This window comes from Ambystoma mexicanum, chromosome 2p, assembly GCF_040938575.1.
Source record: "Ambystoma mexicanum isolate Mex_15411 chromosome 2p, UKY_AmexF1_1, whole genome shotgun sequence".
NCBI classification, from domain to species: domain Eukaryota; kingdom Metazoa; phylum Chordata; class Amphibia; order Caudata; family Ambystomatidae; genus Ambystoma; species Ambystoma mexicanum.
The window spans coordinates 1,508,325,548-1,508,397,636 of record NC_090923.1 but is presented as its reverse complement, the minus strand read 5'-3'; positions in this window follow the sequence as shown (position 1 = coordinate 1,508,397,636).

Genomic DNA, 72,089 nt, shown 5'->3' with positions numbered 1-72,089 from the left:
TATCCAACTCCTTCCCATTCCAATCCTGAGACCCTTCCAATAGCAGAGATGTGATATCTCAATGCTTATACCAAACCTGAGACCCTTCCTATGGCATGAAATGTCATATACAACTCCTTCCGATTCCAGACCTGAGACCCTTCCTATAGCATGAGATGTGATATCCAACTCCTTCTCATTCCAATCCTGAGACCCTTCCTATAGCTTGAGATGTGATATCCAACTCCTTCCCATTCCAATCCTGAGACCCTCGCTATAGCATGAGATGTGATATCTCAATGCTTCTAATACCAAACCTGAGATCCTTCCTATAACATGAGATGTGACATCCAAATCCTTCCACTTCCAAACCTGAGACCCTCCCTTTAGCATGAGATGTGATATCCGACTCCTTCCCATTCCAATCCTGAGACCCTTCTGATAGCATGAGATGTGATATCTCAATGCCTATATTACCAAACCTGAGATCCTTCCGATAGCATGAGATGTGATATCTCAATGCTTCTAATACCAAACCTGAGATCCTTCCTATAACATGAAATGTGATATCCAAATCCTTCCAAATCCAATCCTGATACCCTTCCGATAGCATGAGATGTGATATCCCAATGCTTCTACAAAACCTGAGACCCATACATGGCATGAGATGTGATATCAAACTCCTTCCCATTCCAATCCTGAGACACTTCCTATAGCATGAGATGTGATATCTCAATGCTTCTAATACCAAACCTGAGACTCTTCCTATAACATGAGATGGGATATCCAACTCCTTCCCATTCCAATCCTGAGACCCTTCCGATAGCAGAGATGTGATATCTCAATGCTTATACCAAACCTGAGACCCTTCCTATGGCATGAGATGTCATATACAACTCCTTCCCATTCCAATCCTGAGACCCTTCCTATAGCATGAGATGTGATATCTCAATGCTTATACCAAACCTGAGACCCATACATGGCATGAGATGTGATATCAAACTCCTTCCCATTCCAATACTGAGACCATTCCTATAGCATGAGATGTGATATCTCAATGCTTCTAATACCAAACCTGAGACTCTTCCTATAACATGAGATGGGATATCCAACTCCTTCCCATTCCAATCCTGAGACCCTTCCGATAGCAGAGATGTGATATCTCAATGCTTATACCAAACCTGAGACCCTTCCTATGGCATGAGATGTCATATACAACTCCTTCCCATTCCAATCCTGAGACCCTTCCTATAGCATGAGATGTGATATCTCAATGCTTATACCAAACCTGAGACCCTTCCTATAGCATGAGATGTGATATCCAACTCCTTCCCATTTCAATCCTGAGACCCTTCCTATAGCATGAGATGTGATGTCTCAATGCTTCTAATACCAAACCTGAGATCCTTCCTATAACATCAGATGTGATATCCAACTCCTTCCCATTCCAATCCTATGACCCTTCCTATAGCATGAGATGTGATATCTCAATGTTTATACCAAACCTGAGACCCTTCCTATAGCATGAGATGTGATATCCAACTCCTTCCCATTCCAATCCTGAGACCCTTCCTATAGCATGAGATGTGATATCTCAATGCCTCTAATACCAAATCTGAGATCCTTCCTCTAACATGAAATGTGATATCCAACTCCTTCCCTTTCCAAACCTGAGAGCCTACCTATAGCATGAGATGTGATATCCAAGACCTTCCCATTCCAATCCTTAGACCCTTCCTACAGCATACAATATGATATCTCAATGATTCTAATAACAAACCTGAGACCCGTCCTATAACATGAGATGTGATATCCAACTCCTTCCCATTCCAATCCTGAGACACTTCCAATAGCAGAGATGTGATATCTCAATGCTTATTCCAAACCTGAGACCCTTCCTATAGCATGAGATGTGATATCCAACTCCTTCCCGTTCCAAACCTGAGACCCTTCCTATAGCATATGTGATATCCAACTCCTTCCCATTCCAAACATGATACCCTTCCTATAGCATGAGATGTGATATCCAACTCCTTCCCATTCCAATCCTGAGACCCTTCCTATAGCATGAGATGTGATATCTCAATGCCTCTAATACCAAACCTGAGATCCTTCCTCTAACATGAAATGTGATATCCAACTCCTTCCCTTTCCAAACCTGAGAGCCTACCTATAGCATGAGATGTGATATCCAAGACCTTCCCATTCCAATCCTTAGACCCTTCCTACAGCATACAATATGATATCTCAATGATTCTAATAACAAACCTGAGACCCGTCCTATAACATGAGATGTGATATCCAACTCCTTCCCATTCCAATCCTGAGACACTTCCGATAGCAGAGATGTGATATCTCAATGCTTATTCCAAAACTGAGACCCTTCCTATAGCATGAGATGTGATATCCAACTCCTTCCCGTTCCAAACCTGAGACCCTTCCTATAGCATATGTGATATCCAACTCCTTCCCATTCCAAACATGAGACCCTTCCTATAGCAAGAATGTAATATCCAACTCCTTCCCATTCCAATCCTGAGACCCTTCCTACAGCATGCGATGTGATATCTCAATGCTTCTAATACCAAACCTGAGACCCGTCCTATAACATGAGATGGGATATCCAACTCCTTCCCGTTCCAAACCTGAGACCCTTCCTATAGCATGAGATGTGATATCCAACTCCTTCCCATCCCAATCCTGAGACACTTCCGATTGCAGAGATGTGATATCTCAATGCTTATACCAAACCTGAGACTCTTCCTATAACATGAGATGTGATATCCAACTCCTTCCCGTTCCAAACCTGAGACCCTTCCTATAGCATAAGATGTGATATCCAACTCCTTCCCATTCCAATCCTGAGACCCTTCCGATAGCATGAGATGTGATATCTCAATGCTTCTAATACCAAACCTGAGATCCTTCTTATAACATGTGGTGTGATATCCAAATCCTTCCCCTTCCAAACCTGAGACCCTCCCTTTAGCATGAAATGTGATATCCAACTCCTTCCCATTCCAATCCTGAGACCCTTATGATAGCATGAGATGTGATATCTCAATGCCTCTAATACCAAACCTGAGATACTTCCGATAGCATGAGATGTGATATCTCAATGCTTCTAATACCAAACCTGAGATCCTTCCTATAACATGAGATGTGATATCCAAATCCTTCCCCTTCCAAACCTGAGACCCTCCCTTTAGCATGAGATGTGATATCCAACTCCTTCCCATTCCAATCCTGAGACCCTTCTGATAGCATGAGATGTGATATCTCAATGCCTCTAATACCAAACCTGAGATCCTACCTCTAACATGAAATATGATATCCAACTCCTTCCCTTTCCAAACCTGAGATCCTGCCTATAGCATGAGATGTGATATCCAAGTCCTTCCCATCCCAATCCTGAGACCCTTCCTATAGCATGAGATGTGATATCTCAATGCTTATACCAAACCTGAGACCCTTCCTATGGCATGAGATGCCATATACAACTCCTTCCCATTCCAATCCTGAGACCCTGCTTATAGCATGAGATGTGATATCTCAATGCTTCTAATACCAAACCTGAGATCTTTCCTATAACATGAGATGTGATATCCAACTCCTTCCCATTCCAATCCTGAGACCATTCCTATAGCATGAGATGTGATATCTCAATGCTTATACCAAACCTGAGACCCTTCCTATAGCTTGAGATGTGATATCCAACTCCTTCCCATTCCAATCCTGAGACCCTTCCTATAGCATGAAATGTGATATCTCAATGTCTCTAATACCAAACCTGAGATCCTTCCTCTAACATGAAATGTGATATCCAACTCCTTCCCCTTCCAAACCTGAGAGCCTTCCTATAGCATGAGATATGATATCCAAGTCCTTTCCATTCCAATCCTGAGACCCTTCCTATAACATGAGATGTGATATCCAACTCCTTCCCATTCCAACCTGAGACCCTTCCTATAGCATGAGATGGGATATCCAACTCCTTCCAAATCCAATCCTGATACCCTTCCGATAGCATGAGATGTGATATCCCAATGCTTCTACCAAACCTGAGACCCATACTATGGCATGAGATGTGATATCCAACTCCTTCCCATTCCAATTCTGAGACTCTTCTGATAGCATGAGATGTGATATCTCAATGCCTCTAATACCAAACCTGAGATCCTACCTCTAACATGAAATGTGATATCCAACTCTTTCCCGTTGCAAACCTGAGAGCCTTCCTATAGCATGAGATGTGATATCCAAGTCCTTCCCATTCCAATCCTGAGACCCTTCCTATAACATGAGATGTGATATCCAACTCCTTCCCATTCCAACCTGACACCCTTCCTATAGCATGAGATGGGATATCCAACTCCTTCCAAATCCAATCCTGATACCCTTCCGATAGCATGAGATGTGATATCCCAATGCTTCTACCAAACCTGAGACCCATACTATGGCATGAGATGTGATATCAAACTCCTTCCCATTCCAATCCTGAGACCCTTCCTATAGCTTGAGATGTGATATCCAACTCCTTCCCATTCCAATTCTGAGACCCATCCTATACAATGAGACTTGATATCTCAATGCTTCTAATACCAAACCTGAGACCCGTCCTATAACATGAGATGTGATATCCAAATCCTTCCCCTTCCAAACCTTAGACCCTTCCTTTATCATGAGATGTGATATCCAACTCCTTCCCATTCCAATCCTGAGACCCTTCCTATAGCATGAGAAGTGATATCTCAATGCTTCTAATACCAAACCTGAGACCCTTCCTATAACATGAGATGGGAATATCCAACTCCTTCCCATTCCAATCCTGAGACCCTTCCGATAGCAGAGATGTGATATCTCAATGCTTATACCAAACCTGAGATCCTTCCTATAACATGAGATGTGATATCCAACTCCTTCCCATTCCAATCCTGAGACACTTCCTATAGCATGAGATGTGATATCTCACTGCTTATACCAAACCTGAGACCCTTCCTATAGCATGAGATGTGATATCCAACTCCTTCCCATTCCAATCCTGAGACCCTTCCTATAGCATGAGATGTGATATCTCAATGCTTCTAATATCAAACTTGAGACCCTCCCTATAGCATGAGATGTGATACCCAAGTCCTTCCCATTCCAATCCTGAGACCCTTCCTACAGCATGCGATGTGATGTCTCAATGCTTCTAATACCAAACCTGAGACTCTTCCTATAACATGAGATGGGATATCCAACTCCTTCCCATTCCAATCCTGAGACCCTTCCGATAGCAGAGATGTGATATCTCAATGCTTATACCAAACCTAAGACCCTTCCTATGGCATGAGATGTCATATACAACTCCTTCCCATTCCAATCCTGAGACCCTTCCTATAGCATGAGATGTGATATCTCAATGCTTATACCAAACCTGAGACCCTTCCTATAGCATGAGATGTGATATCCAACTCCTTCCCATTCCAATCCTGAGACCCTTCCTATAGCATGAGATGTGATGTCTCAATGCTTCTAATACCAAACCTGAGATCCTTCCTATAACATGAGATGTGATATCCAACTCCTTCCCATTCCAATCCCGAGACCCTTCCTATAGCATGAGATGTGATATCTCAATGCTTAGACCAAACCTGAGACCCTTCCTATAGCATGAGATGTGATATCCAACTCCTTCCCATTCCAATCCTGAGACTCTTCCTATAGCATGAGATGTGATATCTCAATGCCTCTAATACCAAACCTGAGATCCTTCCTCTAACATGAAATGTGATATCCAACTCCTTCCCTTTCCAAACCTGAGAGCCTACCTATAGCATGAGATGTGATATCCAAGTCCTTCCCATTCCAATCCTTAGACCCTTCCTACAGCATGCAATATGATATCTCAATGATTCTAATAACAAACCTGAGACCCGTCCTATAACATGAGATGGGATATCCAACTCCTTCCCATTCCAATCCTGAGACACTTCCGATAGCAGAGATGTGATATCTCAATGCTTATACCAAACCTGAGACCCTTCCTATAACATGAGATGTGATATCCAACTCCTTCCCGGTCCAAACCTGAGACCCTTCCTATAGCATATGTGATATCCAACTCCTTCCCATTCCAAACATGAGACCCTTCCTATAGCAAGAGTGTAATATCCAACTCCTTCCCATTCCAATCCTGAGACCATTCCTATAGCATGAGATGTGATATCTCAATGCTTCTAATACCAAACCTGAGATCCTTCCTATGACATGAGATGTGATATCCAATTCCTCCCCATTCCAAACCTGAAAACCTTCCTACAGCATGCGATGTGATATCTCAATGCTTCTAATACCAAACCCGAGACCAGTCCTATAACATGAGATTGGATATCCAACTCCTTCCCCTTCCAAACCTGAGACTCTTCCTATAGCATGAGATGTGATATCCAACTTCTTCCCATTCCAATCCTGAGACCCTTCCTATAACATGAGATGTGATGTCTCAATGCTTCTAATACCAAACCTGAGATCTTTCCTATAACATGAGATGTGATATCCAACTCCTTCCCATTCCAATCCTGAGACCCTTCCTATAGCATGAGATGTGATATCTCAATGCTTATACCAAACCTGAGACCCTTCCTATAGCTTGAGATGTGATATCCAACTCCTTCCCATTCCAATCCTGAGACCCTTCCTATAGCATGAGATGTGATATCTCAAGGCCTCTAATACCAAACCTGAGATCCTTCCTCTAACATGAAATGTGATATCCAACTCCTTCCCCTTCCAAACCTGAGAGCCTTCCTATAACATGAAATGTGATATCCAATTCCTTCCCATTCCAACCTGAGACCCTTCCTATAGCATGAGATGGGATATCCAACTCCTTCCAAATCCAATACTGATACCCTTCCGATAGCATGAGATGTGATATCCCAATGCTTCTACCAAACCTGAGACCCATACTATGGCATGAGATGTGATATCAAACTCCTTCCCATTCCAATCCTGAAACCCTACCTATAGCTTGAGATGTGATATCCAACTCCTTCCCATTCCAATTCTGAGACCCTTCCTATACCATGAGACTTGATATCTCAATGCTTCTAATACCAAACCTGAGACCCGTCCTATAACATGAGATGTGATATCCAAATCCTTCCCCTTCCAAACCTTAGACCCTTCCTTTATCATGAGATGTGATATCCAATTCCTTCCCATTCCAATCCTGAGACCCTTCCGATATCATGAGATTTGTTATCTCAATGCTTCTAATATCAAACTTGAGACCCTCCCTATAACATGAGATGTGACATCCAAGTCCTCCCCATTCCAATCCTGAGACCCTTCCTATAGCATGAGATGTGATATCTCAATGCTTCTAATACCAAACCTGAGACCCTTCCTATAACATGATTTGGGATATCCAACTCCTTCCCATTCCAATCCTGAGACCCTTCCGATAGCAGAGATGTGATATCTCAATGCTTATACCAAACCTGAGACCCTTCCTATGGCCTGAGATGTCATATGCAACTCCTTCCCATTCCAATCCTGAGACCCTTCCTATAGCATTAGATGTGATATCTCAATGCTTATACCAAATCTGAGACCCTTCCTATAGCATGAGATGTGATATCCAACTCCTTCCCATTCCAATCCTGAGACCCTTCTGATAGCATGAGATGTGATATTTCAATGCCTCTAATACCAAACCTGAGATCCTACCTCTAACATGAAATGTGATATCCAACTCCTTCCCATTCCAATCCTGAGACCCTTATGATAGCATGAGATGTGATATCTCAATGCCTCTAATACCAAACCTGAGATACTTCCGATAGCATGAGATGTGATATCTCAATGCTTCTAATACCAAACCTGAGATCCTTCCTATAACATGAGATGTGATTTCCAAATCCTTCCCCTTCCAAACCTGAGACCCTCCCTTTAGCATGAGATGTGATATCCAAGTCCTTTCCATTCCAATCCTGAGACCCTTCCTATAGCATGTGATGTGATATCTCAATGCTTATACCAAACCTGAGACCCTTCCTATGGCATGAGATGTCATATACAACTCCTTCCCATTCCAATCCTGAGACCCTTCCTATAGCATGAGATGTGATATCTCAATGCTTATACCAAACCTGAGACCCTTCCTATAGCATGAGATGTGATATCCAACTTCTTCCCATTCCAATCTTGAGACCCTTCCTATAACATGAGATGGGATGTTGCAATGCTTCTAATACCAAACCTGAGATCTTTCCTATAACATGAGATGTGATATCCAACTCCTTCCCATTCCAATCCTGAGACCCTTCCTATAGCATGAGATGTGATATCACAATGCTTATACCAAACCTGAGACCGTTCCTATAGCTTGAGATGTGATATCCAACTCCTTCCCATTCCAATCCTGAGACCCTTCCTATAGCATGAGATGTGATATCTCAAGGCCTCTAATATCAAACCTGAGATCGTTCCTCTAACATGAAATGTGATATCCAACTCCTTCCCCTTTCAAACCTGAGAGCCTTCCTATAACATGAGATGTGACATCCAAGTCCTCCCCATTCCAATCCTGAGACCCTTCCTATAGCATGAGATGTGATATCTCAATGCTTCTAATACCAAACCTGAGACCCTTCCTATAACATGATTTGGGATATCCAACTCCTTCCCATTCCAATCCTGAGACCCTTCCGATAGCAGAGATGTGATATCTCAATGCTTATACCAAACCTGAGACCCTTCCTATGGCCTGAGATGTCATATGCAACTCCTTCCCATTCCAATCCTGAGACCCTTCCTATAGCATTAGATGTGATATCTCAATGCTTATACCAAATCTGAGACCCTTCCTATAGCATGAGATGTGATATCCAACTTCTTCCCATTCCAATCCTGAGACCCTTCCTATAGCATGAGATGTGATGTCTCAATTCTTCTAATACCAAACCTGAGATCCTTCCTATAACATGAGATGTGATATCCAACTCCTTCCCATTCCAATCCTGAGACCCTTATGATAGCATGAGATGTGATATCTCAATGCCTCTAATACCAAACCTGAGATACTTCTGATAGCATGAGATGTGATATCTCAATGCTTCTAATACCAAACCTGAGATCCTTCCTATAACATGAGATGTGATTTCCAAATCCTTCCACTTCCAAACCTGAGACCCTCCCTTTAGCATGAGATGTGATATCCAACTCCTTCCCATTCCAATCCTGAGACCCTTCTGATAGCATGAGATGTGATATTTCAATGCCTCTAATACCAAACCTGAGATCCTACCTCTAACATGAAATGTGATATCCATCTCCTTCCCTTTCCAAACCTGAGACCCTGCCTATAGCATGAGATGTGATATCCAAATCCTTCCCATTCCAATCCTGAGACCCTTCCTATAGCATGTGATGTGATATCTCAATGCTTATACCAAACCTGAGACCCTTCCTATGGCATGAGATGTCATATACAACTCCTTCCCATTCCAATCCTGAGACCCTTCCTATAGCATGAGATGTGATATCTCAATGCTTATACCAAACCTGAGACCCTTCCTATAGCATGAGATGTGATATCCAACTTCTTCCCATTCCAATCCTGAGACCCTTCCTATAACATGAGATGTGATGTCTCAATGCTTCTAATACCAAACCTGAGACCCTTCCTATAACATGAGATGGGATATCCAACTCCTTCCCATTCCAATCCTGAGACCCTTCCGATAGCAGAGATGTGATATCTCAATGCTTTTACAAAACCTGAGACCCTTCCTATGGCCTGAGATGTCATATACAACTCCTTCCCATTCCAATCCTGAGACCCTTCCTATAGCATGAGATGTGATATCTCAATGCTTATACCAAATCTGAGACCCTTCCTATAGCATGAGATGTGATATCCAACTCCTTCCCATTCCAATCCTGAGACCCTTCCTATAGCATGAGATGTGATGTCTCAATGCTTATAATACCAAACCTGAGATCCTTCCTATAACATGAGATGTGATATCCAACTCCTTCCCATTCCAATCCTGAAACCCTTATGATAGCATGAGATGTGATATCTCAATGCCTCTAATACCAAACCTGAGATAATTCCGATAGCATGAGATGTGATATCTCAATGCTTCTAATACCAAACCTGAGATCCTTCCTATAACATGAGATGTGATTTCCAAATCCTTCCCCTTCCAAACCTGAGACCCTCCCTTTAGCATGAGATGTGATATCCAACTCCTTCCCATTCCAATCCTGAGACCAATCTGATAGCATGAGATGTGATATTTCAATGCCTCTAATACCAAACCTGAGATCCTACCTCTAACATGAAATGTGATATCCATCTCCTTCCCTTTCCAAACCTGAGACCCTGCCTATAGCATGAGATGTGATATCCAAGTCCTTTTCATTCCAATCCTGAGACCCTTCCTATAGCATGTGATGTGATATCTCAATGCTTATACCAAACCTGAGACCCTTCCTATGGCATGAGATGTCATATACAACTCCTTCCCATTCCAATCCTGAGACCCTTCCTATAGCATGAGATGTGATATCTCAATGCTTATACCAAACCTGAGACCCTTCCTATAGCATGAGATGTGATATCCAACTTCTTCCCATTCCAATCCTGAGACCCTTCCTATAACATGAGATGTGATGTCGCAATGCTTCTAATACCAAACTGAGATCTTTCCTATAACATGAGATGTGATATCCAACTCCTTCCCATTCCAATCCCGAGACCCTTCCTATAGCATGAGATGTGATATCTCAATGCTTATACCAAACCTGAGACCCTTCCTATAGCATGAGATGTGATATCCAACTCCTTCCCATTCCAATCCTGAGACTCTTCCTATAGCATGAGATGTGATATCTCAATGCCTCTAATACCAAACCTGAGATCCTTCCTCTAACATGAAATGTGATATCCAACTCCTTCCCTTTCCAAACCTGAGAGCCTACCTATAGCATGAGATGTGATATCCAAGTCCTTCCCATTCCAATCCTTAGACCCTTCCTACAGCATGCAATATGATATCTCAATGATTCTATTAACAAACCTGAGACCCGTCCTATAACATGAGATGGGATATCCAACTCCTTCCCATTCCAATCCTGAGACACTTCCGATAGCAGAGATGTGATATCTCAATGCTTATACCAAACCTGAGACCCTTCCTATAACATGAGATGTGATATCCAACTCCTTCCCGGTCCAAACCTGAGACCCTTCATATAGCATATGTGATATCCAACTCCTTCCCATTCCAAACATGAGACCCTTCCTATAGCAAGAGTGTAATATCCAACTCCTTCCCATTCCAATCCTGAGATCCTTCCTATGACATGAGATGTGATATCCAATTCCTCCCCATTCCAAACCTGAAAACCTTCCTACAGCATGCGATGTGATATCTCAATGCTTCTAATACCAAACCCGAGACCAGTCCTATAACATGAGATTGGATATCCAACTCCTTCCCCTTCCAAACCTGAGACTCTTCCTATAGCATGAGATGTGATATCCAACTTCTTCCCATTCCAATCCTGAGACCCTTCCTATAACATGAGATGTGATGTCTCAATGCTTCTAATACCAAACCTGAGATCTTTCCTATAACATGAGATGTGATATCCAACTCCTTCCCATTCCAATCCTGAGACCCTTCCTATAGCATGAGATGTGATATCTCAATGCTTATACCAAACCTGAGACCCTTCCTATAGCTTGAGATGTGATATCCAACTCCTTCCCATTCCAATCCTGAGACCCTTCCTATAGCATGAGATGTGATATCTCAAGGCCTCTAATACCAAACCTGAGATCCTTCCTCTAACATGAAATGTGATATCCAACTCCTTCCCCTTCCAAACCTGAGAGCCTTCCTATAACATGAAATGTGATATCCAATTCCTTCCCATTCCAACCTGAGACCCTTCCTATAGCATGAGATGGGATATCCAACTCCTTCCAAATCCAATACTGATACCCTTCCGATAGCATGAGATGTGATATCCCAATGCTTCTACCAAACCTGAGACCCATACTATGGCATGAGATGTGATATCAAACTCCTTCCCATTCCAATCCTGAGACCCTACCTATAGCTTGAGATGTGATATCCAACTCCTTCCCATTCCAATTCTGAGACCCTTCCTATACCATGAGACTTGATATCTCAATGCTTCTAATACCAAACCTGAGACCCGTCCTATAACATGAGATGTGATATCCAAATCCTTCCCCTTCCAAACCTTAGACCCTTCCTTTATCATGAGATGTGATATCCAATTCCTTCCCATTCCAATCCTGAGACCCTTCCGATATCATGAGATTTGTTATCTCAATGCTTCTAATATCAAACTTGAGACCCTCCCTATAACATGAGATGTGACATCCAAGTCCTCCCCATTCCAATCCTGAGACCCTTCCTATAGCATGAGATGTGATATCTCAATGCTTCTAATACCAAACCTGAGACCCTTCCTATAACATGATTTGGGATATCCAACTCCTTCCCATTCCAATCCTGAGACCCTTCCGATAGCAGAGATGTGATATCTCAATGCTTATACCAAACCTGAGACCCTTCCTATGGCCTGAGATGTCATATGCAACTCCTTCCCATTCCAATCCTGAGACCCTTCCTATAGCATTAGATGTGATATCTCAATGCTTATGCCAAATCTGAGACCCTTCCTATAGCATGAGATGTGATATCCAACTTCTTCCAATTCCAATCCTGAGACCCTTCCTATAGCATGAGATGTGATGTCTCAATTCTTCTAATACCAAACCTGAGATGCTTCCTATAACATGAGATGTGATATCCAACTCCTTCCCATTCCAATCCTGAGACCCTTATGATAGCATGAGATGTGATATCTCAATGCCTCTAATACCAAACCTGAGATACTTCTGATAGCATGAGATGTGATATCTCAATGCTTCTAATACCAAACCTGAGATCCTTCCTATAACATGAGATGTGATTTCCAAATCCTTCCACTTCCAAACCTGAGACCCTCCCTTTAGCATGAGATGTGATATCCAACTCCTTCCCATTCCAATCCTGAGACCCTTCTGATAGCATGAGATGTGATATTTCAATGCCTCTAATACCAAACCTGAGATCCTACCTCTAACATGAAATGTGATATCCATCTCCTTCCCTTTCTAAACCTGAGACCCTGCCTATAGCATGAGATGTGATATCCAAGTCCTTCCCATTCCAATCCTGAGACCCTTCCTATAGCATGTGATGTGATATCTCAATGCTTATTCCAAATCTGAGACCCTTCCTATAGCATGAGATGTGATATCAAACTCCTTCCCATTCCAATCCTGAGACCCTTCCTATAGCATGAGATGTGATGTCTCAATGCTTCTAATACCAAACCTGAGATCCTTCCTATAACATGAGATGTGATATCCAACTCCTTCCCATTCCAATCCTGAGACCCTTATGATAGCATGAGATGTGATATCTCAATGCCTCTAATACCAAACCTGAGATACTTCCGATAGCATGAGATGTGATATCTCAATGCTTCTAATACCAAACCTGAGATCCTTCCTATAACATGAGATGTGATTTCCAAATCCTTCCCCTTCCAAACCTGAGACCCTCCCTTTAGCATGAGATGTGATATCCAACTCCTTCCCATTCGAATCCTGAGACCCATCTGATAGCATGAGATGTGATATTTCAATGCCTCTAATACCAAACCTGAGATCCTACCTCTAACATGAAATGTGATATCCATCTCCTTCCCTTTCCAAACCTGAGACCCTGCCTATAGCATGAGATGTGATATCCAAGTCCTTTCCATTCCAATCCTGAGACCCTTCCTATAGCATGTGATGTGATATCTCAATGCTTATACCAAACCTGAGACCCTTCCTATGGCATGAGATGTCATATACAACTCCTTCCCATTCCAATCCTGAGACCCTTCCTATAGCATGAGATGTGATATCTCAATGCTTATACCAAACCTGAGACCCTTCCTATAGCATGAGATGTGATATCCAACTTCTTCCCATTCCAATCTTGAGACCCTTCCTATAACATGAGATGGGATGTCGCAATGCTTCTAATACCAAACCTGAGATCTTTCCTATAACATGAGATGTGATATCCAACTCCTTCCCATTCCAATCCTGAGACCCTTCCTATAGCATGAGATGTGATATCACAATGCTTATACCAAACCTGAGACCGTTCCTATAGCTTGAGATGTGATATCCAACTCCTTCCCATTCCAATCCTGAGACCCTTCCTATAGCATGAGATGTGATATCTCAAGGCCTCTAATACCAAACCTGAGATCGTTCCTCTAACATGAAATGTGATATCCAACTCCTTCCCCTTCCAAACCTGAGAGCCTTCCTATAACATGAGATGTGACATCCAAGTCCTCCCCATTCCAATCCTGAGACCCTTCCTATAGCATGAGATGTGATATCTCAATGCTTCTAATACCAAACCTGAGACCCTTCCTATAACATGATTTGGGATATCCAACTCCTTCCCATTCCAATCCTGAGACCCTTCCGATAGCAGAGATGTGATATCTCAATGCTTATACCAAACCTGAGACCCTTCCTATGGCCTGAGATGTCATATGCAACTCCTTCCCATTCCAATCCTGAGACCCTTCCTATAGCATTAGATGTGATATCTCAATGCTTATACCAAATCTGAGACCCTTCCTATAGCATGAGATGTGATATCCAACTTCTTCCCATTCCAATCCTGAGACCCTTCCTATAGCATGAGATGTGATGTCTCAATTCTTCTAATACCAAACCTGAGATCCTTCCTATAACATGAGATGTGATATCCAACTCCTTCCCATTCCAATCCTGAGACCCTTATGATAGCATGAGATGTGATATCTCAATGCCTCTAATACCAAACCTGAGATACTTCTGATAGCATGAGATGTGATATCTCAATGATTCTAATACCAAACCTGAGATCCTTCCTATAACATGAGATGTGATTTCCAAATCCTTCCACTTCCAAACCTGAGACCCTCCCTTTAGCATGAGATGTGATATCCAACTCCTTCCCATTCCAATCCTGAGACCCTTCTGATAGCATGAGATGTGATATTTCAATGCCTCTAATACCAAACCTGAGATCCTACCTCTAACATGAAATGTGATATCCATCTCCTTCCCTTTCCAAACCTGAGACCCTGCCTATAGCATGAGATGTGATATCCAAGTCCTTCCCATTCCAATCCTGAGACCCTTCCTATAGCATGTGATGTGATATCTCAATGCTTATACCAAATCTGAGACCCTTCCTATAGCATGAGATGTGATATCCAACTCCTTCCCATTCCAATCCTGAGACCCTTCCTATAGCATGAGATGTGATGTCTCAATGCTTCTAATACCAAACCTGAGATCCTTCCTATAACATGAGATGTGATATCCAACTCCTTCCCATTCCAATCCTGAGACCCTTATGATAGCATGAGATGTGATATCTCAATGCCTCTAATACCAAACCTGAGATACTTCCGATAGCATGAGATGTGATATCTCAATGCTTCTAATACCAAACCTGAGATCCTTCCTATAACATGAGATGTGATTTCCAAATCCTTCCCCTTCCAAACCTGAGACCCTCCCTTTAGCATGAGATGTGATATCCAACTCCTTCCCATTCGAATCCTGAGACCCATCTGATAGCATGAGATGTGATATTTCAATGCCTCTAATACCAAACCTGAGATCCTACCTCTAACATGAAATATGATATCCATCTCCTTCCCTTTCCAAACCTGAGACCCTGCCTATAGCATGAGATGTGATATCCAAGTCCTTTCCATTCCAATCCTGAGACCCTTCCTATAGCATGTGATGTGATATCTCAATGCTTATACCAAACCTGAGACCCTTCCTATGGCATGAGATGTCATATACAACTCCTTCCCATTCCAATCCTGAGACCCTTCCTATAGCATGAGATGTGATATCTCAATGCTTATACCAAACCTGAGACCCTTCCTATAGCATGAGATGTGATATCCAACTTCTTCCCATTCCAATCTTGAGACCCTTCCTATAACATGAGATGGGATGTCGCAATGCTTCTAATACCAAACCTGAGATCTTTCCTATAACATGAGATGTGATATCCAACTCCTTCCCATTCCAATCCTGAGACCCTTCCTATAGCATGAGATGTGATATCACAATGCTTATACCAAACCTGAGACCGTTCCTATAGCTTGAGATGTGATATCCAACTCCTTCCCATTCCAATCCTGAGACCCTTCCTATAGCATGAGATGTGATATCTCAAGGCCTCTAATACCAAACCTGAGATCGTTCCTCTAACATGAAATGTGATATCCAACTCCTTCCCCTTCCAAACCTGAGAGCCTTCCTATAACATGAGATGTGACATCCAAGTCCTCCCCATTCCAATCCTGAGACCCTTCCTATAGCATGAGATGTGATATCTCAATGCTTCTAATACCAAACCTGAGACCCTTCCTATAACATGATTTGGGATATCCAACTCCTTCCCATTCCAATCCTGAGACCCTTCCGATAGCAGAGATGTGATATCTCAATGCTTATACCAAACCTGAGACCCTTCCTATGGCCTGAGATGTCATATGCAACTCCTTCCCATTCCAATCCTGAGACCCTTCCTATAGGATTAGATGTGATATCTCAATGCTTATACCAAATCTGAGACCCTTCCTATAGCATGAGATGTGATATCCAACTTCTTCCCATTCCAATCCTGAGACCCTTCCTATAGCATGAGATGTGATGTCTCAATTCTTCTAATACCAAACCTGAGATCCTTCCTATAACATGAGATGTGATATCCAACTCCTTCCCATTCCAATCCTGAGACCCTTATGATAGCATGAGATGTGATATCTCAATGCCTCTAATACCAAACCTGAGATACTTCTGATAGCATGAGATGTGATATCTCAATGCTTCTAATACCAAACCTGAGATCCTTCCTATAACATGAGATGTGATTTCCAAATCCTTCCACTTCCAAACCTGAGACCCTCCCTTTAGCATGAGATGTGATATCCAACTCCTTCCCATTCCAATCCTGAGACCCTTCTGATAGCATGAGATGTGATATTTCAATGCCTCTAATACCAAACCTGAGATCCTACCTCTAACATGAAATGTGATATCCATCTCCTTCCCTTTCCAAACCTGAGACCCTGCCTATAGCATGAGATGTGATATCCAAGTCCTTCCCATTCCAATCCTGAGACCCTTCCTATAGCATGTGATGTGATATCTCAATGCTTATACCAAACCTGAGACCCTTCCTATGGCATGAGATGTCATATACAACTCCTTCCCATTCCAATCCTGAGACCCTTCCTATAGCATGAGATGTGATATCTCAATGCTTATACCAAACCTGAGACCCTTCCTATAGCATGAGATGTGATATCCAACTCCTTCCCATTCCAATCCTGAGACCCTTCCTATAACATGAGATGTGATGTCTCAATGCTTCTAATACCAAACCTGAGACCCTTCCTATAACATGAGATGGGATATCCAACTCCTTCCCATTCCAATCCTGAGACCCTTCCGATAGCAGAGATGTGATATCTCAATGCTTTTACCAAACCTGAGACCCTTCCTATGGCCTGAGATGTCATATACAACTCCTTCCCATTCCAATCCTGAGACCCTTCCTATAGCATGAGATGTGATATCTCAATGCTTATACCAAATCTGAGACCCTTCCTATAGCATGAGATGTGATATCCAACTCCTTCCCATTCCAATCCTGAGACCCTTCCTATAGCATGAGATGTGATGTCTCAATGCTTCTAATACCAAACCTGAGATCCTTCCTATAACATGAGATGTGATATCCAACTCCTTCCCATTCCAATCCTGAGACCCTTATGATAGCATGAGATGTGATATCTCAATGCCTCTAATACCAAACCTGAGATACTTCCGATAGCATGAGATGTGATATCTCAATGCTTCTAATACCAAACCTGAGATCCTTCCTATAACATGAGATGTGATTTCCAAATCCTTCCCCTTCCAAACCTGAGACCCTCCCTTTAGCATAAGATGTGATATCCAACTCCTTCCCATTCCAATCCTGAGACCAATCTGATAGCATGAGATGTGATATTTCAATGCCTCTAATACCAAACCTGAGATCCTACCTCTAACATGAAATGTGATATCCATCTCCTTCCCTTTCCAAACCTGAGACCCTGCCTATAGCATGAGATGTGATTTCCAAGTCCTTTCCATTCCAATCCTGAGACCCTTCCTATAGCATGTGATGTGATATCTCAATGCTTATACCAAACCTGAGACCCTTCCTATGGCATGAGATGTCATATACAACTCCTTCCCATTCCAATCCTGAGACCCTTCCTATAGCATGAGATGTGATATCTCAATGCTTATACCAAACCTGAGACCCTTCCTATAGCATGAGATGTGATATCCAACTTCTTCCCATTCCAATCCTGAGACCCTTCCTATAACATGAGATGTGATGTCGCAATGCTTCTAATACCAAACCTGAGATCTTTCCTATAACATGAGATGTGATATCCAACTCCTTCCCATTCCAATCCTGAGACCCTTCCTATAGCATGAGATGTGATATCACAATGCTTATACCAAACCTTAGACCGTTCCTATAGCTTGAGATGTGATATCCAACTCCTTCCCATTCCAATCCTGAGACCCTTCCTATAGCATGAGATGTGATTTCTCAAGGCCTCTAATACCAAACCTGAGATCGTTCCTCTAACATGAAATGTGATATCCAACTCCTTCCCCTTCCAAACCTGAGAGCCTTCCTATAACATGAGATGTGATATCCAACTCCTTCCCATTCCAATCCTGAGACCCTTATGATAGCATGAGATGTGATATCTCAATGCCTCTAATACCAAACCTGAGATACTTCCGATAGCATGAGATGTGATATCTCAATGCTTCTAATACCAAACCTGAGATCCTTCCTATAACATGAGATGTGATTTCCAAATCCTTCCCCTACCAAACCTCAGACCCTCCCTTTAGCATGAGATGTGATATCCAACTCCTTCCCATTCCAATCCTGAGACCCTTCTGATAGCATGAGATGTGATATTTCAATGCCTCTAATACCAAACCTGAGATCCTACCTCTAACATGAAATGTGATATCCATCTCCTTCCCTTTCCAAACCTCAGACCCTCCCTTTAGCATGAGATGTCATATACAACTCCTTCCCATTCCAAACCTGAGACCCTTCCTATAGCATGAGATGTGATATCTCAATGCTTATACCAAACCTGAGACCCTTCCTATAACATGAGATGTGATATCCAACTCCTTCCCATTCCAATCCCGAGACCCTTCCTATAGCATGAGATGTGATATCTCAATGCTTATACCAAACCTGAGACCCTTCCTATAGCATGAGATGTGATATCCAACTCCTTCCCATTCCAATCCTGAGACTCTTCCTATAGCATGAGATGTGATATCTCAATGCCTCTAATACCAAACCTGAGATCCTTCCTCTAACATGAAATGTGATATCCAACTCGTTCCCTTTCCAAACCTGAGAGCCTACCTATAGCATGAGATGTGATATCCAAGTCCTTCCCATTCCAATCCTTAGATCCTTCCTACAGCATGCAATATGATATCTCAATGATTCTAATAACAAACCTGAGACCCGTCCTATAACATGAGATGGGATATCCAACTCCTTCCCATTCCAATCCTGAGACACTTCCGATAGCAGAGATGTGATATCTCAATGCTTATACCAAACCTGAGACCCTTCCTATAACATGAGATGTGATATCCAACTATTTCCCGGTCCAAACCTGAGACCCTTCCTATAGCATATGTGATATCCAACTCCTTCCCATTCCAAACATGAGACCCTTCCTATAGCAAGAGTGTAATATCCAACTCCTTCCCATTCCAATCCTGAGACCATTCCTATAGCATGAGATGTGATATCTCAATGCTTCTATTACCAAACCTGAGATCCTTCCTATGACATGAGATGTGATATCCAATTCCTCCCCATTCCAAACCTGAAAACCTTCCTACAGTATGCGATGTGATATCTCAATGCTTCTAATACCAAACCCGAGACCAGTCCTATAACATGAGATTGGATATCCAACTCCTTCCCCTTCCAAACCTGAGACTCTTCCTATAGCATGAGATGTGATATCCAACTTCTTCCCATTCCAATCCTGAGACCCTTCCTATAACATGAGATGTGATGTCTCAATGCTTCTAATACCAAACCTGAGATCTTTCCTATAACATGAGATGTGATATCCAACTCCTTCCCATTCCAATCCTGAGACCCTTCCTATAGCATGAGATGTGATATATCAATGCTTATACCAAATCTGAGACCCTTCCTATAGCATGAGATGTGATATCCAACTCCTTCCCATTCCAATCCTGAGACCCTTCCTATAGCATGAGATGTGATGTCTCAATGCTTCTAATACCAAACCTGAGATCCTTCCTATAACATGAGATGTGATATCCAACTCCTTCCCATTCCAATCCTGAGACCCTTATGATAGCATGAGATGTGATATCTCAATGCCTCTAATACCAAACCTGAGATACTTCCGATAGCATGAGATGTGATATCTCAATGCCTCTAATACCAAACCTGAGATCCTTCCTATAACATGAGATGTGATATCCAACTCCTTCCCATTCCAATCCTGAGACCCTTATGATAGCATGAGATGTGATATCTCAATGCCTCTAATACCAAACCTGAGATACTTCTGATAGCATGAGATGTGATATCTCAATGCTTCTAATACCAAACCTGAGATCCTTCCTATAACATGAGATGTGATTTCCAAATCCTTCCCCTTCCAAACCTGAGACCCTCCCTTTAGCATGAAATGTGATATCCAACTCCTTCCCATTCCAATCCTGAGACCAATCTGATAGCATGAGATGTGATATTTCAATGCCTCTAATACCAAACCTGAGATCCTACCTCTAACATGAAATGTGATATCCATCTCCTTCCCTTTCCAAACCTGAGACCCTGCCTATAGCATGAGATGTGATATCCAAGTCTTTTCCATTCCAATCCTTAGACCCTTCCTATAGCATGTGATGTGATATCTCAATGCTTATACCAAACCTGAGACCCTTCCTATGGCATGAGATGTCATATACAACTCCTTCCCATTCCAATCCTGAGACCCTTCCTATAGCATGAGATGTGATATCTCAATGCTTATACCAAACCTGAGACCCTTCCTATAGCATGAGATGTGATATCCAACTTCTTCCCATTCCAATCCTGAGACCCTTCCTATAACATGAGATGTGATGTCGCAATGCTTCTAATACCAAACCTGAGATCTTTCCTAAAACATGAGATGTGATATCCAACTCCTTCCCATTCCAATCCTGAGACCCTTCCTATAGCATGAGATGTGATATCACAATGCTTATACCAAACCTTAGACCGTTCCTATAGCTTGAGATGTGATATCAAACTCCTTCCCATTCCAATCCTGAGACCCTTCCTATAGCATGAGATGTGATATCTCAAGGCCTCTAATACCAAACCTGAGATCGTTCCTCTAACATGAAATGTGATATCCAACTCCTTCCCCTTCCAAACCTGAGAGCCTTCCTATAACATGAGATGTGATATCCAACTCCTTCCCATTCCAATCCTGAGACCCTTATGATAGCATGAGATGTGATATCTCAATGCCTCTAATACCAAACCTGAGATACTTCCGATAGCATGAGATGTGATATCTCAATGCTTCTAATACCAAACCTGAGATCCTTCCTATAACATGAGATGTGCGTTTCCAAATCCTTCCCCTTCCAAACCTGAGACCCTCCCTTTAGCATGAGATGTGATATCCAACTCCTTCCCATTCCAATCCTGAGACCCTTCTGATAGCATGAGATGTGATATTTCAATGCCTCTAATACCAAACCTGAGATCCTACCTCTAACATGAAATGTGATATCCATCTCCTTCCCTTTCCAAACCTGAGACCCTGCCTATAGCATGAGATGTGATATCCAAGTCCTTTCCATTCCAATGCTGAGACCCTTCCTATAGCATGTGATGTGATATCTCAATGCTTATACCAAACCTGAGACCCTTCCTATGGCATGAGATGTCATATACAACTCCTTCCCATTCCAAACCTGAGACCCTTCCTATAGCATGAGATGTGATATCTCAATGCTTATACCAAACCTGAGACCCTTCCTATAACATGAGATGTGATATCCAACTCCTTCCCATTCCAATCCCGAGACCCTTCCTATAGCATGAGATGTGATATCTCAATGCTTATACCAAACCTGAGACCCTTCCTATAGCATGAGATGTGATATCCAACTCCTTCCCATTCCAATCCTGAGACTCTTCCTATAGCATGAGATGTGATATCTCAATGCCTCTAATACCAAACCTGAGATCCTTCCTCTAACATGAAATGTGATATCCAACTCCTTCCCTTTCCAAACCTGAGATCCTGCCTATAGCATGAGATGTGATATCCAAGTCCTTTCCATTCCAATCCTGAGACCCTTCCTATAGCATGTGATGTGATATCTCAATGCTTATACCAAACCTGAGACCCTTCCTATGGCATGAGATGTCATATACAACTCCTTCCCATTCCAAACCTGAGACCCTTCCTATAGCATGAGATGTGATATCTCAATGCTTATACCAAACCTGAGACCCTTCCTATAACATGAGATGTGATATCCAACTCCTTCCCATTACAATCCCGAGACCCTTCCTATAGCATGAGATGTGATATCTCAATGCTTATACCAAACCTGAGACCCTTCCTATAGCATGAGATGTGATATCCAACTCCTTCCCATTCCAATCCTGAGACTCTTCCTATAGCATGAGATGTGATATCTCAATGCCTCTAATACCAAACCTGAGATCCTTCCTCTAACATGAAATGTGATATCAAACTCCTTCCCTTTCCAAACCTGAGAGCCTACCTATAGCATGAGATGGAATATCCAAGTCCTTCCCATTCCAATCCTTAGACCCTTCCTACAGCATGCAATATGATATCTCAATGATTCTAATAACAAACCTGAGACCCGTCCTATAACATGAGATGGGATATCCAACTCCTTCCCATTCCAATCCTGAGACACTTCCGATAGCAGAGATGTGATATCTCAATGCTTATACCAAACCTGAGACCCTTCCTATAACATGAGATGTGATATCCAACTATTTCCCGGTCCAAACCTGAGACCCTTCCTATAGGATATGTGATATCCAACTCCTTCCCATTCCAAACATGAGACCCTTCCTATAGCAAGAGTGTAATATCCAACTCCTTCCCATTCCAATCCTGAGACCATTCCTATAGCATGAGATGTGATATCTCAATGCTTCTAATACCAAACCTGAGATCCTTCCTATGACATGAGATGTGATATCCAATTCCTCCCCATTCCAAACCTGAAAACCTTCCTATAGCATGAGATGTGATATCACAATGCTTATACCAAACCTTAGACCGTTCCTATAGCTTGAGATGTGATATCCAACTCCTTCCCATTCCAATCCTGAGACCCTTCCTATAGCATGAGATGTGATATCTCAAGGCCTCTAATACCAAACCTGAGATCGTTCCTCTAACATGAAATGTGATATCCAACTCCTTCCCCTTCCAAACCTGAGAGCCTTCCTATAACATGAGATGTGATATCCAACTCCTTCCCATTCCAATCCTGAGACCCTTATGATAGCATGAGATGTGATATCTCAATGCCTCTAATACCAAACCTGAGATACTTCCGATAGCATGAGATGTGATATCTCAATGCTTCTAATACCAAACCTGAGATCCTTCCTATAACATGAGATGTGATTTCCAAATCCTTCCCCTTCCAAACCTGAGACCCTCCCTTTAGCATGAGATGTGATATCCAACTCCTTCCCATTCCAATCCTGAGACCCTTCTGATAGCATGAGATGTGATATTTCAATGCCTCTAATACCAAACCTGAGATCCTACCTCTAACATGAAATGTGATATCCATCTCCTTCCCTTTCCAAAACTGAGACCCTGCCTATAGCATGAGATGTGATATCCAAGTCCTTTCCATTCCAATCCTGAGACCCTTCCTATAGCATGTGATGTGATATCTCAATGCTTATACCAAACCTGAGACCCTTCCTATGGCATGAGATGTCATATACAACTCCTTCCCATTCCAAACCTGAGACCCTTCCTATAGCATGAGATGTGATATCCCAATGCTTATACCAAACCTGAGACCCTTCCTATAACATGAGATGTGATATCCAACTCCTTCCCATTCCAATCCCGAGACCCTTCCTATAGCATGAGATGTGATATCTCAATGCTTATACCAAACCTGAGACCCTTCCTATAGCATGAGATGTGATATCCAACTCCTTCCCATTCCAATCCTGAGACTCTTCCTATAGCATGAGATGTGATATCTCAATGCCTCTAATACCAAACCTGAGATCCTTCCTCTAACATGAAATGTGATATCCAACTCCTTCCCTTTCCAAACCTGAGAGCCTACCTATAGCATGAGATGTGATATCCAAGTCCTTCCCATTCCAATCCTTAGACCCTTCCTACAGCATGCAATATGATATCTCAATGATTCTAATAACAAACCTGAGACCCGTCCTATAACATGAGATGGGATATCCAACTCCTTCCCATTCCAATCCTGAGACACTTCCGATAGCAGAGATGTGATATCTCAATGCTTATACCAAACCTGAGACCCTTCCTATAACATGAGATGTGATATCCAACTATTTCCCGGACCAAACCTGAGACCCTTCCTATAGCATATGTGATATCCAACTCCTTCCCATTCCAAACATGAGAACCTTCCTATAGCAAGAGTGTAATATCCAACTCCTTCCCATTCCAATCCTGAGACCATTCCTATAGCATGAGATGTGATATCTCAATGCTTCTAATACCAAACCTGAGATCCTTCCTATGACATGAGATGTGATATCCAATTCCTCCCCATTCCAAACCTGAAAACCTTCCTACAGCATGCGATGTGATATCTCAATGCTTCTAATACCAAACCCGAGACCAGTCCTATAACATGAGATTGGATATCCAACTCCTTCCCCTTCCAAACCTGAGACTCTTCCTATAGCATGAGATGTGATATCCAACTTCTTCCCATTCCAATCCTGAGACCCTTCCTATAACATGAGATGTGATGTCTCAATGCTTCTAATACCAAACCTGAGATCTTTCCTATAACATGAGATGTGATATCCAACTCCTTCCCATTCCAATCCTGAGACCCTTCCTATAGCATGAGATGTGATATCTCAATGCTTATACCAAATCTGAGACCCTTCCTATAGCATGAGATGTGATATCCAACTCCTTCCCATTCCAATCCTGAGACCCTTCCTATAGCATGAGATGTGATGTCTCAATGCTTCTAATACCAAACCTGAGATCCTTCCTATAACATGAGATGTGATATCCAACTCCTTCCCATTCCAATCCTGAGACCCTTATGATAGCATGAGATGTGATATCTCAATGCCTCTAATACCAAACCTGAGATACTTCCGATAGCATGAGATGTGATATCTCAATGCTTCTAATACCAAACCTGAGATCCTTCCTATAACATGAGATGTGATTTCCAAATCCTTCCCCTTCCAAACCTGAGACCCTCCCTTTAGCATGAGATGTGATATCCAACTCCTTCCCATTCCAATCCTGAGACCAATCTGATAGCATGAGATGTGATATTTCAATGCCTCTAATACCAAACCTGAGATCCTACCTCTAACATGAAATGTGATATCCATCTCCTTCCCTTTCCAAACCTGAGACCCTGCCTATAGCATGAGATGTGATATCCAAGTCCTTTCCATTCCAATCCTGAGACCCTTCCTATAGCATGTGATGTGATATCTCAATGCTTATACCAAACCTGAGACCCTTCCTATGGCATGAGATGTCATATACAACTCCTTCCCATTCCAATCCTGAGACCCTTCCTATAGCATGAGATGTGATATCTCAATGCTTATACCAAACCTGAGACCCTTCCTATAGCATGAGATGTGATATCCAACTTCTTCCCATTCCAATCCTGAGACCCTTCCTATAACATGAGATGTGATGTCGCAATGCTTCTAATACCAAACCTGAGATCTTTCCTATAACATGAGATGTGATATCCAACTCCTTCCCATTCCAATCCTGAGACCCTTCCTATAGCATGAGATGTGATATCACAATGCTTATACCAAACCTTAGACCGTTCCTATAGCTTGAGATGTGATATCCAACTCCTTCCCATTCCAATCCTGAGACCCTTCCTATAGCATGAGATGTGATATCTCAAGGCCTCCAATACCAAACCTGAGATCGTTCCTCTAACATGAAATGTGATATCCAACTCCTTCCCCTTCCAAACCTGAGAGCCTTCCTATAACATGAGATGTGATATCCAACTCCTTCCCATTCCAATCCTGAGACCCTTATGATAGCATGAGATGTGATATCTCAATGCCTCTAATACCAAACCTGAGATACTTCCGATAGCATGAGATGTGATATCTCAATGCTTCTAATACCAAACCTGAGATCCTTCCAATAACATGAGATGTGATTTCCAAATCCTTCCCCTTCCAAACCTCAGACCCTCCCTTTAGCATGAGATGTGATATCCAACTCCTTCCCATTCCAATCCTGAGACCCTTCTGATAGCATGAGATGTGATATTTCAATGCCTCTAATACCAAACCTGAGATCCTACCTCTAACATGAAATGTGATATCCATCTCCTTCCCTTTCCAAACCTGAGACCCTGCCTATAGCATGAGATGTGATATCCAAGTCCTTTCCATTCCAATCCTGAGACCCTTCCTATAGCATGTGATGTGATATCTCAATGCTTATACCAAACCTGAGACCCTTCCTATGGCATGAGATGTCATATACAACTCCTTCCCATTCCAAACCTGAGACCCTTCCTATAGCATGAGATGTGATATCTCAATGCTTATACCAAACCTGAGACCCTTCCTATAACATGAGATGTGATATCCAACTCCTTCCCATTCCAATCCCGAGACCCTTCCTATAGCATGAGATGTGATATCTCAATGCTTATACCAAACCTGAGACCCTTCCTATAGCATGAGATGTGATATCCAACTCCTTCCCATTCCAATCCTGAGACTCTTCCTATAGCATGAGATGTGATATCTCAATGCCTCTAATACCAAACCTGAGATCCTACCTCTAACATGAAATGTGATATCCAACTCGTTCCCTTTCCAAACCTGAGAGCCTACCTATAGCATGAGATGTGATATCCGAGTCCTTCCCATTCCAATCCTTAGACCCTTCCTACAGCATGCAATATGATATCTCAATGATTCTAATAACAAACCTGAGACCCGTCCTATAACATGAGATGGGATATCCAACTCCTTCCCATTCCAATCCTGAGACACTTCCGATAGCAGAGATGTGATATCTCAATGCTTATACCAAACCTGAGACCCTTCCTATAACATGAGATGTGATATCCAACTATTTCCCGGTCCAAACCTGAGACCCTTCCTATAGCATATGTGATATCCAACTCCTTCCCATTCCAAACATGAGACCCTTCCTATAGCAAGAGTGTAATATCCAACTCCTTCCCATTCCAATCCTGAGACCATTCCTATAGCATGAGATGTGATATCTCAATGCTTCTAATACCAAACCTGAGATCCTTCCTATGACATGAGATGTGATATCCAATTCCTCCCCATTCCAAACCTGAAAACCTTCCTACAGCATGCGATGTGATATCTCAATGCTTCTAATACCAAACCCGAGACCAGTCCTATAACATGAGATTGGATATCCAACTCCTTCCCCTTCCAAACCTGAGACTCTTCCTATAGCATGAGATGTGATATCCAACTTCTTCCTATTCCAATCCTGAGACCCTTCCTATAACATGAGATGTGATGTCTCAATGCTTCTAATACCAAACCTGAGATCTTTCCTATAACATGAGATGTGATATCCAACTCCTTCCCATTCCAATCCTGAGACCCTTCCTATAGCATGAGATGTGATATATCAATGCTTATACCAAATCTGAGACCCTTCCTATAGCATGAGATGTGATATCCAACTCCTTCCCATTCCAATCCTGAGACCCTTCCTATAGCATGAGATGTGATGTCTCAATGCTTCTAATACCAAACCTGAGATCCTTCCTATAACATGAGATGTGATATCCAACTCCTTCCCATTCCAATCCTGAGACCCTTATGATAGCATGAGATGTGATATCTCAATGCCTCTAATACCAAACCTGAGATACTTCCGATAGCATGAGATGTGATATCTCAATGCTTCTAATACCAAACCTGAGATCCTTCCTATAACATGAGATGTGATATCCAACTCCTTCCCATTCCAATCCTGAGACCCTTATGATAGCATGAGATGTGATATCTCAATGCCTCTAATTCCAAACCTGAGATCCTACCTCTAACATGAAATGTGATATCCATCTCCTTCCCTTTCCAAACCTGAGACCCTGCCTATAGCATGAGATGTGATATCCAAGTCCTTCCCATTCCAATCCTGAGATCCTTCCTATAGCATGTGATGTGATATCTCAATGCTTATACCAAACCTGAGACCCTTCCTATGGCATGAGATGTCATATACAACTCCTTCCCATTCCAATCCTGAGACCCTTCCTATAGCATGAGATGTGATATCTCAATGCTTATACCAAACCTGAGACCCTTCCTATAGCATGAGATGTGATATCCAACTTCTTCCCATTCCAATCCTGAGACCCTTCCTATAACATGAGATGTGATGTCTCAATGCTTCTAATACCAAAGCTGAGATCTTTCCTATAACATGAGATGTGATATCCAACTCCTTCCCATTCCAATCCTGAGACCCTTCCTATAGCATGAGATGTGATATCACAATGCTTATACCAAACCTGAGACCGTTCCTATAGCTTGAGATGTGATATCCAACTCCTTCCCATTCCAATCCTGAGACCCTTCCTATAGTATGAGATGTGATATCTCAAGGCCACTAATACCAAACCTGAGATCCTTCCTCTAACATGAAATGTGATATCCAACTCCTTCCCCTTCCAAACCTGAGACCCTTCCTATAGCATATGTGATATCCAACTCCTTCCCATTCCAAACATGAGAAACTTCCTATAGCAAGAGTGTAATATCCAACTCCTTCCCATTCCAATCCTGAGACCATTCCTATAGCATGAGATGTGATATCTCAATGCTTCTAATACCAAACCTGAGATCCTTCCTATGACATGAGATGTGATATCCAATTCCTCCCCATTCCAAACCTGAAAACCTTCCTATAGCATGAGATGTGATATCACAATGCTTATACCAAACCTTAGACCGTTCCTATAGCTTGAGATGTGATATCCAACTCCTTCCCATTCCAATCCTGAGACCCTTCCTATAGCATGAGATGTGATATCTCAAGGCCTCTAATACCAAACCTGAGATCGTTCCTCTAACATGAAATGTGATATCCAACTCCTTCCCCTTCCAAACCTGAGAGCCTTCCTATAACATGAGATGTGATATCCAACTCCTTGCCATTCCAATCCTGAGACCCTTATGATAGCATGAGATGTGATATCTCAATGCCTCTAATACCAAACCTGAGATACTTCCGATAGCATGAGATGTGATATCTCAATGCTTCTAATACCAAACCTGAGATCCTTCCTATAACATGAGATGTGATTTCCAAATCCTTCCCCTTCCAAACCTGAGACCCTCCCTTTAGCATGAGATGTGATATCCAACTCCTTCCCATTCCAATCCTGAGACCCTTCTGATAGCATGAGATGTGATATTTCAATGCCTCTAATACCAAACCTGAGATCCTACCTCTAACATGAAATGTGATATCCATCTCCTTCCCTTTCCAAAACTGAGACCCTGCCTATAGCATGAGATGTGATATCCAAGTCCTTTCCATTCCAATCCTGAGACCCTTCCTATAGCATGTGATGTGATATCTCAATGCTTATACCAAACCTGAGACCCTTCCTATGGCATGAGATGTCAAATACAACTCCTTCCCATTCCAAACCTGAGACCCTTCCTATAGCATGAGATGTGATATCTCAATGCTTATACCAAACCTGAGACCCTTCCTATAACATGAGATGTGATATCCAACTCCTTCCCATTCCAATCCCGAGACCCTTCCTATAGCATGAGATGTGATATCTCAATGCTTATACCAAACCTGAGACCCTTCCTATAGCATGAGATGTGATATCCAACTCCTTCCCATTCCAATCCTGAGACTCTTCCTATAGCATGAGATGTGATATCTCAATGCCTCTAATACCAAACCTGAGATCCTTCCTCTAACATGAAATGTGATATCCAACTCCTTCCCTTTCCAAACCTGAGAGCCTACCTATAGCATGAGATGTGATATCCAAGTCCTTCCCATTCCAATCCTTAGACCCTTCCTACAGCATGCAATATGATATCTCAATGATTCTAATAACAAACCTGAGACCCGTCCTATAACATGAGATGGGATATCCAACTCCTTCCCATTCCAATCCTGAGACACTTCCGATAGCAGAGATGTGATATCTCAATGCTTATAACAAACCTGAGACCCTTCCTATAACATGAGATGTGATATCCAACTATTTCCCGGTCCAAACCTGAGACCCTTCCTATAGCATATGTGATATCCAACTCCTTCCCATTCCAAACATGAGACCCTTCCTATAGCAAGAGTGTAATATCCAACTCCTTCCCATTCCAATCCTGAGACCATTCCTATAGCATGAGATGTGATATCTCAATGCTTCTAATACCAAACCTGAGATCCTTCCTATGACATGAGATGTGATATCCAATTCCTCCCCATTCCAAACCTGAAAACCTTCCTACAGCATGCGATGTGATATCTCAATGCTTCTAATACCAAACCCGAGACCAGTCCTATAACATGAGATTGGATATCCAACTCCTTCCCCTTCCAAACCTGAGACTCTTCCTATAGCATGAGATGTGATATCCAACTTCTTCCCATTCCAATCCTGAGACCCTTCCTATAACATGAGATGTGATGTCTCAATGCTTCTAATACCAAACCTGAGATCTTTCCTATAACATGAGATGTGATATCCAACTCCTTCCCATTCCAATCCTGAGACCCTTCCTATAGCATGAGATGTGATATCTCAATGCTTATACCAAATCTGAGACCCTTCCTATAGCATGAGATGTGATATCCAACTCCTTCCCATTCCAATCCTGAGACCCTTCCCATAGCATGAGATGTGATGTCTCAATGCTTCTAATACCAAACCTGAGATCCTTCCTATAACATGAGATGTGATATCCAACTCCTTCCCATTCCAATCCTGAGACCCTTATGATAGCATGAGATGTGATATCTCAATGCCTCTAATACCAAACCTGAGATACTTCCGATAGCATGAGATGTGATATCTCAATGCTTCTAATACCAAACCTGAGATCCTTCCTATAACATGAGATGTGATATCCAACTCCTTCCCATTCCAATCCTGAGACCCTTATGATAGCATGAGATGTGATATCTCAATGCCTCTAATACCAAACCTGAGATACTTCCGATAGCATGAGATGTGATATCTCAATGCTTCTAATACCAAACCTGAGATCCTTCCTATAACATGAGATGTGATTTCCAAATCCTTCCCCTTCCAAACCTGAGACCCTCCCTTTAGCATGAGATGTGTTATCCAACTCCTTCCCATTCCAATCCTGAGACCAATCTGATAGCATGAGATGTGATATTTCAATGCCTCTAATACCAAACCTGAGATCCTACCTCTAACATGAAATGTGATATCCATCTCCTTCCCTTTCCAAACCTAGGACCCTGCCTATAGCATGAGATGTGATATCCAAGTCCTTTCCATTCCAATCCTGAGACCCTTCCTATAGCATGTGATGTGATATCTCAATGTTTATACCAAACCTGACACCCTTCCTATGGCATGAGATGTCATATACAACTCCTTCCCATTCCAATCCTGAGACCCTTCCTATAGCATGAGATGTGATATCTCAATGCTTATACCAAACCTGAGACCCTTCCTATAGCATGAGATGTGATATCCAACTTCTTCCCATTCCAATCCTGAGACCCTTCCTATAACATGAGATGTGATGTCGCAATGCTTCTAATACCAAACCTGAGATCTTTCCTATAACATGAGATGTGATATCCAACTCCTTCCCATTCCAATCCTGAGACCCTTCCTATAGCATGAGATGTGATATCACAATGCTTATACCAAACCTGAGACCCGTCCTATAACATGAGATGGGATATCCAACTCCTTCCCATTCCAATCCTGAGACACTTCCGATAGCAGAGATGTGATATCTCAATGCTTATACCAAACCTGAGACCCTTCCTATAACATGAGATGTGATATCCAACTATTTCCCGGTCCAAACCTGAGACCCTTCCTATAGCATATGTGATATCCAACTCCTTCCCATTCCAAACATGAGACCCTTCCTATAGCAAGAGTGTAATATCCAACTCCTTCCCATTCCAATCCTGAGAGCATTCCTATAGCATGAGATGTGATATCTCAATGCTTCTAATACCAAACCTGAGATCCTTCCTATGACATGAGATGTGATATCCAATTCCTCCCCATTCCAAACCTGAAAACCTTCCTACAGCATGCGATGTGATATCTCAATGCTTCTAATACCAAACCCGAGACCAGTCCTATAACATGAGATTGGATATCCAACTCCTTCCCCTTCCAAACCTGAGACTCTTCCTATAGCATGAGATGTGATATCCAACTTCTTCCCATTCCAATCCTGAGACCCTTCGTGTAACATGAGATGTGATGTCTCAATGCTTCTAATACCAAACCTGAGATCTTTCCTATAACATGAGATGTGATATCCAACTCCTTCCCATTCCAATCCTGAGACCCTTCCTATAGCATGAGATGTGACATCTCAATGCTTATACCAAACCTGAGACCCTTCCTATAGCTTGAGATGTGATATCCAACTCCTTCCCATTCCAATCCTGAGACCCTTCCTATAGCATGAGATGTGATATCTCAAGGCCTCTAATACCAAACCTGAGATCCTTCCTCTAACATGAAATGTGATATCCAACTCCTTCCCCTTCCAAACCTGAGAGCCTTCCTATAACATGAAATGTGATATCCAATTCCTTCCCATTCCAACCTGAGACCCTTCCTATAGCATGAGATGGGATATCCAACTCCTTCCAAATCCAATACTGATACCCTTCCGATAGCATGAGATGTGATATTCCAATGCTTCTACCAAACCTGAGACCCATACTATGGCATGAGATGTGATATCAAACTCCTTCCCATTCCAATCCTGAGACCCTACCTATAGCTTGAGATGTGATATCCAACTCCTTCCCATTCCAATTCTGAGACCCTTCCTATACCATGAGACTTGATATCTCAATGCTTCTAATACCAAACCTGAGACCCGTCCTATAACATGAGATGTGATATCCAAATCCTTCCCCTTCCAAACCTTAGACCCTTCCTTTATCATGAGATGTGATATCCAATTCCTTCCCATTCCAATCCTGAGACCCTTCCGATATCATGAGATTTGTTATCTCAATGCTTCTAATATCAAACTTGAGACCCTCCCTATAACATGAGATGTGACATCCAAGTCCTCCCCATTCCAATCCTGAGACCCTTCCTATAGCATGAGATGTGATATCTCAATGCTTCTAATACCAAACCTGAGACCCTTCCTATAACATGATTTGGGATATCCAACTCCTTCCCATTCCAATCCTGAGACCCTTCCGATAGCAGAGATGTGATATCTCAATGCTTATACCAAACCTGAGACCCTTCCTATGGCATGAGATGTCATATGCAACTCCTTCCCATTCCAATCCTGAGACCCTTCCTATAGCATTAGATGTGATATCTCAATGCTTATACCAAATCTGAGACCCTTCCTATAGCATGAGATGTGATATCCAACTTCTTCCCATTCCAATCCTGAGACCCTTCCTATAGCATGAGATGTGATGTCTCAATTCTTCTAATACCAAACCTGAGATCCTTCCTATAACATGAGATGTGATATCCAACTCCTTCCCATTCCAATCCTGAGACCCTTATGATAGCATGAGATGTGATATCTCAATGCCTCTAATACCAAACCTGAGATACTTCTGATAGCATGAGATGTGATATCTCAATGCTTCTAATACCAAACCTGAGATCCTTCCTATAACATGAGATGTGATTTCCAAATCCTTCCACTTCCAAACCTGAGACCCTCCCTTTAGCATGAGATGTGATATCCAACTCCTTCCCATTCCAATCCTGAGACCCTTCTGATAGCATGAGATGTGATATTTCAATGCCTCTAATACCAAACCTGAGATCCTACCTCTAACATGAAATGTGATATCCATCTCCTTCCCTTTCCAAACCTGAGACCCTGCCTATAGCATGAGATGTGATATCCAAGTCCTTCCCATTCCAATCCTGAGACCCTTCCTATAGCATGTGATGTGATATCTCAATGCTTATACCAAATCTGAGACCCTTCCTATAGCATGAGATGTGATATCCAACTCCTTCCCATTCCAATCCTGAGACCCTTCCTATAGCATGAGATGTGATGTCTCAATGCTTCTAATACCAAACCTGAGATCCTTCCTATAACATGAGATGTGATATCCAACTCCTTCCCATTCCAATCCTGAGACCCTCATGATAGCATGAGATGTGATATCTCAATGCCTCTAATACCAAACCTGAGATACTTCCGATAGCATGAGATGTGATATCTCAATGCTTCTAATACCAAACCTGAGATCCTTCCTATAACATGAGATGTGATTTCCAAATCCTTCCCCTTCCAAACCTGAGACCCTCCCTTTAGCATGAGATGTGATATCCAACTCCTTCCCATTCCAATCCTGAGACCCATCTGATAGCATGAGATGTGATATTTCAATGCCTCTAATACCAAACCTGAGATCCTACCTCTAACATGAAATGTGATATCCATCTCCTTCCCTTTCCAAACCTGAGACCCTGCCTATAGCATGAGATGTGATATCCAAGTCCTTTCCATTCCAATCCTGAGACCCTTCCTATAGCATGTGATGGGATATCTCAATGCTTATACCAAACCTGAGACCCTTCCTATGGCATGAGATATCATATACAACTCCTTCCCATTCCAATCCTGAGACCCTTCCTATAGCATGAGATGTGATATCTCAATGCTTATACCAAACCTGAGACCCTTCCTATAGCATGAGATGTGATATCCAACTTCTTCCCATTCCAATCCTGAGACCCTTCCTATAACATGAGATGTGATGTCGCAATGCTTCTAATACCAAACCTGAGATCTTTCCTATAACATGAGATGTGATATCCAACTCCTTCCCATTCCAATCCTGAGACCCTTCCTATAGCATGAGATGTGATATCACAATGCTTATACCAAACCTGAGACCGTTCCTATAGCTTGAGATGTGATATCCAACTCCTTCCCATTCCAATCCTGAGACCCTTCCTATAGCATGAGATGTGATATCTCAAGGCCTCTAATACCAAACCTGAGATCGTTCCTCTAACATGAAATGTGACATCCAACTCCTTCCCCTTCCAAACCTGAGAGCCTTCCTATAACATGAGATGTGACATCCAAGTCCTCCCCATTCCAATCCTGAGACCCTTCCTATAGCATGAGATGTGATATCTCAATGCTTCTAATACCAAACCTGAGACCCTTCCTATAACATGATTTGGGATATCCAACTCCTTCCCATTCCAATCCTGAGATCCTTCCGATAGCAGAGATGTGATATCTCAATGTTTATACCAAACCTGAGACCCTTGCTATGGCCTGAGATGTCATATGCAACTCCTTCCCATTCCAATCCTGAGACCCTTCCTATAGCATTAGATGTGATATCTCAATGCTTATACCAAATCTGAGACCCTTCCTATAGCATGAGATGTGATATCCAACTTCTTCCCATTCCAATCCTGAGACCCTTCCTATAGCATGAGATGTGATGTCTCAATTCTTCTAATACCAAACCTGAGATCCTTCCTATAACATGAGATGTGATATCCAACTCCTTCCCATTCCAATCCTGAGACCCTTATGATAGCATGAGATGTGATATCTCAATGCCTCTAATACCAAACCTGAGATACTTCTGATAGCATGAGATGTGATATCTCAATGCTTCTAATACCAAACCTGAGATCCTTCCTATAACATGAGATGTGATTTCCAAATCCTTCCACTTCCAAACCTGAGACCCTCCCTTTAGCATGAGATGTGATATCCAACTCCTTCCCATTCCAATCCTGAGACCCTTCTGATAGCATGAGATGTGATATTTCAATGCCTCTAATACCAAACCTGAGATCTTTCCTATAACATGAGATGTGATATCCAACTCCTTCCCATTCCAATCCTGAGACCCTTCCTATAGCATGAGATGTGATATCACAATGCTTATACCAAACCTGAGACCGTTCCTATAGCTTGAGATGTGATATCCAACTCCTTCCCATTCCAATCCTGAGACCCTTCCTATAGCATGAGATGTGATATCTCAAGGCCTCTAATACAAAACCTGAGATCGTTCCTCTAACATGAAATGTGATATCCAACTCCTTCCCCTTCCAAACCTGAGAGCCTTCCTATAACATGAGATGTGACATCCAAGTCCTCCCCATTCCAATCCTGAGACCCTTCCTATAGCATGAGATGTGATATCTCAATGCTTCTAATACCAAACCTGAGACCCTTCCTATAACATGATTTGGGATATCCAACTCCTTCCCATTCCAATCCTGAGACCCTTCCGATAGCAGAGATGTGATATCTCAATGCTTATACCAAACCTGAGACCCTTCCTATGGCCTGAGATGTCATATGCAACTCCTTCCCATTCCAATCCTGAGACCCTTCCTATAGCATTAGATGTGATATCTCAGTGCTTATACCAAATCTGAGACCCTTCCTATAGCATGAGATGTGATATCCAACTTCTTCCCATTCCAATCCTGAGACCCTTCCTATAGCATGAGATGTGATGTCTCAATTCTTCTAATACCAAACCTGAGATCCTTCCTATAACATGAGATGTGATATCCAACTCCTTCCCATTCCAATCCTGAGACCCTTATGATAGCATGAGATGTGATATCTCAATGCCTCTAATACCAAACCTGAGATACTTCTGATAGCATGAGATGTGATATCTCAATGCTTCTAATACCAAACCTGAGATCCTTCCTATAACATGAGATGTGATTTCCAAATCCTTCCACTTCCAAACCTGAGACCCTCCCTTTAGCATGAGATGTGATATCCAACTCCTTCCCATTCCAATCCTGAGACCCTTCTGATAGCATGAGATGTGATATTTCAATGCCTCTAATACCAAACCTAAGATCCTACCTCTAACATGAAATGTGATATCCATCTCCTTCCCTTTCCAAACCTGAGACCCTGCCTATAGAATGAGATGTGATATCCAAGTCCTTCCCATTCCAATCCTGAGACCCTTCCTATAGCATGTGATGTGATATCTCAATCCTTATACCAAACCTGAGACCCTTCCTATGGCATGAGATGTCATATACAACTCCTTCCCATTCCAATCCTGAGACCCTTCCTATAGCATGAGATGTGATATCTCAATGCTTATACCAAACCTGAGACCCTTCCTATAGCATGAGATGTGATATCCAACTTCTTCCCATTCCAATCCTGAGACCCTTCCTATAACATGAGATGTGATGTCTCAATGCTTCTAATACCAAACCTGAGACCCTTCCTATAACATGAGATGGGATATCCAACTCCTTCCCATTCCAATCCTGAGACCCTTCCGATAGCAGAGATGTGATATCTCAATGCTTTTACCAAACCTGAGACCCTTCCTATGGCCTGAGATGTCATATACAACTCCTTCCCATTCCAATCCTGAGACCCTTCCTATAGCATGAGATGTGATATCTCAATGCTTATACCAAATCTGAGACCCTTCCTATAGCATGAGATGTGATATCCAACTCCTTCCCATTCCAATCCTGAGACCCTTCTTATAGCATGAGATGTGATGTCTCAATGCTTCTAATACCAAACCTGAGATCCTTCCTATAACATGAGATGTGATATCCAACTCCTTCCCATTCCAATCCTGAGACCCTTATGATAGCATGAGATGTGATATCTCAATGCCTCTAATACCAAACCTGAGATACTTCCGATAGCATGAGATGTGATATCTCAATGCTTCTAATACCAAACCTGAGATCCTTCCTATAACATGAGATGTGATTTCCAAATCCTTCCCCTTCCAAACCTGAGACCCTCCCTTTAGCATGAGATGTGATGTCCAACTCCTTCCCATTCCAATCCTGAGACCAATCTGATAGCATGAGATGTGATATTTCAATGCCTCTAATACCAAACCTGAGATCCTACCTCTAACATGAAATGTGATATCCATCTCCTTCCCTTTCCAAACCTGAGACCCTGCCTATAGCATGAGATGTGATATCCAAGTCCTTTCCATTCCAATCCTGAGACCCTTCCTATAGCATGTGATGTGATATCTCAATGCTTATACCAAACCTGAGACCCTTCCTATGGCATGAGATGTCATATACAACTCCTTCCCATTCCAATCCTGAGACCCTTCCTATAGCATGAGATGTGATATCTCAATGCTTATACCAAACCTGAGACCCTTCCTATAGCATGAGATGTGATATCCAACTTCTTCCCATTCCAATCCTGAGACCCTTCCTATAACATGAGATGTGATGTCGCAATGCTTCTAATACCAAACCTGAGATCTTTCCTATAACATGAGATGTGATATCCAACTCCTTCCCATTCCAATCCTGAGACCCTTCCTATAGCATGAGATGTGATATCACAATGCTTATACCAAACCTGAGACCGTTCCTATAGCTTGAGATGTGATATCCAACTCCTTCCCATTCCAATCCTGAGACCCTTCCTATAGCATGAGATGTGATATCTCAAGGCCTCTAATACCAAACCTGAGATCGTTCCTCTAACATGAAATGTGATATCCAACTCCTTCCCCTTCCAAACCTGAGAGCCTTCCTATAACATGAGATGTGATATCCAACTCCTTCCCATTCCAATCCTGAGACCCTTATGATAGCATGAGATGTGATATCTCAATGCCTCTAATACCAAACCTGAGATACTTCCGATAGCATGAGATGTGATATCTCAATGCTTCTAATACCAAACCTGAGATCCTTCCTATAACATGAGATGTGCGTTTCCAAATCCTTCCCCTTCCAAACCTGAGACCCTCCCTTTAGCATGAGATGTGATATCCAACTCCTTCCCATTCCAATCCTGAGACCCTTCTGATAGCATGAGATGTGATATTTCAATGCCTCTAATACCAAACCTGAGATCCTACCTCTAACATGAAATGTGATATCCATCTCCTTCCCTTTCCAAACCTGAGACCCTGCCTATAGCATGAGATGTGATATCCAAGTCCTTTCCATTCCAATGCTGAGACCCTTCCTATAGCATGTGATGTGATATCTCAATGCTTATACCAAACCTGAGACCCTTCCTATGGCATGAGATGTCATATACAACTCCTTCCCATTCCAAACCTGAGACCCTTCCTATAGCATGAGATGTGATATCTCAATGCTTATACCAAACCTGAGACCCTTCCTATAACATGAGATGTGATATCCAACTCCTTCCCATTCCAATCCCGAGACCCTTCCTATAGCATGAGATGTGATATCTCAATGCTTATACCAAACCTGAGACCCTTCCTATAGCATGAGATGTGATATCCAACTCCTTCCCATTCCAATCCTGAGACTCTTCCTATAGCATGAGATGTGATATCTCAATGCCTCTAATACCAAACCTGAGATCCTTCCTCTAACATGAAATGTGATATCCAACTCCTTCCCTTTCCAAACCTGAGACCCTGCCTATAGCATGAGATGTGATATCCAAGTCCTTTCCATTCCAATCCTGAGACCCTTCCTATAGCATGTGATGTGATATCTCAATGCTTATACCAAACCTGAGACCCTTCCTATGGCATGAGATGTCATATACAACTCCTTCCCATTCCAAACCTGAGACCCTTCCTATAGCATGAGATGTGATATCTCAATGCTTATACCAAACCTGAGACCCTTCCTATAACATGAGATGTGATATCCAACTCCTTCCCATTACAATCCCGAGACCCTTCCTATAGCATGAGATGTGATATCTCAATGCTTATACCAAACCTGAGACCCTTCCTATAGCATGAGATGTGATATCCAACTCCTTCCCATTCCAATCCTGAGACTCTTCCTATAGCATGAGATGTGATATCTCAATGCCTCTAATACCAAACCTGAGATCCTTCCTCTAACATGAAATGTGATATCAAACTCCTTCCCTTTCCAAACCTGAGAGCCTACCTATAGCATGAGATGGAATATCCAAGTCCTTCCCATTCCAATCCTTAGACCCTTCCTACAGCATGCAATATGATATCTCAATGATTCTAATAACAAACCTGAGACCCGTCCTATAACATGAGATGGGATATCCAACTCCTTCCCATTCCAATCCTGAGACACTTCCGATAGCAGAGATGTGATATCTCAATGCTTATACCAAACCTGAGACCCTTCCTATAACATGAGATGTGATATCCAACTATTTCCCGGTCCAAACCTGAGACCCTTCCTATAGGATATGTGATATCCAACTCCTTCCCATTCCAAACATGAGACCCTTCCTATAGCAAGAGTGTAATATCCAACTCCTTCCCATTCCAATCCTGAGACCATTCCTATAGCATGAGATGTGATATCTCAATGCTTCTAATACCAAACCTGAGATCCTTCCTATGACATGAGATGTGATATCCAATTCCTCCCCATTCCAAACCTGAAAACCTTCCTATAGCATGAGATGTGATATCACAATGCTTATACCAAACCTTAGACCGTTCCTATAGCTTGAGATGTGATATCCAACTCCTTCCCATTCCAATCCTGAGACCCTTCCTATAGCATGAGATGTGATATCTCAAGGCCTCTAATACCAAACCTGAGATCGTTCCTCTAACATGAAATGTGATATCCAACTCCTTCCCCTTCCAAACCTGAGAGCCTTCCTATAACATGAGATGTGATATCCAACTCCTTCCCATTCCAATCCTGAGACCCTTATGATAGCATGAGATGTGATATCTCAATGCCTCTAATACCAAACCTGAGATACTTCCGATAGCATGAGATGTGATATCTCAATGCTTCTAATACCAAACCTGAGATCCTTCCTATAACATGAGATGTGATTTCCAAATCCTTCCCCTTCCAAACCTGAGACCCTCCCTTTAGCATGAGATGTGATATCCAACTCCTTCCCATTCCAATCCTGAGACCCTTCTGATAGCATGAGATGTGATATTTCAATGCCTCTAATACCAAACCTGAGATCCTACCTCTAACATGAAATGTGATATCCATCTCCTTCCCTTTCCAAAACTGAGACCCTGCCTATAGCATGAGATGTGATATCCAAGTCCTTTCCATTCCAATCCTGAGACCCTTCCTATAGCATGTGATGTGATATCTCAATGCTTATACCAAACCTGAGACCCTTCCTATGGCATGAGATGTCATATACAACTCCTTCCCATTCCAAACCTGAGACCCTTCCTATAGCATGAGATGTGATATCCCAATGCTTATACCAAACCTGAGACCCTTCCTATAACATGAGATGTGATATCCAACTCCTTCCCATTCCAATCCCGAGACCCTTCCTATAGCATGAGATGTGATATCTCAATGCTTATACCAAACCTGAGACCCTTCCTATAGCATGAGATTTGATATCCAACTCCTTCCCATTCCAATCCTGAGACTCTTCCTATAGCATGAGATGTGATATCTCAATGCCTCTAATACCAAACCTGAGATCCTTCCTCTAACATGAAATGTGATATCCAACTCCTTCCCTTTCCAAACCTGAGAGCCTACCTATAGCATGAGATGTGATATCCAAGTCCTTCCCATTCCAATCCTTAGACCCTTCCTACAGCATGCAATATGATATCTCAATGATTCTAATAACAAACCTGAGACCCGTCCTATAACATGAGATGGGATATCCAACTCCTTCCCATTCCAATCCTGAGACACTTCCGATAGCAGAGATGTGATATCTCAATGCTTATACCAAACCTGAGACCCTTCCTATAACATGAGATGTGATATCCAACTATTTCCCGGACCAAACCTGAGACCCTTCCTATAGCATATGTGATATCCAACTCCTTCCCATTCCAAACATGAGAACCTTCCTATAGCAAGAGTGTAATATCCAACTCCTTCCCATTCCAATCCTGAGACCATTCCTATAGCATGAGATGTGATATCTCAATGCTTCTAATACCAAACCTGAGATCCTTCCTATGACATGAGATGTGATATCCAATTCCTCCCCATTCCAAACCTGAAAACCTTCCTACAGCATGCGATGTGATATCTCAATGCTTCTAATACCAAACCCGAGACCAGTCCTATAACATGAGATTGGATATCCAACTCCTTCCCCTTCCAAACCTGAGACTCTTCCTATAGCATGAGATGTGATATCCAACTTCTTCCCATTCCAATCCTGAGACCCTTCCTATAACATGAGATGTGATGTCTCAATGCTTCTAATACCAAACCTGAGATCTTTCCTATAACATGAGATGTGATATCCAACTCCTTCCCATTCCAATCCTGAGACCCTTCCTATAGCATGAGATGTGATATCTCAATGCTTATACCAAATCTGAGACCCTTCCTATAGCATGAGATGTGATATCCAACTCCTTCCCATTCCAATCCTGAGACCCTTCCTATAGCATGAGATGTGATGTCTCAATGCTTCTAATACCAAACCTGAGATCCTTCCTATAACATGAGATGTGATATCCAACTCCTTCCCATTCCAATCCTGAGACCCTTATGATAGCATGAGATGTGATATCTCAATGCCTCTAATACCAAACCTGAGATACTTCCGATAGCATGAGATGTGATATCTCAATGCTTCTAATACCAAACCTGAGATCCTTCCTATAACATGAGATGTGATTTCCAAATCCTTCCCCTTCCAAACCTGAGACCCTCCCTTTAGCATGAGATGTGATATCCAACTCCTTCCCATTCCAATCCTGAGACCAATCTGATAGCATGAGATGTGATATTTCAATGCCTCTAATACCAAACCTGAGATCCTACCTCTAACATGAAATGTGATATCCATCTCCTTCCCTTTCCAAACCTGAGACCCTGCCTATAGCATGAGATGTGATATCCAAGTCCTTTCCATTCCAATCCTGAGACCCTTCCTATAGCATGTGATGTGATATCTCAATGCTTATACCAAACCTGAGACCCTTCCTATGGCATGAGATGTCATATACAACTCCTTCCCATTCCAATCCTGAGACCCTTCCTATAGCATGAGATGTGATATCTCAATGCTTATACCAAACCTGAGACCCTTCCTATAGCATGAGATGTGATATCCAACTTCTTCCCATTCCAATCCTGAGACCCTTCCTATAACATGAGATGTGATGTCGCAATGCTTCTAATACCAAACCTGAGATCTTTCCTATAACATGAGATGTGATATCCAACTCCTTCCCATTCCAATCCTGAGACCCTTCCTATAGCATGAGATGTGATATCACAATGCTTATACCAAACCTTAGACCGTTCCTATAGCTTGAGATGTGATATCCAACTCCTTCCCATTCCAATCCTGAGACCCTTCCTATAGCATGAGATGTGATATCTCAAGGCCTCCAATACCAAACCTGAGATCGTTCCTCTAACATGAAATGTGATATCCAACTCCTTCCCCTTCCAAACCTGAGAGCCTTCCTATAACATGAGATGTGATATCCAACTCCTTCCCATTCCAATCCTGAGACCCTTATGATAGCATGAGATGTGATATCTCAATGCCTCTAATACCAAACCTGAGATACTTCCGATAGCATGAGATGTGATATCTCAATGCTTCTAATACCAAACCTGAGATCCTTCCAATAACATGAGATGTGATTTCCAAATCCTTCCCCTTCCAAACCTCAGACCCTCCCTTTAGCATGAGATGTGATATCCAACTCCTTCCCATTCCAATCCTGAGACCCTTCTGATAGCATGAGATGTGATATTTCAATGCCTCTAATACCAAACCTGAGATCCTACCTCTAACATGAAATGTGATATCCATCTCCTTCCCTTTCCAAACCTGAGACCCTGCCTATAGCATGAGATGTGATATCCAAGTCCTTTCCATTCCAATCCTGAGACCCTTCCTATAGCATGTGATGTGATATCTCAATGCTTATACCAAACCTGAGACCCTTCCTATGGCATGAGATGTCATATACAACTCCTTCCCATTCCAAACCTGAGACCCTTCCTATAGCATGAGATGTGATATCTCAATGCTTATACCAAACCTGAGACCCTTCCTATAACATGAGATGTGATATCCAACTCCTTCCCATTCCAATCCCGAGACCCTTCCTATAGCATGAGATGTGATATCTCAATGCTTATACCAAACCTGAGACCCTTCCTATAGCATGAGATGTGATATCCAACTCCTTCCCATTCCAATCCTGAGACTCTTCCTATAGCATGAGATGTGATATCTCAATGCCTCTAATACCAAACCTGAGATCCTACCTCTAACATGAAATGTGATATCCAACTCGTTCCCTTTCCAAACCTGAGAGCCTACCTATAGCATGAGATGTGATATCCGAGTCCTTCCCATTCCAATCCTTAGACCCTTCCTACAGCATGCAATATGATATCTCAATGATTCTAATAACAAACCTGAGACCCGTCCTATAACATGAGATGGGATATCCAACTCCTTCCCATTCCAATCCTGAGACACTTCCGATAGCAGAGATGTGATATCTCAATGCTTATACCAAACCTGAGACCCTTCCTATAACATGAGATGTGATATCCAACTATTTCCCGGTCCAAACCTGAGACCCTTCCTATAGCATATGTGATATCCAACTCCTTCCCATTCCAAACATGAGACCCTTCCTATAGCAAGAGTGTAATATCCAACTCCTTCCCATTCCAATCCTGAGACCATTCCTATAGCATGAGATGTGATATCTCAATGCTTCTAATACCAAACCTGAGATCCTTCCTATGACATGAGATGTGATATCCAATTCCTCCCCATTCCAAACCTGAAAACCTTCCTACAGCATGCGATGTGATATCTCAATGCTTCTAATACCAAACCCGAGACCAGTCCTATAACATGAGATTGGATATCCAACTCCTTCCCCTTCCAAACCTGAGACTCTTCCTATAGCATGAGATGTGATATCCAACTTCTTCCTATTCCAATCCTGAGACCCTTCCTATAACATGAGATGTGATGTCTCAATGCTTCTAATACCAAACCTGAGATCTTTTCTATAACATGAGATGTGATATCCAACTCCTTCCCATTCCAATCCTGAGACCCTTCCTATAGCATGAGATGTGATATATCAATGCTTATACCAAATCTGAGACCCTTCCTATAGCATGAGATGTGATATCCAACTCCTTCCCATTCCAATCCTGAGACCCTTCCTATAGCATGAGATGTGATGTCTCAATGCTTCTAATACCAAACCTGAGATCCTTCCTATAACATGAGATGTGATATCCAACTCCTTCCCATTCCAATCCTGAGACCCTTATGATAGCATGAGATGTGATATCTCAATGCCTCTAATACCAAACCTGAGATACTTCCGATAGCATGAGATGTGATATCTCAATGCTTCTAATACCAAACCTGAGATCCTTCCTATAACATGAGATGTGATATCCAACTCCTTCCCATTCCAATCCTGAGACCCTTATGATAGCATGAGATGTGATATCTCAATGCCTCTAATTCCAAACCTGAGATCCTACCTCTAACATGAAATGTGATATCCATCTCCTTCCCTTTCCAAACCTGAGACCCTGCCTATAGCATGAGATGTGATATCCAAGTCCTTCCCATTCCAATCCTGAGACCCTTCCTATAGCATGTGATGTGATATCTCAATGCTTATACCAAACCTGAGACCCTTCCTATGGCATGAGATGTCATATACAACTCCTTCCCATTCCAATCCTGAGACCCTTCCTATAGCATGAGATGTGATATCTCAATGCTTATACCAAACCTGAGACCCTTCCTATAGCATGAGATGTGATATCCAACTTCTTCCCATTCCAATCCTGAGACCCTTCCTATAACATGAGATGTGATGTCTCAATGCTTCTAATACCAAAGCTGAGATCTTTCCTATAACATGAGATGTGATATCCAACTCCTTCCCATTCCAATCCTGAGACCCTTCCTATAGCATGAGATGTGATATCACAATGCTTATACCAAACCTGAGACCGTTCCTATAGCTTGAGATGTGATATCCAACTCCTTCCCATTCCAATCCTGAGACCCTTCCTATAGCATGAGATGTGATATCTCAAGGCCACTAATACCAAACCTGAGATCCTTCCTCTAACATGAAATGTGATATCCAACTCCTTCCCCTTCCAAACCTGAGACCCTTCCTATAGCATATGTGATATCCAACTCCTTCCCATTCCAAACATGAGACCCTTCCTATAGCAAGAGTGTAATATCCAACTCCTTCCCATTCCAATCCTGAGACCATTCCTATAGCATGAGATGTGATATCTCAATGCTTCTAATACCAAACCTGAGATCCTTCCTATGACATGAGATGTGATATCCAATTCCTCCCCATTCCAAACCTGAAAACCTTCCTATAGCATGAGATGTGATATCACAATGCTTATACCAAACCTTAGACCGTTCCTATAGCTTGAGATGTGATATCCAACTCCTTCCCATTCCAATCCTGAGACCCTTCCTATAGCATGAGATGTGATATCTCAAGGCCTCTAATACCAAACCTGAGATCGTTCCTCTAACATGAAATGTGATATCCAACTCCTTCCCCTTCCAAACCTGAGAGCCTTCCTATAACATGAGATGTGATATCCAACTCCTTGCCATTCCAATCCTGAGACCCTTATGATAGCATGAGATGTGATATCTCAATGCCTCTAATACCAAACCTGAGATACTTCCGATAGCATGAGATGTGATATCTCAATGCTTCTAATACCAAACCTGAGATCCTTCCTATAACATGAGATGTGATTTCCAAATCCTTCCCCTTCCAAACCTGAGACCCTCCCTTTAGCATGAGATGTGATATCCAACTCCTTCCCATTCCAATCCTGAGACCCTTCTGATAGCATGAGATGTGATATTTCAATGCCTCTAATACCAAACCTGAGATCCTACCTCTAACATGAAATGTGATATCCATCTCCTTCCCTTTCCAAAACTGAGACCCTGCCTATAGCATGAGATGTGATATCCAAGTCCTTTCCATTCCAATCCTGAGACCCTTCCTATAGCATGTGATGTGATATCTCAATGCTTATACCAAACCTGAGACCCTTCCTATGGCATGAGATGTCAAATACAACTCCTTCCCATTCCAAACCTGAGACCCTTCCTATAGCATGAGATGTGATATCTCAATGCTTATACCAAACCTGAGACCCTTCCTATAACATGAGATGTGATATCCAGCTCCTTCCCATTCCAATCCCGAGACCCTTCCTATAGCATGAGATGTGATATCTCAATGCTTATACCAAACCTGAGACCCTTCCTATAGCATGAGATGTGATATCCAACTCCTTCCCATTCCAATCCTGAGACTCTTCCTATAGCATGAGATGTGATATCTCAATGCCTCTAATACCAAACCTGAGATCCTTCCTCTAACATGAAATGTGATATCCAACTCCTTCCCTTTCCAAACCTGAGAGCCTACCTATAGCATGAGATGTGATATCCAAGTCCTTCCCATTCCAATCCTTAGACCCTTCCTACAGCATGCAATATGATATCTCAATGATTCTAATAACAAACCTGAGACCCGTCCTATAACATGAGATGGGATATCCAACTCCTTCCCATTCCAATCCTGAGACACTTCCGATAGCAGAGATGTGATATCTCAATGCTTATAACAAACCTGAGACCCTTCCTATAACATGAGATGTGATATCCAACTATTTCCCGGTCCAAACCTCAGACCCTTCCTATAGCATATGTGATATCCAACTCCTTCCCATTCCAAACATGAGACCCTTCCTATAGCAAGAGTGTAATATCCAACTCCTTCCCATTCCAATCCTGAGACCATTCCTATAGCATGAGATGTGATATCTCAATGCTTCTAATACCAAACCTGAGATCCTTCCTATGACATGAGATGTGATATCCAATTCCTCCCCATTCCAAACCTGAAAACCTTCCTACAGCATGCGATGTGATATCTCAATGCTTCTAATACCAAACCCGAGACCAGTCCTATAACATGAGATTGGATATCCAACTCCTTCCCCTTCCAAACCTGAGACTCTTCCTATAGCATGAGATGTGATATCCAACTTCTTCCCATTCCAATCCTGAGACCCTTCCTATAACATGAGATGTGATGTCTCAATGCTTCTAACACCAAACCTGAGATCTTTCCTATAACATGAGATGTGATATCCAACTCCTTCCCATTCCAATCCTGAGACCCTTCCTATAGCATGAGATGTGATATCTCAATGCTTATACCAAATCTGAGACCCTTCCTATAGCATGAGATGTGATATCCAACTCCTTCCCATTCCAATCCTGAGACCCTTCCCATAGCATGAGATGTGATGTCTCAATGCTTCTAATACCAAACCTGAGATCCTTCCTATAACATGAGATGTGATATCCAACTCCTTCCCATTCCAATCCTGAGACCCTTATGATAGCATGAGATGTGATATCTCAATGCCTCTAATACCAAACCTGAGATACTTCCGATAGCATGAGATGTGATATCTCAATGCTTCTAATACCAAACCTGAGATCCTTCCTATAACATGAGATGTGATATCCAACTCCTTCCCATTCCAATCCTGAGACCCTTATGATAGCATGAGATGTGATATCTCAATGCCTCTAATACCAAACCTGAGATACTTCCGATAGCATGAGATGTGATATCTCAATGCTTCTAATACCAAACCTGAGATCCTTCCTATAACATGAGATGTGATTTCCAAATCCTTCCCCTTCCAAACCTGAGACCCTCCCTTTAGCATGAGATGTGTTATCCAACTCCTTCCCATTCCAATCCTGAGACCAATCTGATAGAGTGAGATGTGATATTTCAATGCCTCTAATACCAAACCTGAGATCCTACCTCTAACATGAAATGTGATATCCATCTCCTTCCCTTTCCAAACCTAGGACCCTGCCTATAGCATGAGATGTGATATCCAAGTCCTTTCCATTCCAATCCTGAGACCCTTCCTATAGCATGTGATGTGATATCTCAATGCTTATACCAAACCTGACACCCTTCCTATGGCATGAGATGTCATATACAACTCCTTCCCATTCCAATCCTGAGACCCTTCCTATAGCATGAGATGTGATATCTCAATGCTTATACCAAACCTGAGACCCTTCCTATAGCATGAGATGTGATATCCAACTTCTTCCCATTCCAATCCTGAGACCCTTCCTATAACATGAGATGTGATGTCGCAATGCTTCTAATACCAAACCTGAGATCTTTCCTATAACATGAGATGTGATATCCAACTCCTTCCCATTCCAATCCTGAGACCCTTCCTATAGCATGAGATGTGATATCACAATGCTTATACCAAACCTGAGACCCGTCCTATAACATGAGATGGGATATCCAACTCCTTCCCATTCCAATCCTGAGACACTTCCGATAGCAGAGATGTGATATCTCAATGCTTATACCAAACCTGAGACCCTTCCTATAACATGAGATGTGATATCCAACTATTTCCCGGTCCAAACCTGAGACCCTTCCTATAGCATATGTGATATCCAACTCCTTCCCATTCCAAACATGAGACCCTTCCTATAGCAAGAGTGTAATATCCAACTCCTTCCCATTCCAATCCTGAGAGCATTCCTATAGCATGAGATGTGATATCTCAATGCTTTTAATACCAAACCTGAGATCCTTCCTATGACATGAGATGTGATATCCAATTCCTCCCCATTCCAAACCTGAAAACCTTCCTACAGCATGCGATGTGATATCTCAATGCTTCTAATACCAAACCCGAGACCAGTCCTATAACATGAGATTGGATATTCAACTCCTTCCCCTTCCAAACCTGAGACTCTTCCTATAGCATGAGATGTGATATCCAACTTCTTCCCATTCCAATCCTGAGACCCTTCGTGTAACATGAGATGTGATGTCTCAATGCTTCTAATACCAAACCTGAGATCTTTCCTATAACATGAGATGTGATATCCAACTCCTTCCCATTCCAATCCTGAGACCCTTCCTATAGCATGAGATGTGACATCTCAATGCTTATACCAAACCTGAGACCCTTCCTATAGCTTGAGATGTGATATCCAACTCCTTCCCATTCCAATCCTGAGACCCTTCCTATAGCATGAGATGTGATATCTCAAGGCCTCTAATACCAAACCTGAGATCCTTCCTCTAACATGAAATGTGATATCCAACTCCTTCCCCTTCCAAACCTGAGAGCCTTCCTATAACATGAAATGTGATATCCAATTCCTTCCCATTCCAACCTGAGACCCTTCCTATAGCATGAGATGGGATATCCAACTCCTTCCAAATCCAATACTGATACCCTTCCGATAGCATGAGATGTGATATTCCAATGCTTCTACCAAACCTGAGACCCATACTATGGCATGAGATGTGATATGAAACTCCTTCCCATTCCAATCCTGAGACCCTACCTATAGCTTGAGATGTGATATCCAACTCCTTCCCATTCCAATTCTGAGACCCTTCCTATACCATGAGACTTGATATCTCAATGCTTCTAATACCAAACCTGAGACCCGTCCTATAACATGAGATGTGATATCCAAATCCTTCCCCTTCCAAACCTTAGACCCTTCCTTTATCATGAGATGTGATATCCAATTCCTTCCCATTCCAATCCTGAGACCCTTCCGATATCATGAGATTTGTTATCTCAATGCTTCTAATATCAAACTTGAGACCCTCCCTATAACATGAGATGTGACATCCAAGTCCTCCCCATTCCAATCCTGAGACCCTTCCTATAGCATGAGATGTGATATCTCAATGCTTCTAATACCAAACCTGAGACCCTTCCTATAACATGATTTGGGATATCCAACTCCTTCCCATTCCAATCCTGAGACCCTTCCGATAGCAGAGATGTGATATCTCAATGCTTATACCAAACCTGAGACCCTTCCTATGGCATGAGATGTCATATGCAACTCCTTCCCATTCCAATCCTGAGACCCTTCCTATAGCATTAGATGTGATATCTCAATGCTTATACCAAATCTGAGACCCTTCCTATAGCATGAGATGTGATATCCAACTTCTTCCCATTCCAATCCTGAGACCCTTCCTATAGCATGAGATGTGATGTCTCAATTCTTCTAATACCAAACCTGAGATCCTTCCTATAACATGAGATGTGATATCCAACTCCTTCCCATTCCAACCCTGAGACCCTTATGATAGCATGAGATGTGATATCTCAATGCCTCTAATACCAAACCTGAGATACTTCTGATAGCATGAGATGTGATATCTCAATGCTTCTAATACCAAACCTGAGATCCTTCCTATAACATGAGATGTGATTTCCAAATCCTTCCACTTCCAAACCTGAGACCCTCCCTTTAGCATGAGATGTGATATCCAACTCCTTCCCATTCCAATCCTGAGACCCTTCTGATAGCATGAGATGTGATATTTCAATGCCTCTAATACCAAACCTGAGATCCTACCTCTAACATGAAATGTGATATCCATCTCCTTCCCTTTCCAAACCTGAGACCCTGCCTATAGCATGAGATGTGATATCCAAGTCCTTCCCATTCCAATCCTGAGACCCTTCCTATAGCATGTGATGTGATATCTCAATGCTTATACCAAATCTGAGACCCTTCCTATAGCATGAGATGTGATATCCAACTCCTTCCCATTCCAATCCTGAGACCCTTCCTATAGCATGAGATGTGATGTCTCAATGCTTCTAATACCAAACCTGAGATCCTTCCTATAACATGAGATGTGATATCCAACTCCTTCCCATTCCAATCCTGAGACCCTCATGATAGCATGAGATGTGATATCTCAATGCCTCTAATACCAAACCTGAGATACTTCCGATAGCATGAGATGTGATATCTCAATGCTTCTAATACCAAACCTGAGATCCTTCCTATAACATGAGATGTGATTTCCAAATCCTTCCCCTTCCAAACCTGAGACCCTCTCTTTAGCATGAGATGTGATATCCAACTCCTTCCCATTCCAATCCTGAGACCCATCTGATAGCATGAGATGTGATATTTCAATGCCTCTAATACCAAACCTGAGATCCTACCTCTAACATGAAATGTGATATCCATCTCCTTCCCTTTCCAAACCTGAGACCCTGCCTATAGCATGAGATGTGATATCCAAGTCCTTTCCATTCCAATCCTGAGACCCTTCCTATAGCATGTGATGGGATATCTCAATGCTTATACCAAACCTGAGACCCTTCCTATGGCATGAGATATCATATACAACTACTTCCCATTCCAATCCTGAGACCCTTCCTATAGCATGAGATGTGATATCTCAATGCTTATACCAAACCTGAGACCCTTCCTATAGCATGAGATGTGATATCCAACTTCTTCCCATTCCAATCCTGAGACCCTTCCTATAACATGAGATGTGATGTCGCAATGCTTCTAATACCAAACCTGAGATCTTTCCTATAACATGAGATGTGATATCCAACTCCTTCCCATTCCAATCCTGAGACCCTTCCTATAGCATGAGATGTGATATCACAATGCTTATACCAAACCTGAGACCGTTCCTATAGCTTGAGATGTGATATCCAACTCCTTCCCATTCCAATCCTGAGACCCTTCCTATAGCATGAGATGTGATATCTCAAGGCCTCTAATACCAAACCTGAGATCGTTCCTCTAACATGAAATGTGACATCCAACTCCTTCCCCTTCCAAACCTGAGAGCCTTCCTATAACATGAGATGTGACATCCAAGTCCTCCCCATTCCAATCCTGAGACCCTTCCTATAGCATGAGATGTGATATCTCAATGCTTCTAATACCAAACCTGAGACCCTTCCTATAACATGATTTGGGATATCCAACTCCTTCCCATTCCAATCCTGAGATCCTTCCGATAGCAGAGATGTGATATCTCAATGTTTATACCAAACCTGAGACCCTTGCTATGGCCTGAGATGTCATATGCAACTCCTTCCCATTCCAATCCTGAGACCCTTCCTATAGCATTAGATGTGATATCTCAATGCTTATACCAAATCTGAGACCCTTCCTATAGCATGAGATGTGATATCCAACTTCTTCCCATTCCAATCCTGAGACCCTTCCTATAGCATGAGATGTGATGTCTCAATTCTTCTAATACCAAACCTGAGATCCTTCCTATAACATGAGATGTGATATCGAACTCCTTCCCATTCCAATCCTGAGACCCTTATGATAGCATGAGATGTGATATCTCAATGCCTCTAATACCAAACCTGAGATACTTCTGATAGCATGAGATGTGATATCTCAATGCTTCTAATACCAAACCTGAGATCCTTCCTATAACATGAGATGTGATTTCCAAATCCTTCCACTTCCAAACCTGAGACCCTCCCTTTAGCATGAGATGTGATATCCAACTCCTTCCCATTCCAATCCTGAGACCCTTCTGATAGCATGAGATGTGATATTTCAATGCCTCTAATACCAAACCTGAGATCTTTCCTATAACATGAGATGTGATATCCAACTCCTTCCCATTCCAATCCTGAGACCCTTCCTATAGCATGAGATGTGATATCACAATGCTTATACCAAACCTGAGACCGTTCCTATAGCTTGAGATGTGATATCCAACTCCTTCCCATTCCAATCCTGAGACCCTTCCTATAGCATGAGATGTGATATCTCAAGGCCTCTAATACAAAACCTGAGATCGTTCCTCTAACATGAAATGTGATATCCAACTCCTTCCCCTTCCAAACCTGAGAGCCTTCCTATAACATGAGATGTGACATCCAAGTCCTCCCCATTCCAATCCTGAGACCCTTCCTATAGCATGAGATGTGATATCTCAATGCTTCTAATACCAAACCTGAGACCCTTCCTATAACATGATTTGGGATATCCAACTCCTTCCCATTCCAATCCTGAGACCCTTCCGATAGCAGAGATGTGATATCTCAATGCTTATACCAAACCTGAGACCCTTCCTATGGCCTGAGATGTCATATGCAACTCCTTCCCATTCCAATCCTGAGACCCTTCCTATAGCATTAGATGTGATATCTCAATGCTTATACCAAATCTGAGACCCTTCCTATAGCATGAGATGTGATATCCAACTTCTTCCCATTCCAATCCTGAGACCCTTCCTATAGCATGAGATGTGATGTCTCAATTCTTCTAATACCAAACCTGAGATCCTTCCTATAACATGAGATGTGATATCCAACTCCTTCCCATTCCAATCCTGAGACCCTTATGATAGCATGAGATGTGATATCTCAATGCCTCTAATACCAAACCTGAGATACTTCTGATAGCATGAGATGTGATATCTCAATGCTTCTAATACCAAACCTGAGATCCTTCCTATAACATGAGATGTGATTTCCAAATCCTTCCACTTCCAAACCTGAGACCCTCCCTTTAGCATGAGATGTGATATCCAACTCCTTCCCATTCCAATCTTGAGACCCTTCTGATAGCATGAGATGTGATATTTCAATGCCTCTAATACCAAACCTAAGTTCCTACCTCTAACATGAAATGTGATATCCATCTCCTTCCCTTTCCAAACCTGAGACCCTGCCTATAGAATGAGATGTGATATCCAAGTCCTTCCCATTCCAATCCTGAGACCCTTCCTATAGCATGTGATGTGATATCTCAATGCTTATACCAAACCTGAGACCCTTCCTATGGCATGAGATGTCATATACAACTCCTTCCCATTCCAATCCTGAGACCCTTCCTATAGCATGAGATGTGATATCTCAATGCTTATACCAAACCTGAGACCCTTCCTATAGCATGAGATGTGATATCCAACTTCTTCCCATTCCAATCCTGAGACCCTTCCTATAACATGAGATGTGATGTCTCAATGCTTCTAATACCAAACCTGAGACCCTTCCTATAACATGAGATGGGATATCCAACTCCTTCCCATTCCAATCCTGAGACCCTTCCGATAGCAGAGATGTGATATCTCAATGCTTTTACCAAACCTGAGACCCTTCCTATGGCCTGAGATGTCATATACAACTCCTTCCCATTCCAATCCTGAGACCCTTCCTATAGCATGAGATGTGATATCTCAATGCTTATACCAAATCTGAGACCCTTCCTATAGCATGAGATGTGATATCCAACTCCTTCCCATTCCAATCCTGAGACCCTTCTTATAGCATGAGATGTGATGTCTCAATGCTTCTAATACCAAACCTGAGATCCTTCCTATAACATGAGATGTGATATCCAACTCCTTCCCATTCCAATCCTGAGACCCTTATGATAGCATGAGATGTGATATCTCAATGCCTCTAATACCAAACCTGAGATACTTCCGATAGCATGAGATGTGATATCTCAATGCTTCTAATACCAAACCTGAGATCCTTCCTATAACATGAGATGTGATTTCCAAATCCTTCCCCTTCCAAACCTGAGACCCTCCCTTTAGCATGAGATGTGATGTCCAACTCCTTCCCATTCCAATCCTGAGACCAATCTGATAGCATGAGATGTGATATTTCAATGCCTCTAATACCAAACCTGAGATCCTACCTCTAACATGAAATGTGATATCCATCTCCTTCCCTTTCCAAACCTGAGACCCTGCCTATAGCATGAGATGTGATATCCAAGTCCTTTCCATTCCAATCCTGAGACCCTTCCTATAGCATGTGATGTGATATCTCAATGCTTATACCAAACCTGAGACCCTTCCTATGGCATGAGATGTCATATACAACTCCTTCCCATTCCAATCCTGAGACCCTTCCTATAGCATGAGATGTGATATCTCAATGCTTATACCAAACCTGAGACCCTTCCTATAGCATGAGATGTGATATCCAACTTCTTCCCATTCCAATCCTGAGACCCTTCCTATAACATGAGATGTGATGTCGCAATGCTTCTAATACCAAACCTGAGATCTTTCCTATAACATGAGATGTGATATCCAACTCCTTCCCATTCCAATCCTGAGACCCTTCCTATAGCATGAGATGTGATATCACAATGCTTATACCAAACCTGAGACCGTTCCTATAGCTTGAGATGTGATATCCAACTCCTTCCCATTCCAATCCTGAGACCCTTCCTATAGCATGAGATGTGATATCTCAAGGCCTCTAATACCAAACCTGAGATCGTTCCTCTAACATGAAATGTGATATCCAACTCCTTCCCCTTCCAAACCTGAGAGCCTTCCTATAACATGAGATGTGATATCCAACTCCTTCCCATTCCAATCCTGAGACCCTTATGATAGCATGAGATGTGATATCTCAATGCCTCTAATACCAAACCTGAGATACTTCCGATAGCATGAGATGTGATATCTCAATGCTTCTAATACCAAACCTGAGATCCTTCCTATAACATGAGATGTGATTTCCAAATCCTTCCCCTTCCAAACCTGAGACCCTCCCTTTAGCATGAGATGTGATATCCAACTCCTTCCCATTCCAATCCTGAGACCCTTCTGATAGCATGAGATGTGATATTTCAATGCCTCTAATACCAAACCTGAGATCCTACCTCTAACATGAAATGTGATATCCATCTCCTTCCCTTTCCAAACCTGGGACCCTGCCTATAGCATGAGATGTGATATCCAAGTCCTTTCCATTCCAATCCTGAGACCCTTCCTATAGCATGTGATGTGATATCTCAATGCTTATACCAAACCTGAGACCCTTCCTATGGCATGAGATGTCATATACAACTCCTTCCCATTCCAAACCTGAGACCCTTCCTATAGCATGAGATGTGATATCTCAATGCTTATACCAAACCTGAGACCCTTCCTATAGCATGAGATGTGATATCCAACTTCTTCCCATTCCAATCCTGAGACCCTTCCTATAACATGAGATGTGATGTCGCAATGCTTCTAATACCAAACCTGAGATCTTTCCTATAACATGAGATGTGATATCCAACTCCTTCCCATTCCAATCCTGAGACCCTTACTATAGCATGAGATGTGATATCACAATGCTTATACCAAACCTGAGACCGTTCCTATAGCTTGAGATGTGATATCCAACTCCTTCCCATTACAATCCTGAGACCCTTCCTATAGCATGAGATGTGATATCTCAAGGCCTCTAATACCAAACCTGAGATCGTTCCTCTAACATGAAATGTGATATCCAACTCCTTCCCCTTCCAAACCTGAGAGCCTTCCTATAGCATGAGATATGATAGCCAAGTCCTTCCAATTCCAATCCTGAGACCCTTCCTATAACATGAAATGTGATATCCAACTCCTTCCCATTCCAACCTGAGACCCTTCCTATAGCATGAGATGGGATATCTCAATGCTTCTAATACCAAACCTGAGACTCTTCCTATAACATGAGATGGGATATCCAACTCATTCCCATTCCAATCCTGAGACCCTTCCGATAGCAGAGATGTGATATCTCAATGCTTATACCAAACCTGAGACCCTTCCTATGGCCTGAGATGTCATATACAACTCCTTCCCATTCCAATCCTGAGACCCTTCCTATAGCATGAGATGTGATATCTCAATGCTTATACCAAATCTGAGACCCTTCCTATAGCATGAGATGTGATATCCAACTCCTTCCCATTCCAATCCTGAGACCCTTCCTATAGCATGAGATGTGATGTCTCAATGCTTCTAATACCAAACCTGAGATCCTTCCTATAACATGAGATGTGATATCCAACTCCTTCCCATTCCAATCCTGAGACCCTTATGATAGCATGAGATGTGATATCTCAATGCCTCTAATACCAAACCTGAGATACTTCCGATAGCATGAGATGGAATGGGAAGGAGTTGGATATCACATCTCATGCTATAGGAAGGGTCTCAGATTTGGTATAAGCATTGAGATATCACATCTCATGCTATAGGAAGGGTCTCAGGATTGGATTGGGAAGGAGTTGTATATGACATCTCAGGCCATAGGAAGGGTCTCAGGATTGGTATAAGCATTGAGATATCACTTCTCTGCTATCGGAAGGGTCTCAGGATTGGAATGGGAAGGAGTTGGATATCCCATCTCATGATAAAGGAAGGGTCTAAGGTTTGGAAGGGTAAAGATTAGAAGCATTGAGACATCACATCTCATGTTATAGGAAGGGTCTCAGGTTTGGAAGGGGAAGGAGTTGGATATCCAATCTCATGTTATAGGACTGGTCTCAGGTTTGGTATTAGAAGCATTGAGATATCACATCGCATGCTGTAGGAAGGTTCTCAGGTTTGGAATGGGGAGGAATTGGATATCACATCTCATAGGAAGGATCTCAGGTTTGGTATTAGAAGCATTGAGATATCACATCTCATGCTATAGGAATGGTCTCAGGATTGGAATGGGAAGGAGTTGGATATTACATTCTTGCTATAGGAAGGGTCTCATGTTTGGAATGGGAAGGAGTTGGATATCACATATACTATAGGAAGGGTCTCAGGTTTGAAACGGGAAGGAGTTGGATATCACATCTCATGTTATAGGAAGGGTCTCAGGTTTGAAACGGGAAGGAGTTGGATATCACATCTCATGTTATAGGACGGATCTCAGGTTTGTTATTAGAATCATTGAGATATCATATTGCATGCTGTAGGAAGGGTCTAAGGATTGGAATGGGAAGGACTTGGATATCACATCTCATGCTATAGGTAGGCTCTGAGACCCTTCCTATAGCATGAGATGTGATATCCAACTTCTTCCCATTCCAATCCTGAGACCCTTCCTATAACATGAGATGTGATGTCTCAATGCTTCTAATACCAAACCTGAGATCTTTCCTATAACATGAGATGTGATATCCAACTCCTTCCCATTCCAATCCTGAGACCCTTCCTATAGCATGAGATGTGATATCTCAATGCTTATACCAAACCTGAGACCCTTCCTATAGCTTGAGATGTGATATCCAACTTCTTCCCATTCCAATCCTGAGACCCTTCCTATAGCATGAGATGTGATATCTCAAGGCCTCTAATACCAAACCTGAGATCCTTCCTCTAACATAAAATATGATATATCCAACTCCTTCCCCTTCCAAACCTGAGAGCCTTCCTATAGCATGAGATATGATATCCAAGTCCTTCCCATCCAATCCTGAGACCCTTCCTATAACATGAAATGTGATATCCAACTCCTTCCCATTCCAACCTGAGACCCTTCCTATAGCATGAGATGGGATATCCAACTCCTTCCAAATCCAAACTGATACCCTTCCGATAGCATGAGATGTGATATCCCAATGCTTCTACCAAACCTGAGACCCATACTATGGCATGAGATGTGATATCAAACTCCTTCCCATTCCAATCCTGAGACCCTACTTATAGCTTGAGATGTGATATCCAACTCCTTCCCATTCCAATTCTCAGACCCTTCCTATACCATGAGACTTGATATCTCAATGCTTCTAATACAAAACCTGCGACCCGTCCTATAACATGAGATGTGATATCCAAATCCTTCCCCTTCCAAACCTTAGACCCTTCCTTTATCATGAGATGTGATATCCAATTCTTTCCCATTCCAATCCTGAGACCCTTCCGATATCATGATATTTGTTATCTCAATGCTTCTAATATCAAACTTGAGACCCTCCCTATAGCATGAGATGTGACATCCAAGTCCTCCCCATTCCAATCCTGAGACTCTTCCTATAGCATGAGATGTGATATCTCAATGCTTCTAATACCAAACCTGAGACCCTTCCTATAACATGAGATGGGATATCCAACTCCTTCCCATTCCAATCCTGAGACCCTTCCGATAGCAGAGATGTGATATCTCAATGCTTATACCAAACCTGAGACCCTTCCTATGGCCTGATTTGTCATATACAACTCCTTCCCATTCCAATCCTGAGACCCTTCCTATAGCATGAGATGTGATATCTCAATGCTTATACCAAATCCGAGACCCTTCCTATAGCATGAGATGTGATATCCAACTCCTTCCCATTCCAATCCTGAGACCCTTCCTATAGCATGAGATGTGATGTCTCAATGCTTCTAATACCAAACCTGAGATCCTTCCTATAACATGAGATGTGATATCCAACCCCTTCCCATTCCAATCCTGAGACCCTTATGATAGCATGAGATGTGATATCTCAATGCCTCTAATACCAAACCTGAGATACTTCTGATAGCATGAGATGTGATATCTCAATGCTTCTAGTACCAAACCTGAGATCCTTCCTATAACATGAGATGTGATTTCCAAATCCTTCCACTTCCAAACCTGAGACCCTCCCTTTAGCATGAGATGTGATATCCAACTCCTTCCCATTCCAATCCTGAGACCCTTCTGATAGCATGAGATGTGATATTTCAATGCCTCTAATACCAAACCTGAGATCCTACCTCTAACATGAAATGTGATATCCATCTCCTTCCCTTTCCAAACCTGAGACCCTGCCTATAGCATGAGATGTGATATCAAAAGTCCTTCCCATTCCAATCCTGAGACCCTTCCTATAGCATGTGATGTGATATCTCAATGCTTATACCAAACCTGAGACCCTTCCTATGGCATGAGATGTCATTTACAACTCCTTCCCATTCCAATCCTGAGACCCTTCCTATAACATGAGATGTGATATCTCAATGCTTATACCAAACCTGAGACCCTTCCTATAGCATGAGATGTGATATCCAACTTCTTCCCATTCCAATCCTGAGACCCTTCCTATAACATGAGATGTGATGTCTCAATGCTTCTAATACCAAACCTGAGACCCTTCCTATAACATGAGATGGGATATCCAACTCCTTCCCATTCCAATCCTGAGACTCTTCCGATAGCAGAGATGTGATATCTCAATGCTTATACCAAACCTGAGACCCTTCCTATGGCCTGAGATGTCATATACAACTCCTTCCCATTCCAATCCTGAGACCGTTCCTATAGCATGAGATGTGATGTCTCAATGCTTCTAATACCAAACCTGAGATCCTTCCTATAACATGAGATGTGATATCCAACTCCTTCCCATTCAAATACTGAGACCCTTATGATAGCATGAGATGTGATATCTCAATGCCTCTAATACCAAACCTGAGATACTTCCGATAGCATGAGATGTGATATCTCAAAGCTTCTAATACCAAACCTGAGATCCTTCCTATAACATGAGATGTGATTTCCAAATCCTTCCCCTTCCAAACCTGAGACCCTCCCTTTAGCATGAGATGTGATATCCAACTCCTTCCCATTCCAATCCTGAGACCCTTCCGATAGCAGAGATGTGATATCTCAATGCTTATACCAAACCTGAGACCCTTCCTATGGCATGAAATGTCATATACAACTCCTTCCCATTCCAATCCTGAGACCCTTCCTATAGCATGAGATGTGATATCTCAATGCTTATACCAAAGCTGAGACCCTTCCTATAGCATGAGATGTGATATCCAACTTTTTCCCATTCCAATCCTGAGACCCTTCCTATAACATGAGATGTGATATCTCAATGCTTCTAATACCAAACCTGAGATCTTTCCTATAACATGAGATGTGATATCCAACTCCTTCCCATTCCAATCCTGAGACCCTTCCTATAGCATGAGATGTGATATCACAATGCTTATACATAACCTGAGACCGTTCCTATAGCTTGAGATGTGATATCCAACTCCTTCAAATTCCAATCCTGAGACCCTTCCTATAGCATGAGATGTGATATCTCAAGACCTCTAATACCAAACCTGAGATCGTTCCTCTAACATGAAATGTGATATCCAACTCCTTCCCCTTCCAAACATGAGAGCCTTCCTATAGCATGAGATATGATAGCCAAGTCCTTCCAATTCCAATCCTGAGACCCTTCCTATAACATGAAATGTGATATCCAACTCCTTCCCATTCCAACCTGAGACCCTTCCTATAGCATGAGATGGGATATCTCAATGCTTCTAATACCAAACCTGAGACTCTTCCTATAACATGAAATGTGATATCCATCTCCTTCCCTTTCCAAACCTGAGACCCTGTCTATAGCATGAGATGTCATATACAACTCCTTCCCATTCCAATCCTGAGACCCTTCCTATAGCACGAGATGTGATATCTCAATGCTTATACCAAACCTGAGACCCTTCCTATAGCATGAGATGTGATATCCAACTCCTTCCCATTCCAATCCTGAGACCCTTCCTATAGCCTGAGATGTGATATCTCAATGCCTCTGATACCAAACCTGAGATCCTTCCTCTAACATGAAATGTGATATCCAACTCCTTCCCTTTCCAAACCTGAGAGCCTATCTATAGCATGAGATGTGATATCCAAGTCCTTCCCATTCCAATCCTGAGACACTTCCGATAGCAGAGATGTGATATCTCAATGCTTATACCAAACCCGAGACCCTTCCTATAACATGAGATGTGATATCCAACTCCTTCCCGTTCCAAACCTGAGACCCTTCCTTTAGCATGAGATGTGATATCCAGCTCCTTCACATTCCAATCCTGAGACCCTTCCTGTAGCATGAGATGTGATATTTCAATGCTTATACCAAACCTGAGACCCTTCCTATAGCTTGAGATGTGATATCCAACTTCTTCCCATTCCAATCCTGAGACCCTTCCTATAGCATGAGATGTGATATCTCAAGGCCTCTAATACCAAACCTGAGATCCTTCCTCTAACATAAAATATGATATATCCAACTCCTTCCCCTTCCAAACCTGAGAGCCTTCCTATAGCATGAGATATGATATCCAAGTCCTTCCCATCCAATCCTGAGACCCTTCCTATAACATGAAATGTGATATCCAACTCCTTCCCATTCCAACCTGAGACCCTTCCTATAGCATGAGATGGGATATCCAACTCCTTCCAAATCCAAACTGATACCCTTCCGATAGCATGAGATGTGATATCCCAATGCTTCTACCAAACCTGAGACCCATACTATGGCATGAGATGTGATATCAAACTCCTTCCCATTCCAATCCTGAGACCCTACCTATAGCTTGAGATGTGATATCCAACTCCTTCCCATTCCAATTCTCAGACCCTTCCTATACCATGAGACTTGATATCTCAATGCTTCTAATACAAAACCTGCGACCAGTCCTATAACATGAGATTGGATATCCAACTCCTTCCCCTTCCAAACCTGAGACTCTTCCTATAGCATGAGATGTGATATCCAACTTCTTCCCATTCCAATCCTGAGACCCTTCGTGTAACATGAGATGTGATGTCTCAATGCTTCTAATACCAAACCTGAGATCTTTCCTATAACATGAGATGTGATATCCAACTCCTTCCCATTCCAATCCTGAGACCCTTCCTATAGCATGAGATGTGACATCTCAATGCTTATACCAAACCTGAGACCCTTCCTATAGCTTGAGATGTGATATCCAACTCCTTCCCATTCCAATCCTGAGACCCTTCCTATAGCATGAGATGTGATATCTCAAGGCCTCTAATACCAAACCTGAGATCCTTCCTCTAACATGAAATGTGATATCCAACTCCTTCCCCTTCCAAACCTGAGAGCCTTCCTATAACATGAAATGTGATATCCAATTCCTTCCCATTCCAACCTGAGACCCTTCCTATAGCATGAGATGGGATATCCAACTCCTTCCAAATCCAATACTGATACCCTTCCGATAGCATGAGATGTGATATTCCAATGCTTCTACCAAACCTGAGACCCATACTATGGCATGAGATGTGATATGAAACTCCTTCCCATTCCAATCCTGAGACCCTACCTATAGCTTGAGATGTGATATCCAACTCCTTCCCATTCCAATTCTGAGACCCTTCCTATACCATGAGACTTGATATCTCAATGCTTCTAATACCAAACCTGAGACCCGTCCTATAACATGAGATGTGATATCCAAATCCTTCCCCTTCCAAACCTTAGACCCTTCCTTTATCATGAGATGTGATATCCAATTCCTTCCCATTCCAATCCTGAGACCCTTCCGATATCATGAGATTTGTTATCTCAATGCTTCTAATATCAAACTTGAGACCCTCCCTATAACATGAGATGTGACATCCAAGTCCTCCCCATTCCAATCCTGAGACCCTTCCTATAGCATGAGATGTGATATCTCAATGCTTCTAATACCAAACCTGAGACCCTTCCTATAACATGATTTGGGATATCCAACTCCTTCCCATTCCAATCCTGAGACCCTTCCGATAGCAGAGATGTGATATCTCAATGCTTATACCAAACCTGAGACCCTTCCTATGGCATGAGATGTCATATGCAACTCCTTCCCATTCCAATCCTGAGACCCTTCCTATAGCATTAGATGTGATATCTCAATGCTTATACCAAATCTGAGACCCTTCCTATAGCATGAGATGTGATATCCAACTTCTTCCCATTCCAATCCTGAGACCCTTCCTATAGCATGAGATGTGATGTCTCAATTCTTCTAATACCAAACCTGAGATCCTTCCTATAACATGAGATGTGATATCCAACTCCTTCCCATTCCAATCCTGAGACCCTTATGATAGCATGAGATGTGATATCTCAATGCCTCTAATACCAAACCTGAGATACTTCTGATAGCATGAGATGTGATATCTCAATGCTTCTAATACCAAACCTGAGATCCTTCCTATAACATGAGATGTGATTTCCAAATCCTTCCACTTCCAAACCTGAGACCCTCCCTTTAGCATGAGATGTGATATCCAACTCCTTCCCATTCCAATCCTGAGACCCTTCTGATAGCATGAGATGTGATATTTCAATGCCTCTAATACCAAACCTGAGATCCTACCTCTAACATGAAATGTGATATCCATCTCCTTCCCTTTCCAAACCTGAGACCCTGCCTATAGCATGAGATGTGATATCCAAGTCCTTCCCATTCCAATCCTGAGACCCTTCCTATAGCATGTGATGTGATATCTCAATGCTTATACCAAATCTGAGACCCTTCCTATAGCATGAGATGTGATATCCAACTCCTTCCCATTCCAATCCTGAGACCCTTCCTATAGCATGAGATGTGATGTCTCAATGCTTCTAATACCAAACCTGAGATCCTTCCTATAACATGAGATGTGATATCCAACTCCTTCCCATTCCAATCCTGAGACCCTCATGATAGCATGAGATGTGATATCTCAATGCCTCTAATACCAAACCTGAGATACTTCCGATAGCATGAGATGTGATATCTCAATGCTTCTAATACCAAACCTGAGATCCTTCCTATAACATGAGATGTGATTTCCAAATCCTTCCCCTTCCAAACCTGAGACCCTCTCTTTAGCATGAGATGTGATATCCAACTCCTTCCCATTCCAATCCTGAGACCCATCTGATAGCATGAGATGTGATATTTCAATGCCTCTAATACCAAACCTGAGATCCTACCTCTAACATGAAATGTGATATCCATCTCCTTCCCTTTCCAAACCTGAGACCCTGCCTATAGCATGAGATGTGATATCCAAGTCCTTTCCATTCCAATCCTGAGACCCTTCCTATAGCATGTGATGGGATATCTCAATGCTTATACCAAACCTGAGACCCTTCCTATGGCATGAGATATCATATACAACTCCTTCCCATTCCAATCCTGAGACCCTTCCTATAGCATGAGATGTGATATCTCAATGCTTATACCAAACCTGAGACCCTTCCTATAGCATGAGATGTGATATCCAACTTCTTCCCATTCCAATCCTGAGACTCTTCCTATAACATGAGATGTGATGTCGCAATGCTTCTAATACCAAACCTGAGATCTTTCCTATAACATGAGATGTGATATCCAACTCCTTCCCATTCCAATCCTGAGACCCTTCCTATAGCATGAGATGTGATATCACAATGCTTATACCAAACCTGAGACCGTTCCTATAGCTTGAGATGTGATATCCAACTCCTTCCCATTCCAATCCTGAGACCCTTCCTATAGCATGAGATGTGATATCTCAAGGCCTCTAATACCAAACCTGAGATCGTTCCTCTAACATGAAATGTGACATCCAACTCCTTCCCCTTCCAAACCTGAGAGCCTTCCTATAACATGAGATGTGACATCCAAGTCCTCCCCATTCCAATCCTGAGACCCTTCCTATAGCATGAGATGTGATATCTCAATGCTTCTAATACCAAACCTGAGACCCTTCCTATAACATGATTTGGGATATCCAACTCCTTCCCATTCCAATCCTGAGATCCTTCCGATAGCAGAGATGTGATATCTCAATGTTTATACCAAACCTGAGACCCTTGCTATGGCCTGAGATGTCATATGCAACTCCTTCCCATTCCAATCCTGAGACCCTTCCTATAGCATTAGATGTGATATCTCAATGCTTATACCAAATCTGAGACCCTTCCTATAGCATGAGATGTGATATCCAACTTCTTCCCATTCCAATCCTGAGACCCTTCCTATAGCATGAGATGTGATGTCTCAATTCTTCTAATACCAAACCTGAGATCCTTCCTATAACATGAGATGTGATATCCAACTCCTTCCCATTCCAATCCTGAGACCCTTATGATAGCATGAGATGTGATATCTCAATGCCTCTAATACCAAACCTGAGATACTTCTGATAGCATGAGATGTGATATCTCAATGCTTCTAATACCAAACCTGAGATCCTTCCTATAACATGAGATGTGATTTCCAAATCCTTCCACTTCCAAACCTGAGACCCTCCCTTTAGCATGAGATGTGATATCCAACTCCTTCCCATTCCAATCCTGAGACCCTTCTGATAGCATGAGATGTGATATTTCAATGCCTCTAATACCAAACCTGAGATCTTTCCTATAACATGAGATGTGATATCCAACTCCTTCCCATTCCAATCCTGAGACCCTTCCTATAGCATGAGATGTGATATCACAATGCTTATACCAAACCTGAGACCGTTCCTATAGCTTGAGATGTGATATCCAACTCCTTCCCATTCCAATCCTGAGACCCTTCCTATAGCATGAGATGTGATATCTCAAGGCCTCTAATACAAAACCTGAGATCGTTCCTCTAACATGAAATGTGATATCCAACTCCTTCCCCTTCCAAACCTGAGAGCCTTCCTATAACATGAGATGTGACATCCAAGTCCTCCCCATTCCAATCCTGAGACCCTTCCTATAGCATGAGATGTGATATCTCAATGCTTCTAATACCAAACCTGAGACCCTTCCTATAACATGATTTGGGATATCCAACTCCTTCCCATTCCAATCCTGAGACCCTTCCGATAGCAGAGATGTGATATCTCAATGCTTATACCAAACCTGAGACCCTTCCTATGGCCTGAGATGTCATATGCAACTCCTTCCCATTCCAATCCTGAGACCCTTCCTATAGCATTAGATGTGATATCTCAATGCTTATACCAAATCTGAGACCCTTCCTATAGCATGAGATGTGATATCCAACTTCTTCCCATTCCAATCCTGAGACCCTTCCTATAGCATGAGATGTGATGTCTCAATTCTTCTAATACCAAACCTGAGATCCTTCCTATAACATGAGATGTGATATCCAACTCCTTCCCATTCCAATCCTGAGACCCTTATGATAGCATGAGATGTGATATCTCAATGCCTCTAATACCAAACCTGAGATACTTCTGATAGCATGAGATGTGATATCTCAATGCTTCTAATACCAAACCTGAGATCCTTCCTATAACATGAGATGTGATTTCCAAATCCTTCCACTTCCAAACCTGAGACCCTCCCTTTAGCATGAGATGTGATATCCAACTCCTTCCCATTCCAATCTTGAGACCCTTCTGATAGCATGAGATGTGATATTTCAATGCCTCTAATACCAAACCTAGGTTCCTACCTCTAACATGAAATGTGATATCCATCTCCTTCCCTTTCCAAACCTGAGACCCTGCCTATAGAATGAGATGTGATATCCAAGTCCTTCCCATTCCAATCCTGAGACCCTTCCTATAGCATGTGATGTGATATCTCAATGCTTATACCAAACCTGAGACCCTTCCTATGGCATGAGATGTCATATACAACTCCTTCCCATTCCAATCCTGAGACCCTTCCTATAACATGAGATGTGATGTCTCAATGCTTCTAATACCAAACCTGAGACCCTTCCTATAACATGAGATGGGATATCCAACTCCTTCCCATTCCAATCCTGAGACCCTTCCGATAGCAGAGATGTGATATCTCAATGCTTTTACCAAACCTGAGACCCTTCCTATGGCCTGAGATGTCATATACAACTCCTTCCCATTCCAATCCTGAGACCCTTCCTATAGCATGAGATGTGATATCTCAATGCTTATACCAAATCTGAGACCCTTCCTATAGCATGAGATGTGATATCCAACTCCTTCCCATTCCAATCCTGAGACCCTTCTTATAGCATGAGATGTGATGTCTCAATGCTTCTAATACCAAACCTGAGATCCTTCCTATAACATGAGATGTGATATCCAACTCCTTCCCATTCCAATCCTGAGACCCTTATGATAGCATGAGATGTGATATCTCAATGCCTCTAATACCAAACCTGAGATACTTCCGATAGCATGAGATGTGATATCTCAATGCTTCTAATACCAAACCTGAGATCCTTCCTATAACATGAGATGTGATTTCCAAATCCTTCCCCTTCCAAACCTGAGACCCTCCCTTTAGCATGAGATGTGATGTCCAACTCCTTCCCATTCCAATCCTGAGACCAATCTGATAGCATGAGATGTGATATTTCAATGCCTCTAATACCAAACCTGAGATCCTACCTCTAACATGAAATGTGATATCCATCTCCTTCCCTTTCCAAACCTGAGACCCTGCCTATAGCATGAGATGTGATATCCAAGTCCTTTCCATTCCAATCCTGAGACCCTTCCTATAGCATGTGATGTGATATCTCAATGCTTATACCAAACCTGAGACCCTTCCTATGGCATGAGATGTCATATACAACTCCTTCCCATTCCAATCCTGAGACCCTTCCTATAGCATGAGATGTGATATCTCAATGCTTATACCAAACCTGAGACCCTTCCTATAGCATGAGATGTGATATCCAACTTCTTCCCATTCCAATCCTGAGACCCTTCCTATAACATGAGATGTGATGTCGCAATGCTTCTAATACCAAACCTGAGATCTTTCCTATAACATGAGATGTGATATCCAACTCCTTCCCATTCCAATCCTGAGACCCTTCCTATAGCATGAGATGTGATATCACAATGCTTATACCAAACCTGAGACCGTTCCTATAGCTTGAGATGTGATATCCAACTCCTTCCCATTCCAATCCTGAGACCCTTCCTATAGCATGAGATGTGATATCTCAAGGCCTCTAATACCAAACCTGAGATCGTTCCTCTAACATGAAATGTGATATCCAACTCCTTCCCCTTCCAAACCTGAGAGCCTTCCTATAACATGAGATGTGATATCCAACTCCTTCCCATTCCAATCCTGAGACCCTTATGATAGCATGAGATGTGATATCTCAATGCCTCTAATACCAAACCTGAGATACTTCCGATAGCATGAGATGTGATATCTCAATGCTTCTAATACCAAACCTGAGATCCTTCCTATAACATGAGATGTGATTTCCAAATCCTTCCCCTTCCAAACCTGAGACCCTCCCTTTAGCATGAGATGTGATATCCAACTCCTTCCCATTCCAATCCTGAGACCCTTCTGATAGCATGAGATGTGATATTTCAATGCCTCTAATACCAAACCTGAGATCCTACCTCTAACATGAAATGTGATATCCATCTCCTTCCCTTTCCAAACCTGGGACCCTGCCTATAGCATGAGATGTGATATCCAAGTCCTTTCCATTCCAATCCTGAGACCCTTCCTATAGCATGTGATGTGATATCTCAATGCTTATACCAAACCTGAGACCCTTCCTATGGCATGAGATGTCATATACAACTCCTTCCCATTCCAAACCTGAGACCCTTCCTATAGCATGAGATGTGATATCTCAATGCTTATACCAAACCTGAGACCCTTCCTATAGCATGAGATGTGATATCCAACTTCTTCCCATTCCAATCCTGAGACCCTTCCTATAACATGAGATGTGATGTCGCAATGCTTCTAATACCAAACCTGAGATCTTTCCTATAACATGAGATGTGATATCCAACTCCTTCCCATTCCAATCCTGAGACCCTTACTATAGCATGAGATGTGATATCACAATGCTTATACCAAACCTGAGACCGTTCCTATAGCTTGAGATGTGATATCCAACTCCTTCCCATTACAATCCTGAGACCCTTCCTATAGCATGAGATGTGATATCTCAAGGCCTCTAATACCAAACCTGAGATCGTTCCTCTAACATGAAATGTGATATCCAACTCCTTCCCCTTCCAAACCTGAGAGCCTTCCTATAGCATGAGATATGATAGCCAAGTCCTTCCAATTCCAATCCTGAGACCCTTCCTATAACATGAAATGTGATATCCAACTCCTTCCCATTCCAACCTGAGACCCTTCCTATAGCATGAGATGGGATATCTCAATGCTTCTAATACCAAACCTGAGACTCTTCCTATAACATGAGATGGGATATCCAACTCATTCCCATTCCAATCCTGAGACCCTTCCGATAGCAGAGATGTGATATCTCAATGCTTATACCAAACCTGAGACCCTTCCTATGGCCTGAGATGTCATATACAACTCCTTCCCATTCCAATCCTGAGACCCTTCCTATAGCATGAGATGTGATATCTCAATGCTTATACCAAATCTGAGACCCTTCCTATAGCATGAGATGTGATATCCAACTCCTTCCCATTCCAATCCTGAGACCCTTCCTATAGCATGAGATGTGATGTCTCAATGCTTCTAATACCAAACCTGAGATCCTTCCTATAACATGAGATGTGATATCCAACTCCTTCCCATTCCAATCCTGAGACCCTTATGATAGCATGAGATGTGATATCTCAATGCCTCTAATACCAAACCTGAGATACTTCCGATAGCATGAGATGGAATGGGAAGGAGTTGGATATCACATCTCATGCTATAGGAAGGGTCTCAGATTTGGTATAAGCATTGAGATATCACATCTCATGCTATAGGAAGGGTCTCAGGATTGGATTGGGAAGGAGTTGTATATGACATCTCAGGCCATAGGAAGGGTCTCAGGATTGGTATAAGCATTGAGATATCACTTCTCTGCTATCGGAAGGGTCTCAGGATTGGAATGGGAAGGAGTTGGATATCCCATCTCATGATAAAGGAAGGGTCTAAGGTTTGGAAGGGTAAAGATTAGAAGCATTGAGACATCACATCTCATGTTATAGGAAGGGTCTCAGGTTTGGAAGGGGAAGGAGTTGGATATCCAATCTCATGTTATAG